We start from the raw sequence: 72,051 nt of genomic DNA, 5'->3' as shown, positions 1-72,051 counted from the left end.
TTTTTACATTAGCTCCTTAGGACTAGGGGCTTATTCATCTCTGTACCTAGTACAGTTGATCACCACAAAGAGGTGACTCAAGAAAAAATTTGAGGAATAAATTGAGAAATCTCTTCTTCATATTGAAATTAATGATCCTTCTAGCCATTTAAAAAAAAAAAACAAAACAACTTTTCACTCACAGGCCCATCCCATTCAACTACACTGTCATGTTAGGTTAATAAGCAGCATCAAGAGTGAAATATTAGGGTCACATCCCAGGAGATGGTCAGGATATACCAGAAGCCCTGCAGAGCTCTGGAAATAAGCACTGATCCAGGAAGAGGTAAATGTGCTTCAGGGAACAGCTTGTGATCTTGAGCCACACTGCTGAGAAGAAATGGGGCTCCTGCAGGGCAGTCCCCAACCGAAAATTCACCACCCTCCCCCTTTCCTCCATTAATCTGAGTTTCCGTCACTGCCTCTGGTAAATTTTTGCTGCCACAATGACCAGGAAATCAAAGAAAATGAGGTCTGCGCGTATGTGTCTATGTGTATCTGTCTCCAGGGCAACGCTTTCTCTTCTCCAGGGCAACAACCTCTCAACCTGGACCGAAATTGCTGCATATCTTGGTGTGTTCACATACACAACTAGTTTTTACTCCAAAGTGAAATGTTTAGAGGTAAACAGACTAAGTGGTGATGTAAGTTCACAAGTTTCAAGAAAGTAGGACGCAATGGCTGAGAGGTAAGATCTGCAGTCAGGCAGGACAAGAGCTGGTCTTGTGATGACTTACCCTCCCTAAGCTTATGTTTCTTCACCAGTAAAGCAGGGATAGCAGCATCACCTACCTCATGAGATACAGCCTGTCAAACACCTACCACCGTGCCTGGAATAGAATATGTCTGGTAAATATCAGCTAATCTTGTCACCATCACCCCCTGGGCCCCTGGGGTTGACACCCGTTCTGATCCTTCCACAGGCACTTTCTCTAGTTCTGACCCTCAAGATCATACTTGTCTCTCACTCTTTCTTCCTCCTCAGATCCCTCCAACCCATGCTTAGCTGACTCAGTGTTCCAGGCCTTTGGAAAAGGAAGGCCCCCTTTTTTTTCTTTTGACTGGGGCCCTTGTCTGCACTTGGCTCATAAACTTACTAGTATCCCCAGGTTCCCTTCTCAGAAATTATCTCACTGTTTCCCTGACTCTGGATGAGCACTGTCTGGGTACCTCCAAATTGGCTTTTTGCTTCCTTTGTTTTACTCTTCTCTAACTTTTTCATGTGGTGAAAACAAGGATCCAATTCTTCTTAATAAAAAAGATTTTAAAAAAAAACATTTTATAGCATGTTACCACTTACTAAATCCTTCCACCTAATAAATCTCATTTTATCTTTGCAATAGTGCTGCAAAGGACTATTATCCCCATTTTAAAATGTTTATTTATTTATTTTTGAGAGAGAGAGAGAGAGAGAGAGAGAGAGGCAGAGAGAGAGGGAGACAAAGAATCTAAAGCAGGCTCGCGCTGTCATCACAGAGCCCGACACAGGGCTCAAACTCACAAATCGTGAGATCATGACCTGAGCCAAAGTCAGATCCTTAACCAACTGAGCCATGCAGGCACCCTATCCCCATTTTAAAGATTAAAGAAACAGATTCAGACTTGCTCAAGGACCCAAAGGCAGTCAGAATAGTTGTGAGATTGAAACTCTGATGCTTTGAAACTCATGGTTTGGTCTCTGTGCCATCTTGACTCAGTGCATAGGCCACTATGGGTTGGGTAACCTGGAGAAGAGATACATTACCAAAGTCTCCTATCTTGCCACAAACAGGTGTGCTGAGACCTATAAAGTCTGCCTTCTATCTTTTCACTGTCTCTATAACAATATGAGCTAGACATGTTAGTATAAGCTGATGGCAATGGAATAGCCCAGCTTCTTTTCTACTACAAGAATTACCCCCCAAAGTATGCATAAAGTATGTATTGCATACCCAGAATATATTCAATGCCATAGAGAATATACAGAGAGCTCAGATCTAGTCCACGGCTCCCCAAAGCTTCCAATCTAGTCAGGGACTAAGAACATAGAACAATACATAGTTAATTGTTACCTAGGACACTGAGGTTGTAAATGCTATAACTCAGAGGAAAGATAGATTTACAAAGTCTAAAATAATAAGGGAAGGATTGATGGAGGTGAAGCTTCAACTGGAATGAGAGGCTGCATTATGAAAACAATGAGACCTGTGTGGATGGTCAAAGATAATTCAGTATTTATCGTGCCAGGCATTTAGATACATAATCTCTCAGAATATTCAAAACAACAACACTGGAAGGCAGGTGCTTTTATCCTTCCTTTATAGGTAAAGGAACTGAGAGTCAGAGAATTTAAGTAGTTTGCCCAATGTCACAAAGCTTTTTTTAAATTTTTTTTAATGTTTGTTTATTTTTGAGAGAGAAAGAGACACACACACACACTCGGAGTGTGAGCGGGGGAGGAGCAGAGAGAGGGAGACACAGAATCTGAAGCAGACTCCAGGCTCTGAGCTTTCAGCACAGAGCCCAGTGAGGGACTGCAACCCACAAGCCATGAGATGACCAGAGCTGAAGTCACACACTCAACCAACTGAGCCACCCAGGTGCCCCTTAATGTCACAAAGCTTTAAGTGATGGATCCAGGACTTAAAATAAGGTTAATCTAATGTCACAAAGTTAGTGCTTTCTCTTCTACCTATGCTGTTTACCACTGACAGGTAAATCCAAAAGCTAAACAAACAAACAAAAAACCCCAATGTTATTGGCTCAAAAAGAGGTCTCGTTGAGAGAAAGCAATGGTGAAAAGAGCAGTGGAACTAGAATCAGCACGCCAAATGTTACTAAAAATTCAGTTTCTTTTTTTAATTTTTTTTAACGTTTATTTATTTTTGAGACAGAGAGAGACAGAGCATGAACGGGGGAGGGGCAGAGAGAGAGGGAGACACAGAATCGGAAGCCGGCTCCAGGCTCTGAGCCGTCAGCCCAGAGCCCGACGCGGGGCTCGAACTCACGGACCGCGAGATCGTGACCTGAGCTGAAGTCGGACGCTTAACCGACTGAGCCACGCAGGCGCCCCTAAAATTTCAGTTTCTAATTTGTCTGGCAAACGCCTAAATCCTTTCCAGTTTCCACATCTGGGGAAAATGGAGAAAACGCTAGCATCGATCTCCAAACTATTATAAATATGAAATGAATAAACATGTGGATGTGACTAACACATATTAAACACCCACTCTAAGAGTGAACTTTAAAAAGCAATTAAAATGCACATGACTCAGCACCTATATCATATTTCATCGGATTTACCTGAACTCATTTCAAACATTGTAGCATCTCCAAGTATTGCAGGGGGTGGGGAAAGATTTAGAAAGGGCAAAGAACCTTCTGGCACGCCTATCAGAGGTCCATAAGCCTTCAGAGCTATCAGTCTCTCCATAAAGCTGATGCACCCAGGCTCCAAAGTGTCACCTCTCAGTGTTCTCTCCTCAGACCTAGGAGTTCAGGGGTGAGACCTCCCCCAAACAGAAAGCCAGAGACCACCTCCGTAAGAGCACCAAGCTGGGAACACAGCATATGCTCCATAAACAACAGTTAAATTTAACTGGATTCCCAAGGGCCCTAAAAGCAGCCTCGAAGATTAACCATTCTGTAGAATCAAGTAATAAATGGGGATGTCACCATGCCTGAAGGACAAAGGCTCATAATGTGCGGGACTAGGGCAGAAATTCCTATCCTGGCTCCTCCTCTGCGTTCCACGGCCAAAGGACTGCAAAGGATTTCCTAGGAGGAAAGTGCTCGGGCTTCCTGGTCATGGCTGAGTGTGCCAGAAGGGGCCTCTCATCACCTGGTCAGCGACAGCTGTTTAAGCTGGAGGTATCTTAGGAAGAAAAGTGTCCTTTTATGAGATACATGGCTTTCTTACTAACAGGTGACATTTACTAGTCCAAAGCTAGTACAGAATTTTGGTTTATGACTTGAAGGAACAAAAAAATTACCACTTTCTATTTATGTAATTATAGCTCATGCTTTTTTTTCCCCAACAGCTCAAAGTATTTGTTAGTTATTCTCTCATGAATTCTTAAAAATTTAGAAATGCTGTTACAGAGTGGGGCAAAGAGTTTCAAGAGGCCTAGAGGTCCCGCTTGAGCCAGCAGAGCCAGACCCCGGATCGCTGATGCTAATGTGATTTCATTGGTGTCCAGAGGCCTGCCACGCTTGTGCTGTGGTTGTTGGGGAAAAGGCAAGGAAGGGAACTGCGCCCTTCTCTTCAGCCAACCATACCTGCACTCATTTATTTATTCATTCAATGATCATTTACCAAGGAACTTTGTGTGGGCCAGGTACTGAACTGAGCACTTGGAGGAGAACAGAGTTTTAAAGACAAATAACTTTATAGGACAAGGTTGTTGCTTTAAAGGAATTGCAGCCAGGAAATCAGGCTGGAAAGTGTGACCTTTAGGAAGAAAAGTCAGTCACGGCCTAACGAGTAATAGTTGAAAGTTTCCCTTGAGTTCCCTGGCAGAGTCACCTTGCATAACTGGACTAAGCTTAAACATCATGGAACCCAGGATGCCTTTCAGACAACTCCATGAGCCCAACATGGTGAAAAGAACACAGGCTTTGTAAGAAAACATACTTAGATTTAAACCCCGGGTTTACCTTTAATTAGCTTAGAACTAAACCTCTCTAAACCAAAATTTTCTCATGTGAAAAACAGATGTAAAAAGTACTCACTGGGGGCACCTGGATTGCTTATTCAGTTGAGCATCCAACTCTTGGTTTCTGCTCAGATCATGATCCCAGGGTCGTGGGATTGAGCCGCACACTGGCCTCTGTGCTGAGCATGGAACCTGTGTGGGGTGTTCTCTCTCTCTCTCTCTCTCTCTCTCTCTCCCTCCCTCCCTCTGCCCCTCTCCCCCACTCATGAGTATTCTCTCTCTCAACTAAAAAATTAAAATTAAAAAAAAAAAATCACTGAAAAACAAGGTTATTAGGATCAAATTACATGCTATGATTTCCACTTCCAACAGAACGGAGTAATAGGGATCAGATTTTCTCTCCCACTTGAAACAAATAAAATGCAAGACAAAATACATGAAGCAATAATTTTCAAGACACTGGACATCAGGCAATAAAGGAAAATGAGCCCTGGGAGATGGGAACCAAATGAGGTGGGCTCTATGACTGAGCCAGTTTACTGTCTTGAGAGAGTTTCTGGGCCATGACACTGATAGGTAGATATTGTGAGTTAAACATACACATAGGAGAGCCCAGACAAATCAAGGGACTAGAATGTGCAAGGCAGAGGGTCTCCTCATGTATTCAGTAGAGGACTATAAAGATCAGAAAATAATCCCAAGAGCTCACATGGATAGGATCAGGAGTAATTCATCCAAGTGGAAAACCATAATTCATGGGACATTAGACTACTCAGAAGGATTTTGCCTCAATAGTGGGGCATAAAATCAACCTTACGCTAAACACTCCTGTGTGTTTCTGACTAACAAAACTCCAAAGCAAGACTCAAAAGGAAGACACTGTTTCCAAGTAACTTAATTACATCCTGAAATAAAGTTCAAGAATACTTACAGGCATGCAAATGTATCCAGCACCCTAAAATTTTAAATTTACAATGCTCAGCATCCAATCAAATACTAACAAGCAGGCAGAGAAGCAGAAAAAAGCAACCCACAACAAGGAGAAAAAATCAATCAAAACCAACTACAAAAAGTAAAGATGGTACAAGTAGTAGATAAGGACGTTAAAAAGTCATTATAACTGTACTTCACACATTAAGCTAGAGATTAAATATATGAGATTTGTATGATATAAAAAGACCCAAAACAAACCCCTAGAAATGAAAACTAAAGATGAGGGGAACCTGGCTATCTCAGTCAGTAGAGCATGTGACTCTTGATGTCAGGGCTGTGAGTTCAAGCCCTACGTTGGGCTTAGAGCTTACTTTAAAAAATTAATTAATTAAAAATAAATTAAAACAATAAATAAATAAAACTCCTGAGATGAAAGAAAAATACAGTGGATGGGATTAATGGCAGATTAAACGTGGAAGAAAACATTAGTAAACTTTTTTTTAATCTTTTTAACATTTATTCATTTTTGAGAGACACAGAGAGACAGAGTGTAAGTGGGAAGAGGGGAGACACAGAATTCAAGGCAGGCTCCAGGCTCAAAGCTGTCAGCACAGAGCCCAACACAGGGCTCGAACCCACAAACCACGAGATCATGACCTGAGCTGAAATCTGACGCTTAACGGACTGAGCCACCCAGGGTCCCCTATTAGTAAATTTGAATATACAACAAAAGAAATTATTAAAAATAGAACACAGAGAAAAAGAGGTTGAGGAAAAAAATGAATCGAGCATCAGTGAACTGAGAAACAACCTCAAGAATTCCAAGTTATATATCACTGAAGTCACCAAAGGAGAAGACAGAAATTCCTTTAAAGACAGAAATTATCAAAGCTCACTCAGGTGGAAAATTGTTCTGAAGCCTGAATATCCCTACATCTATTAGAGAAATGAAATTAAAATTAAATTACAGTTAAAACTGTAACACGTGGAAACTCAAGACTCAGATGAATTCACCAGTAAGTTTTATCAAAGATTTAAGAAGGAACATTTCCAATTCTTTTATTTATTTTTTTTTAATGTTTATTTATTTTTGACAGAGAGAGAGAGAGACAGAGCATGAGCGGGGAAGGAGCAGAGAGAAAAGGAGACACAGAATCCGAAGCAGGCTCCAGGCTCCGAGCTCTCAGCACAGAACCCGACGCGGGGCTCGAACTCACAGACTGCGAGATCATGACCTGAGCCGAAGTCGGACGCTCAACTGACTGAGCCACCCAGGCACCCCGGAACATTTCCAATTCTACACAAATGCTTCCAGATAATTAAAGGCGCAAGAATATTCCCAACTCATTCTACAAAGCAACCATTACACTGATACCAAAACCAGCAAAGACATTTCAAGGAAAGAAAATTACTGGGATGCCTGAATGGCTCAGTTGGTTTAAGCGCCAACTCTTGATTTGGGCTCAGGTCATGATCTCCATATTGGTGGGATAGATCAGCTCTGCACTAAGCATGGAGTCTGCTTGAGATTCTCTCTCTCTCACTCTCTCTCTGCCCCTCCCTCACTTGCACAGGTACTCTTGCTCTCTCAAAGTAAATAAACAAACATTTTTCAAAAACGAAAATTACTGATTCAAATTCCTCATGAACATCAATGCAAAAATTCTTAAGAAAATTTTAGCAAATCTAATCAAACAATATTTTTAAAGAATAATGCATGATTATGTGAGCTTTTCTCAGAAATGCATGATTGGCTTTTTAAAAAACAACTAATGTAATTCACCATATTAACAGAAAAGGGAAAAAGGGGGGGAAATCTCAATAAATATAGAAAGCATATTTGACAAAATCCAACAACTATTTCTGATTTTATATATATATATATATATATATATATATATATATACTTATATATATATATAATCAGAAAAAAATATATACATATATATATATATATATATATATATATATATATATATATATATAAAACTTCAGTAAACTGGGAATAGAAGGTAGATTCCTCAATCTGATAAAGGGTGTCTATGAAAAATTTACAGCTAATATCATTAATAATAGTGAAAGGCTGAATGTTTTCTCCCCCTAGACAGGAACAAGTAAGGATGTCTGATCTCACCATTTCTGTTTGACATTGTACTAGAGGTTCTGGTCAGTCTAATAAAGCAAGAAAAACACACAAAAGGTATAAAAGTAAAAAGGAAAAAGTAAAATTCTTTATTCACAGGTGACATGATTGTTTATGAAGAAAATCCTATGGAATCTGAAAAACCAAATGCATCTGGAATAAATGAGTTTAGCAAACTTTCAGTGTATAAGATGAATGAATAGAAGTATTTCCCTATCCTAGCAAGAACCGCAAATTGAAAATTTTAAATACTATTTACAATTGCATTAAAATATGAAGTACTTAGAAACAAATCTTACAAAAGATGCATCCTACTTGTACATTAAAAATTATAAAAGGTCACTGAGAGAAGTTAAAGAATACCTAAATAAATGAAAAGATATACGGTGCTCATGGATCAGAAGATTCAATATTTTAATTATGTAAATTCTCCTCAAATTAATCTATAGACTCAATGCAATACCAATCAAAATTCCAGTAGACTTTTGTTTATGTGAATATTCACAATCAAATTCAAAATTAATATGGAAGCAAAAGACAGAAGAGCAAAAAAAGAAAATGAAGTTTGGAAGACAACACTATTTTAATGCAAGACTTATTACAAAGTTAGAATCATTTAGACTGAGTGGCATTGGCATAAAGATAGACAAGTAAATCAATGGAACAGAATAAAGAGTCCAGAAATAGACCACACATATTTGAAGAACTGATTTTGACAAAAGTGTAAAGGCAATTTAGCAGAAAAAAGATAGTCTTGGGGCACCTGGGTGGCTCCAATGGTTAAGCGTCGACTCTTGATTTCAGCTCAGGTCATGATCTCATGTTTAGTGAGTTGGGGCCCCGCATAGGGTTCTGTGCTGACATCACGGAGCCTGCTTGAGATTCTCTCTCTCCCTCTGTGTCCCCCTTCCCTGCTCGTGCTCTGTCTCTGTCTCAAAATAAATAAACATTTAAAAATAATAAAAAGAGGGGTGCCTGGGTGGCTCAGTCAGTTGAGCATTCCACTTCAGCTCAGGTCATGATCTCGCGGTCTTTGAGTTCGAGCCCCGCGTCCGGGCTCACTGCAGTATTTCTAGTGCAATAGAAGAGTGCGTGGCTCATGGCACTGAGTGTTTATCCATAAAATGTTTATCAGAGAAAGAAATCACTTAATAAGATACTTGGGAATTGAATCTATATGCAATGCTTTGGAGAATCACCAGATGTATGTAACCTTCCTTGATCAAAATAATGGTAACTTCATTTTGCTATAACAACTTTCTGTGAATACCTTCACATTTCCTAATTTATTCCTTCAAACGGTCTGCTAGCATCCTCCGGAGACTGGTAGAGACCCAAGCCTTATTTTAAAGAAGAAAGCTGGAAACCCGTTATTTCAGAGCTGTGGATTAAATAGCAACCTAACCAGTACTCTGCCCACAAGACGGTGCCCGGCAGGCTCCGCCTGCAGGTCAATAAGGCCCATCAACCATCTCTGCAGCTTGTCCCCGCCCACCATTAAAACAGAGAGAAAAAAGTTTTTATGAGCAGATTGCCTAGATAAGTAAGATATATCACTATAATACTAATTGTGTGTTCATTTCTATGATTTTATTAAAGGAACTACCTGGTTTTGATGCTCTTGGTTAATGGATATCTAAATAGGAAGAACCTAATGAATTCAAACCTTGCCTTCATAAAATAAGGTAAATCATTCCAATTTTCTTGAGAAAAGACTTCACTAGGAAATGTTGTATATTCAATTGTAATTTTAACTTTACATTCTAAGAAGCTGTCCTACAAAGTTGAGCTTTGTTTTTCATGCGTAATATATAAATTTACCTTTTTGAATATAATAAATGCTTTCATAAAAAAAAATAAAAATATGCTTCAAAGAGTTCCAGTGGGATAACAAACTCACATTGGCTCTTTTTCTTAGTCCTTGAAGATAATGCCCTCTGGCAGCTGTTCTAAGGCCTGTTTATGACCAGAATTGCTCCAGAGCTCTTAAAAATGCGGATTCTAGAGCTCTACCATTCCGTCACCCCTCAAATATACCCAAGATTCTGATATAGGAGGTCTGGGATATGGTTTAGAATCCATATACGGATAATGGTCCGCAGGTGGTTTTCTTGAGCAACCAGAAACCACCTTGTACACTGTGCTGCCATATATACAAATCTCCCCAAACTGCTGACTATAAAATCAGGGGCTCCTTTCCCCTTATTCTAAAACAAATCCTGGTGCCTATACAGGAGCTACAAACTCTAATGCCTGCAGGGCCAGGCAGGAAGGAGACAGAAAGGGAGCACGGGGGACCGTAACAAACATGGCTATATGAGACAGATACTTACCAGTTCTAACCAAGTGTGAACATGAGCTCAGCACCGCCAGAGTTCCAAGGTTTCAAAAGAAACTAGAAACCCAGATTTTATATGAAATGTCCTACGAAGGCTAAAGACCTCTGCAGGTAGCATGTGGCCCAGACGCCATATAATCTCTGGTTCTGGGCAACAGCACAGATAAAACCCTTTTAGGCAGTGCATTCATTTCCTAAGGCTACGGAAACAAATTACCACACATTAAGTGGCTTAAAACAACAGAAATGTACTCTCTTACCATTATGGAGGTCAGAAATCTTCAGTCGAGGTGCTGTTAGGATTGGTTCCTTCTAGAGGCTCTGAGGGAGAATCATTCCATGTCTCTTTCCTTGCTGCTGGTGGCTGTTAGCTATTCTCAGCTCATGGATGCATGTCTCCCATCTGTCTCTGTCTTCAATAGTCTTTTCTCCTATGTGTCCTACCTCTCTGTTTCCCCTACTAAGGTCTTGTCTTTGGATTTAAAATTGCCCTAATCCTCAGGGCTTTTGGGTGGCTCAGTTGGTTAAGTGTTGGACTCTTGATTTCAGCTCAGGTCATGATTCAGGGTTGTGAGATTGGAGTCTGCTTAAGATTCTCTCTCTGCCCCTCCCACGTGCGCTCTCAAATAAAAGAAATAAAAGAAAATTGCCCTAACCCAGGATGATTTCATTTTAAGATCCTTAGTTACACTTGCAAAGACTCTTTTTCCAAATAAAGTCACATTTACAGGACCCAGGGGTTAAAATTTGGGCATTACTTTTTTGAGGCTACTAGTCAAACCACTACAGGTAGGTTGGCACTTAAAAAAATCCAAATCAATTATTTCAATCAAATTATATTTTTTCCAACCTTTCCCACATGTACTATTTTACTACTAAAATGGCTTACCTCTTGGCAGAAAACTTGATATGCAAGCTCAGGTATTTTTATTTCTTATATGCTTCCTAGATTTAAGCTCTTTTACATTCTATTAGCAGCATCCCGTTGCTCCATTTCCACCAATGCTTCTAAAATCAGGGATGGGAGGCAAAATGACTCCTGCCTCCATGCAGTGCCCTCCTTGATTGGAAGGAATCATCTGTCCATATGGATGGGAAGACAGAAAGGGTGATAGTGGAAAAGCAGAGTGGATAAGGTATTGAGTGAAGAGAGAGAAAAATAGGCAAGGTAGGAATGTGGCTTCAGGCACAAGAGAAAAAAAACAGGAGATACAAGGATTCTGGAAAGAGTTCTGCTCTCCGGGGGCCAATTCAGAGACACCCCAAACTTCTGTGTGATCTTTAGTGCCATCTACTGGAAAGCATAGGAACCAGCTCAGTGGGAAAACAAAACAGTGGGTCCAAAACATGTGGTTCCAACACTCATCATGTGTTGCAACTTACCTCCCAAGCTAGTCAGTGTACTCTGTAACATCAGGAGATGTATCTCTTTCCTAAGCAAGGTGTCTGGCACAAAACAGCCTCGGGGAGGGGAGGGGAGGGGAGGGGAGGGGAGGGGAGGGGAGGGGGGAGGGGAGGGGGGAGGGGAGGGGAGGGGGGAGGGGAGGGGAGGGGAGGGAAAAGAGAAAAGAGAAAAGAGAACAGAAAGAAAAAGGAAGGAAGGAAGAAAAAAAGAAGAAAGAAAAAAATCCTATTGAATATAAAGACTCAAAAATTCTACTTCTCGACCATTACTTATCTATAGATTTGTAGAAACCAAATGGCAAGACAAGCCACAAGAGAAAAGAGAAAAGCTGGGTTACCTATGGTTTACTGAAGCCTTTGGGTTTTCTTAGCGGTCCTCAGGATGTTCACTCAGGGCCCAGTTATAGTGGGGACTGGGCTGCTGTGCTCTGTGGAGAAAACCACCCTATGCAGCAAGCTGACCTCCTCACCCTACTGTCATCCACTCAAAGGGCAAAGAGCTGAGGTGTGCAGAAGTGTCCAGGTGTGTGAAATAATACGAAATACAAATTGGTTTCGGACTCCGGTTCCTGACACATGGCTCCTAAATCTCCTGAAATTTCCTGGGTGACAGAAGCATCTTTTGTTCTGATGAGGTGGGCTCCTGGATGCGAACTGTTCACCAGAAAGACAAAGCCATGATTAGAAACTTGGCACTTTCAGCCCACCTCTCATCTCTGGGGAAGGGAGAGGGGCTAGAAATTGAGTTAACCATCAATCATATCTATTACCTGTATGATGAAGTCTCCACAGAAATCCCGAGTGCAGGTTCTGAGAGCTTTTGGGTGGGTGAACCCCTGGAGGTGCAAGGGTTGGGGGCACATGCAGAAAGGGCATGGCGGCCCCATACCCCTCCCTCACACCTTGCCTTGTGTGTCTCTTCCGTCTGCTCGTTCCTGAATTATACCCTTTTAAAATAAATGAGTAATCTAAGTTAACTGTCTTCCTGAGTTTTGGGAGCTGCTTTAGCAAATTATCAAATCTGAAGGGGGCATGGGAACCTCTGACTTATGGCCAGTTAGTCAGAAGCACAGTTGACAACTTAGACTTACAATCTTGAGACTGGCACACAAGGAGTGGCAGTCTCTAGGTCTGCACTAACCCCAGGCAGATAGTGTCCAATCCGAATTGAACTGTATGACACCTCATTGGTGTTGGCGATTTGGAGCATTGCTTGGTGTGTGTGTCGGGGGGAGCCCCAACACATCTGGTAGGAGAGTGTTATGAGTAAAAGCAAACACAATGTGTTTTTCTTTAGACAAGGTGGGAGAAGAGCATTTCGCATCAAGTGACTGTTACTGGTTGCATGTCAGAGCTAAGCCAGAAATGGGAATAGCATAGCCGACTAACATAGCCACTCACATAACCATCACCTCAGTGCTCCTCAACTTTGGCTGCATGTTATCACTGGAAAACTTTTGCTAAGTCTGATGCATAGGCTGTACCCCAGACCATTTAAATCAGAATCTCTGGGGGTGGGGTCTAGACCTAAGTATTTTTTTAAAGTTTTCCAGATAGTACACTGTTGGTGGGAATGTAAATTGGTGCAGCCACTATGGAAAACCGTGTGGCGGTTCCTCAAAAAATTAAAAATAGAAGCACCTTGCAATCCAGCAATTCCACTTCTTGGTATTTATCTGAAGAAAATTAAAATACCAACTCAAAAAGATATATGCACCCCCCCCCCCATTTATTGTGGCTTTATAATACCAAAGGTATAGAAACAACTTAAATGTCTACCATTGGATGAATGAATAAAATGAAGACACACACACACACACACACACACACACACACACACACACACACACACAGAGGAATATTATTCTGCCATAAAAAGGAATGAAATCTTGCCATTTCAGACAACATGGCTGGACCCTGACAGCATTATGCTAAGTGAAATAAGTCAGAGAAAGACAAATACCATATGCTCTCACTTACACCTGGAATCTTAAAAACAAACAAGAAAACAAAACACTAAAACCAAGCTCACAGATACAGAGAACAGATTGGGGGTTGCCAGAGGAAAGGGCTGGGAAGGTAGGTGCAATGAGTGAAGGGGGTCAAAAGGTACAGAATTCCAGTTATAAAATAAGTCATGGGGATGTAATATACAACATGGTGACTATAGTTAATAATACTGTACTGCATATTTGAAAGTTACTAAGAGTTGACACACAAAAAAGCTTCCCAGGTATATTAGTTTTCTATTACTGCTGTAATGATTTACCACAAACTTACTGGCTTGAAACAAAATAAATTTATTATCTTATACATCTATAATGCATTAGTCCAAAAGAGTTCTCAGTGAGCTAAAATCAAGGTGTTGGCAGATTTGAATCCCTCCTGGAGGCTCTACGGGACACTCAGTTCTCTCACCTTTTCCAGCTTCTAGAGGCTGACTTTCCATCTTCAAAGCCAACAACCATCAGTTAAGTCTTTCTCATATTGCATCAGTCTGACATTGACTTCTCTGCCTCCCTCTCCTACATTTCAAGACCCCTGTGATTGTGTTGGGCCCACCCAGATAATCAAGAATACTTTCCTATTAGTTGATTTACAGTATCAAAATCAAATGCATCTGCTACGTTAATTCCCCTTTGCCATGTAATGTAATATATTCATAGGTTATGAAGATTAGAACATGGGCATATGTAGGAACCATTATTACCAGATCAGATGACTCCGATGTGAAGCTGAGAACTACTGGTTTACACACAAGATTGGCTCAAGAAGTGGCCCAGTTAGCAAGCTGAGCCATGATGGAAGACTGGAGGCACACTGAAGAATTGTTGTGTTGGGGAGGGTGGAGAAGGGGCAATAGCCAGCGTCACCAATTTTACATTGTTGCAGAACTGGTCCTGCAGGAAGGGGAGAGGGTTGTAAGGTGATTTATTATCATTCAGCCTCCAATAGATCTGGGAAGTTAAATTGTACACTATCCAGGGGTACCTTGGTAGTTCAGTTGGTTAGATGTCCAACTGTTGATTGACCCTTGATTTCAGCTCAGGTCATGATCTTCGACAGTCGTGAGGCCCCACATAGGGCTTTGCACTGGGAGTGGAACCTGCCTGAGATTCTCTCCCTCTCCTTCTGCCCCTCCCCTGCAAGCAAGAACACACACATGATCTCCCCCCCTCTCTCTCGCTCAAAAAATAAAAATAAAATTATGCACTACTTCAAGGATGGCAGTTGATCTATACTCAGGAGTAGCCATTACAGAAAATGTAGGTCATAACCCAAAATGGGAATTTAACAGACTTTTGAGACTGGTAGCTATCATCTTCCTCCTTTTTTCATGTTTTTTTTTTTTTTCATGTTTTATATTTGAGAGAGAGGGACAGAGAGACAGAGCATAAGCAGAGGAGGAGCAGAGGGAGAGGGACAGAGACAGAATCTGAAGCAAACTCCTGGCTGTCAGCACAGGGCCCAACGTGGGGCTCAAACTCACAAGCTCTGAGATCATGACCTGCACCAAGTGGGACGCTTAACCGACTGAGCCACCCAGGCGCCCAGCTTGTTCCCTGTTTTATGCTCAGAGCTGGGTGTATGCCAGATTCTCAAGCGCTCTGTAGACGCTCGCCTAGAGTGGAAGATGCAAATTACCTGCCCATGGGTTGAATACGTCTTGAAGATACTTCCTGATTGGCCAACATTTTAAAATTCACACACACAGATACATTCAGGATTTCTGCTTGTCTTAAAAGATCTAGCAGTGCTGGCACAGCGCTCCAGGACAGTGCTCACTCAGAACAGCTGCTGCCTTTTGATGGGGCGCTTCCTCTCTGGTTTGCCGCGGGCTTCTTCCCAGCCTTTGTTTTACGTCTCACTTCATGTTACTTGCCTAGTCTGGAAGGTGTCTGAGTTCACGGGCTTCCCCCACTCCAGAATTCATGTGCCTAGTTAGGCAAAATTCTCATAAAGACTCATCTGCCTGTCATCCATGTAAAAGTGAATAGCTCTTAGATGTTAACTAAACTTATTTTGGTGATCATTTTGCAATATATACAAATAATCATGTTGTACTCCTGAAACTAATTAATGTGGTATGCCAATTACATCTCGATAAAAAAGAAAAAGAAAATGGAAACTCATCCCCACCCCCCTAAAAGAGGGGATAGCTCTCCATTGAGAAAGATGGGATACAGGCCGAGGGCAGTGCCTGTACACAGAAGCCCCTTTCCTCACAACTTAGGGAGCACAGTGAGGGGAGTCAGGACTAGTGTTTGAGTAAACGGCCTGAGCCACCACGTGCTCCAGTGAGCAAAGTGGTCTCCATTGGCACAAGGCTTTTTGTAGGAAATTAGGCTGAGAGCTGCACAACTGTGATTTCTGCCCACTGGTCTTTCTTCAGCCTTTGGAGGCACGCATCAGCCGCTTCACTCTTCTTTCACAGCCAGACTTCCCCGATTTTTAACACAACTATCGGCACACCTGCAGGCCTTTTCCCACCTCCAAGGAGGCTTCTCTCCAACAAGCCTGCCTAACTCCCAGGACGACTCCCCTCAGACATAGCTGAGATCTAATCTTCACTCTGGTAATTCCCTAGTTTGGCTGTGCCACCCAAATGAGCTATTCAAAAGTCAGCACAGCTAGAAAGAGAGGACTGAAGGGCAGTCAGACTAGACCCTTTGACTCAGACCCTGTTCCCCTATCACCTATCCTAACCTTGCATGAACTTACAGAGTAGAAAACAATGGAGGATTCCCAAACTAGGGCCCTTTGAGGTGCAGGGGCGTGACACGGGATGGCTCCAGGGTAGATCATCCCCTAAGGAACACCAAATTTTTATAATGGGTAAAATCCAAAAATTCTACTCTGTCCTCACATCCTTCTTCAATGGGCTGACACCATTCTGTATGGATGACACCCTGTCTTTGAAATATGCTTCACCTCAAGAGCTCAGAGTCCATTTTAAAGGGCCTGTGAGGGGCGCCTGGGTGGCGCAGTCGGTTAAGCGTCCGACTTCAGCCAGGTCACGATCTCGCGGTCCATGAGTTCGAGCCCCGCGTCAGGCTCTGGGCTGATGGCTCGGAGCCTGGAGCCTGTTTCCGATTCTGTGTCTCCCTCTCTCTCTGCACCTCCCCCGTTCATGCTCTGTCTCTCTCTGTCCCAAAAATAAATAAAAAACGTTGAAAAAAAAAATTTAAAAAAAAAAAAAAAAAAAAAAGGGCCTGTGAAGCAAGCTGGGGTGGTGGAGGGCGACAAGGTGTACTTTCCATGGCACTGCTCATTAAGTCAGCCCTGGCATCATTAGGAGAGATGAACTTCAAGCCAATCTCGGAACTGCTGGTTTCACAGTTGTACAAGCTTGATGCTTCTGGCTCCAGTGAGATCTGGGATTAGATGTAGTTTTGGCTTAACTTTCCTTTATCTCATTAAATAAGACAGCTTACGTAAATCACTTAAGGAGTTATTGGAACATGTTAATTTTTATTGCTAATCCATGTTTGCTGCCCATTCTTAACCACCTTTCCTTCCACCACAGCTCTCTACGCTGGGTCCCACATGCAGCTGTCACTCAGAGAAGGTGAGTAAACCGACTTTAGTCGGTTTAGACAGACTTTAGTCTCTGTCTCTGACATGCACAGTTATGGGGGCCACTTATATCCACCCCTTCTGCTGAGAACAGAACAAACAGCTTAGGCTACAAGGTTTGGATAGCTGGGGAAAGCTGCTTAGTAAAGCGGGTTAACTGGATTCTTAAAACTCGGGATGTCAGCGGCAGCTCTATCTGGAGGGAGACAGAGTGGATGTTCTGTCAAATCTGTCTCACATCTATGGGAATCCTGCTCTTTTTACAGTCTTTTGGCACAGAATGCTGTGCTATCTCCCTGGAGATCATTCCTACAGAAGCAAGAGGAAGATAAAGCAAAAGCAAACCAGCACTCAAAGTTGATTGTCTTCCATCCTAAGGAGCTTGCTGTAGAGTCGTTAAGGCATCAGCTGGGAATCCTGCTCCAGGACACAGTACAGGGAAGCAGAGGGGGTCAACCAAGTGGAACTAAAGAGGACAAGACGGGAAGGACATTTTTTATTTTCCCAGATCTTCAGGCAACCTCGCTAAGCTGGAGGTCGCATGCAGCTGAGTATGAAACCAAGAAAAATATGAGGCTTAAAAAATATGGTGCATTATATCTCTTCAATCTCTCACAGGCCAGGAGCCCAAGGCCAGTCCGGCACGAAGCTGAGCAGACTTCCCGGCCTCAGCAATCACACGATCTTCACGGTCTTGAGCATCTCTGACAGTATGTAGGTGTCATCCCACCCCCTCCCAGGCTTCCGCAGGGTCTGCTCCAAGGCCTGGGCCATTTCCAAGAGCTCTGGCGTGGAAAGTTTCTGCTCCGGGTGCAGCTGACAGAACAGGATCTCGTTTACTTCACCTTCAATTCGCCGGACATACAGGAGAGGGAACACGGCCTTGAGCCCGGTCAGCACTGAGTCCTTCAGCCCCAAGTCTCGGCACACAAGGTTGAGGATAAAGACACCTAGGGTGTGGCAAGGAAAGAGTCACATCCTGCAGATCAGGGGACATGTCGGAGACAACGTTCCGCGCTTAGAAATATACCAATTCCTGACCCAGGGACACTGGTGGGCTAAGAAAACACAAGTGCTTTGAGTTTGCACAGAATACACCACATAAAAAGAGAGAAGAGCGTGGGGAATATGTGAACTATGAGAAAACTTCAAGTTAATTTTTTCCTCTTCCATGCTGCTAACAAATTATTTTATCATTCTCTACACCTCAGTTTCCCAAAGAATTGCTTTGAGAAAGAATTAATATCCCCAAGGGGAAAAAAACAAACAAACACAGGGATGTTACGTTCTTGGCATGTACCTTATGGAGTACATAATGAGAGGGCCAATCAGAGGGACAATGTTACCTGACTTGTGACAATTAAGGTTCTGAATATCTCTGTTCACCCAAGTACCTGACACCAAAAAAAAAAAAAAAAAAAAAAAAAAAAAAAAAAATCTTGGAGGCTGTCAACATATGGATGGAGAGCTCCAGTGTCCAAGTCGCAAGGACTTGGGCTGAAGCTCCAGCTGTTACTTTGTGTCACCTTGGCAAAGTCTCTTTACTTCAGTTTCCTCATTTGAAAATGGGCTGCTATGAAGAGGAAATACCATTCTGCCTAGTCCAGGGCATGTGGAAAGAAATCAAATGGTAGCTAACGTGACCAAGCTGGTGGAAATGTGAATTGCTACATTCACTTTGTAAAACTGTGTGGCAGCACCTAGAAAACTCGAGCATACACGTGATCTATGGTCTAGCAATCACAAGCCTTCATATATGCCCAACAGACCTGCAAATCTATTTCACCAAAAGGCATCTACTGGAACGTTATGGTCAGTACTACTTATAAAAGTCCCAAATAATCCAATACAACCAGGAGAATGGAGACACGAATGTGTCACACGATGACACTACACAGCAATATAAAGGAACAATATGAACACAACACCATAGATGAATCTCACAAACATCATATTGAGTGAAAGAAAACAAACACTTAAAGACCACATTCCATAAGATTCCATTTATATAAACAACAAAAATAGGCAAAACTAAGCTGTGCTAACTTAAGTTAGGATAGTCACTATCCTTGAGAGGAGAATGAGTTACTGGAAGGAAGTAAGAGGTAGACTTTCTGGGGTGCTGGAAATGTTCTGTGTTTGATGAGAATAAATAAGAGTGTTCAATTTGGGGCAACTCACTGAGCCACACACTTCTGACATGAGCATTTTTCATTTGAAAAGAAAAACAAATTTAAAGGACCCATCTCTCCTCCCTCCCCAACCTTTGTCTTCCTACCTTCAGGAGTCAAGATGCTTTTGACCTTCTGCAGGAAAGGCTGGTCCACAAAAGCCGGCGGCGGACAACTCATCCCCAGTGTTGGGTCCTTACTGTCTACGTCAAACATGATGACGCTGTAGTGGGGCCGCACTGGGAAAGAGAAGCAAACAAGTCTCTGCCTCACACCACTTACACGCATCTCCCCTGTGACCTGTGGGGGCCGCAAGCGGCTCAGTTAGGATGATGTGGAGGCTGTGGTTCGCCTGTAAGGGCACTGATGTCACTGTCAGGGGAGTCATTGTCAGTCAGGGTTTTACTGTGAGCACCCCACCTGAGAGACAGGGCATTCATCTCACCTTCTTCCACATTTGAAAGCACTTTCCAGGGGCGCCTGGATGGCTCAGTTAAGCATCTGACTTCAGCTCAGGTCATGATCTCATGGTTTGTGGGTTCAAGCCCTGCGTCTTGGAGCCTGCTTCAGATTCTGTGTCTCCCTCTCTCTGTCTCTCCCCTGCTCGCACCCTGTCTCTCTGTCTCTCTCTCTCTCTCTCTCTCAAAAATAAACAAACATTAAAAAAGAGGCACTTTCAAAAGGCTTCCAAACACATTAATGGTGTCCTCTAGCTTGATTACTACTTGATGAAGGGTCCATTTGTACCAGTATTTTGACGTAGCAGAACATTAGAGACTGGGAATGTTCTAAACACTTAGAAACCTGGGCTCCGTTCCTAATAAACTGAGTCAAAAACACTGGACAGGGAAGGAACAGATGGGGAGGGGAGATGGGAAGCTTCTGGTATTTTTCTTAAACTGCCAGGTAATTCTAAATACAGGCAGAGTTGAGAACCATTGATCTAGGCAAAGCAGCTGCCTAAGCCTTTAGGGACTGACCCAGCAAATGTTTGCAGGACAAAAACATTCTCAAATTAAAGTTGGTATATCTTTTCTAGTTAATTGAACAACAGGTGACTCAGGAAAGATAGATTTGCTAAATGGGTGAGAAAGACCTGATTATGAACCAGATGCACTCCTTTGTATGATGGGAATGTCTTTTACAAGGGGTAAGTCTGCAATGCTACTGACTTTTAGCAAACTTTGAGACTATGATAATGATTATTCATTAATTAATAAATCTTGACTTAGGACTCCTACAAGCCTGTTAGTATCCACAACACAGATCTCATTTTGGTTTCTTAGCAGAACATGTTGGCTCATCAAAGTCCAAGGACGACCATTGCCCACATTTGTAGCACTGAGCCCTCCAACAATCTGGAAGGTGGCTGTTAGACATGATCGCCAGGCTGTTCAACACTGACCGACAGGCAGTCACAATGGCAACACATCACGCACGAAGTGCCTGCCAGGAGCCTAGCACGGTTTTAAGTGTTTCCCATGTATTGGCTAGGTTGGGCCTGGGCCCCCACACTGGCCCCAGACTCAGACAGGTAACCTGTGAAACTCTGATATAGTTCAGTTCAGTTTGCAATGACCGTGAAGCACCATCTGTCCACCCAGCACCAAAGGACTCACCCCCGGCATCCTGATTTGCCACACCCTCCTGGGAGCTACTCTAATCCAGCGAGAGCCAGAGTATCAGGTATGGAACAGGCAGGCCAGGAGGGGTGGGTGGCCTAAGCTCCCCAGGTTCCCTTAAGCCTGGACCAGCCTGACTGACTTCTCCCTGAGGGACACACACTCCGGAAAGCACCAGTCACGGGAGCCTACATGTAAAGTGGCAGAAGGACCAGAGGAGCGACTGCAGAACATTAACATGCCTTTTGTCCTCCGTCTGGGATACGAATCATTAGAGCAAAACGGAGCCTTCACTCCATCAGAATCCCCGCCGAGTGGCATCTATATCAGGGTTTCACATCCTCAGCACGACTGCCATCTGGGGCCAGACAATTCTTTGTCGTGGGTGGCCGTCCTGGGCACTGTAGGATGTTTAGCAGCATCTTCAGGCTCTACTCACGCGCTGCCCAGAGCAGCCCTACCCGGTGGTTACAACCACCAAACACCCGTCTGCAGCCACTGCCCAGCGCCCCGCAGGTTTAGTCACCGGGCTACACGCACGCTATCTCTGGCTTCACCTCCAGCTGAAAGATTTACAAAACACCTCCTGACACACACCCCAAATCTTTTCCCCCTTCTACTCACCTGACTACAGACGTTAGGTTCCATGGGAAGGTGAGGAAGTGGCAAGGACACAGGGTCAGAAGAGAATCAGGAGAGAAGCCCACTGATCTGTTAGCGCCACAAGGGCAGAAACGGTGTGGGGTTTTTCATTGTTGTTGTTTTTATTATTTATTTATTTATTTGGGCGAGAGAGAGAGAGAGAGAGAGAGAGAGAGACAGACAGAGAAGGGGAGGGAGAGAGGGAGATAGAGAATCTTAAGTAAGCTCCACGCCTGGCGTAGAGCTCAATGTCGGGCTCGATCTCACAACCATGACATCATGACCTGAGCCAAAATCAAGAGTCAGACGCTTAACCAACTGAGCCACCCAGGCGCCCCAGAAGTGAGTTCTTCTAGCACAGTGCTGAGCATATGGCTAGCACTCTATATTTACTGAATCAATATGTCCACCAATGAATGAAGAAATGAACAGGTGAAAGACTGGGACGATCCTAACGCTGCTCTCTTACAGAGGAATTCTAGAAGCCCTTGCAGGTCTGCCAAGCTTGGATTACTCTTCCCTCAACATCCCTCCGAGTTCTCCAATTGCAGTACCTTCTCTTCCTGCCAGGCTGGTAATATAGTCCAGGCCATCTGCAATGTGGACCTTCATCCGGTCGCTCTGGGAGAAGCCAAACCATTGGGTGGCCACTTCCAACATGGAGGGGTCGATCTCCACAGCATCAATGCAGGACTTTGGGAAATGATCGTGGACAAACAGAGGGAGGCTGCCCCCGCCCAGGCCTACCACCAACAATGCCAGTGGGGTCTCTGCAATAAAGGAAGAAAGCATCATTTTACTATCTTCTCATGAACAGTTTTGTACTAGCCTCGGGGAGAGTAAAGAGGGCAGGGGAGTCGGATCACTGGCTCTGCCCAGAGGATACAAGATTTAAAGGCCTAGCTTCTCCGTCTCATCCCAAAAACTCAGGAGCCAATCTGACATCTACATCTGAAAACTCAACCCTGGCCTCACAATCCTTCCTTTACTAGATCCAGAAGAGGAACCAGTACATGGTTCTTTGGGGACCCTTAAAGTCCCAAGGCACTCAGCTGACATCATACCAAGAGTCCCCACCATGAGCATTATTAGATTCCCCCCTAGGAATTGAGAGGGACAACAGCCAACATCTTGCTCATGATCACAAGGCAGTGTAGATGCAATGCCCTCTGCCCAGCTTTCAACTCAAAGGCCACAACTGCCCTCTCAGACACATCAACCAAGTGAGGGCAATAAATCCAAGTTCCAGAAATCACAGGAAAACAAAGGCCCACATCCTAGTCCTAAGTACAGAGAAACCACAGAAAACACAGGGGGATAGAAGTAGACAAGAAACAAGAAAGAATCACTAAAAGGAGACGTTAAACATAGATCAACGTCTGAGGATTAAACATAAGAACTGACACTCTAGGGACATAGAATACCGAGACAGGGTGTTTCAACAAGACATAGTCAGGACTCTTGGTAAAGACAGTGACAATCTAGACAGGAACATGAACATTTTTGCTACTGTGGTCAGATCCAAACCTGTTATTAGTAATACGGCTATTACTGTACTACCAACAACATGGCTTTTTGTTTAAGTAAAAATTTAAGAAAGAACTGCATCCGCTGCTCAAATGATTCATTACTGATAACCCAGAAATTCTCCTAAAGTACAAAGGCCATTTCTGGAGTCATGATTTTTAAATGCTCCACTGGTTGCAGGAGTAGATACATATGCAAGCACTCAGCAAAACTGAAATACTTATAATGTGTACTTTACGTATCTCCCCAAATATATGTTATACCTTAATATTTTAAATAAATGAACAAAATAGAATTCTAATAGAATTCTAATAGAATTTAGACATCAACACATGTAGCCATTTCAAGATTACAATTTGAGTTTGAGGGAAAAGTGACTGATAAACTTAGAAGATGGTCAGGAAGAAGAAAGATATAAATACATGTGCATTTGTTGGTCTGCAATGGCTGCTGTCAGACTGGTCTGTAACCTTACTTGCCCTGACTGGGAGGCAGTGCACCCCACTTACCTAGGAGCAGCTCCGGGCTTCTCAGCAGGGCAAGGCCAGCAATCATTGCTTTGTGGTGTTCACAGCACAAGTAACTCTTGTCAATGGACTGCCCCGGGGCTGCAGGGAGGTCCTCCGGAGTGTCAGCGGGCCGCTGCTTCTTCCTGTCCTTTTTCCGTTTCTTCTGGGCTAAATGAGAGATAGAGATAATGAGGTACTATGCTTAGCACCCCAGTCCGGGGAAAGCAAGACTTACCAGCAGCATTGTGCTGTAGCTAGCTTGATCCAACTCAAGAACCCAACTGATAAATATACACAAATTTTGTGACACGGTTGACATGTTGGTAGTTTGAAATCTGCCTGTGGTGGCCTTTATTATGCCACAGAAACTGGCAAACAGTATACATCAGGGCTTTTTGCCCCCAAAATACAATTGTTAAACATTTAACACATACCATTGGATACCAGAGACTCAAAAAAGGAAAAGTGGCAAAAACACACCCAAAAACCTGGGAAAACTAAACTGAGGAGTCCTAGCCTCTTTGCCCTGAGAAATATAAGGTCACTAACAGGGTAAGTCTATTCACAAATCCTTTTAGAGAAGGACTTAAAATTACTAATTACCTCCTCTATGACTCTGCTACAACTTCTAATTATTTAACTCTTATAACGACCTTATAATTCCCATATTAGGCAGATGGAAAAACTGAGGATCTGAAGAGTTAATAATTAGTCCCAGTATCAGTAGGAGGTGCAGACAGAATGTGAACCTGGGACTGCCTGTCTCCAACACCTATCATCCCTCCACTGTACCATACAGACAGTAATACACACTGCCCTGCTAGACGAGGAAATCACAAGTGCTCACCAAAGGGAAAAATCCTATAAAGGCCCAACTCCTTCCCTCTGGTATATAGTAAATAGATGCTCATTTTTCACTGTATACATTGATTTTCGAACGGATTACAGTGAGCAGTATTGCTTTTATAATACAAACATACACAACTGGCGAACATAGCAGGTGAAACAAACTCTTGTTTTCCCCACCAGTGGGAGTTTCTGAGTGGCATCTGGGAGACTGCTTAAAAGGGATCCTAAAGGACCTGGCCTGGATCTTCACAGTCCAATATTGTAGCCACTAGCCACCTGTGGCCATTGAATTGTAAATGTAACTTAATTACAATTAAATAAATTAAAGATTCGTTCCTTAGTTACCCCAGCCACATTCCACATGCTCAGCAGCCACATATGGTTAACGGTTACCATTTGGGCAGCTAAGTGGATATTAAACCCTCCCTCCATTTCAGAAAGTTCTACTGAATAGCACTGGACTAGATGACCTCTAAGTACCCACCAACTCTAATGCCCTCTCTAAAACATGCTAGGGGGTGTGCTGTGAAGGAGGGCAGGGTTCACCTGTACCCTCCATGCTTGTGGCTCCCCTCACAGAGCCTTACTGAATGAATATACAGATGCATAAGGAGCAATGTGCGAAACAGATGGCCTCTACGCTGAAGGCATTAAAGTGACAATCACATTTATTTGGTAAGCTACCACCCCAGCTCCTTATCATTTCAGAGTCTTTGCTCAAGAACAAGACACACCTCTGTTCTGTTTATTGTCACTTAGACTGAGTCTAGATGGTAACAGGACAACTCGAAGAGCCTTGTGCCTCTGATCACACGTACCCAGGTCTGTCCTACAACTCGGCCAAGCTCCCAACACTTTCTGACCACCCCAAGTGGAGAGTCCATGCCATGACCGCTTGCGTCATGTGTGATGACACCTCACCTCTGTGGGACACATCCTTCAGCAACCTAGCTTCTGACTGCACCACATTCCTGTTGCTGAGGAAGATCAGCCGCCGGAAGTAGCGCTTGTCATCCCCCTGCACGTCCTCGACGACATAGTTGCCACTCAAGGGACTGCAGGCTTGGTGCTGAACGGTCCGGACCCCAATGTCCCCACCCACAGACAGAAAGGGCACCTGAAGATGTAACAGAGATACGGTCAAACACCAGCTCAATCAAGAAACAGGAGAAATTTTAATCCTGTCATGGAATCCTCCTATCAAGCTTCTGGGCAGCAAGAACCTAAAGATTTGCCTTTCTATTAAAGAACTTTTCTACAGCTTTTCGATAGATCACAAAAGGCTTAATTCACTTTTTTGAAAACCAGTTGAACACATAAAGATCCCTGAAACCATTAGTGAAATCCAATTGGTTCTCCCTAAGAAGACAATGAGTTTCTCAGGGCACCTGGGTGGCTCAGACGGTTAGGCATCCAGTTCTTGATCTCGGCTTAAGTCATGATCTCACGGTTCGTGGGATCAAGCCCCGTGTCAAGCTCCACGCTAACAGCACAGAGTCTGCTTGGAATTCTCTCTCTCTCTCTCTCTCTCTCTGCCCACCCCCTGCCCATGCTCGCTCACTCTCTCTCTCTCTCTCTCTCAAAAATAAATAAATATACTTTAAAAAATTTAAAAAAGAAAAAGAAAAACATGAGTTTTTCAATAGGAATCCTTAAAAGGGCTTTCAATAAATGCTAGAGGGAATGCACAGCAGGGGGCTAACTATGAAAGAAGGAATCAGAACAGGGATAAAGATAACAAATCCACAGGGAAAGCAACCATTCCAAGTTTGAATTAATTTCTCCCTTCCCTCAATTATTCACATCTTTTCCCCCATTTTTCTAAACAGGAGAAAAAAATTAAGAGAAAACTATATTTTCCCCCTAGACTTTTCCATAACCTTTCTCAATCTTTACATCTATTTCTTTTTAATTTTTTAAAAGTTTTTATTTATTTTGAGAGAAAGACACAGCACAAGTTGGGGAGAGGCGGAGAGGCGGAGAGGCAGAGAGAGAGAGAATATCCCAAGCAGGCTCCGCACCATCAGCACAGAACCCATGCGGGCTCAAACTCACAAACCATGAGATCATGACCTGAGTCAATATCCAGAGTCATGCTTAACCAACTGACCCACCCAAGTGCCCCTACAACTATTTCTTTTTAAAGATTTCCAAGAGAATCCCAGGGACTGCTGACTCTGCAGAGATGCAGGCCCTGGAGAGAAGGTCACAAATGAACCTCCCTACAGGATCTATATCTCTGATGGACCAATAGCAAAGTCTGCCAGGAAGAATCAAACACACATTCATCTGTAAACACAAGTCAGCCTAGTGAGCAGAAGCACAGGTGAGAACCAGGGATCTAGGTTCATCTTTTCAGATCTGTCACTACTGCAAAGAGCCTCCAGGCAACTTGGCTTTCCTGTCAAAGATAAATTCCTCACTATAAAGTACCTGCAATAAAGTCACCTTTTCGCTACCCTGAGCAGGATGGAACAAGACAGTGTCAATGGACAATACCACATCACTCTTTTGGCAAAAACCTTCAGTTTCCTTACCAGCAATGTTAATATCCTGAAAACTAACCTAAGCTGTATGGCTCTTTTCCATTCTCCAATCAGATAATGAGGATTCTAAGAAGGAAAATGGTCAAGGAAGGCCTACACAAAGAGGGAAAAGAGAAACACAGTCTGTACAATCCACAGTAGAAAGAGCTGGAGCCTGCAAGGTGGACAGCATTTCCTCCGTGCCATCTATGAGGAGTCTCGAGGCCCCACACACACAGATGCTACCCTGGGTCTCAATGGTCTCAAGAAAAGCCACCACTCACCTTCCTCTCACTGCCCGGGGCAAGAGAACATAAGCTCTGCCCACTTAGCTCGCAGCTGTTGACATGCCCTCCAGGAATAGACAGGGGCACAGACACTGGTCCTAGCTCCTTCCAAGACACCCTCTGCCTTCCTGGCTGCTAATACGACTTGTCTAGAGATCCATGTATGCTGCTGCCGAAGCTCTGTTACCTGCTGCTGGGTGGGCATCCCGGCAGGGGCCAGCTCCAGGACTCTGGCTGACAGCTCGGCCTGGATGCTGTCCATGCCTTCGTACTGCTGACCTCGGTGAAGGGCCACTGTGATCAGCCTCCTGAAGCCTGCGCTGGCTGCCAGCTGCTTCCGACCCTCCTCCATGCCAAAGAGCCACTCGGTCTCGCGACCCTGGGGGACTGGAAAGAGGCACCTGGTGACACGAAGTCCCGGGAAGAGTTGTTCAAGCCCCAGCCAATAGGAACTACAGGGCAGAGAGTCAGGCCCTGCACAGGACAAGCAACCCTTCCAACTGTGACCCAGTGAGGGCTATCAATTCCCTAGTGCACAATGCCCAGAGCAAAGAAGCCATCAGACACATGGTAGGTCCCACATTACATGTATATAAGGGGAGAGAGGCAGGTACCTAGTGCAAAAAAAAAAAAAAAAAAAAGCAATGATACTAACGCTTGTTACATGCCAGGCATTATTTCAAGAAATTTATAAACAGAAACTAATTCATTACTCACAACAGTCTTAAGATACAGGTAGTATTATTACTCCTAGTAATATTACGACTCCAAGGAAATTGAGACACAGAAGTTAAGCTATTTGCACAAGTTCACACAGCTACTAAATGGGGAAGCTGGGATTCAAACCCAGGCAGTCCAGCCCCACCCTCCATGGCTGTATCCGCTGTACTATTATTTGTTTTCATTGGTGGACAGGTAGAATTATGGAATACTTGGGAAAATGGCTCAGTTGTCAGCAAATTACCAGCATGATGACTTCAAAATCTTGCATTTTGTCCACAATTTCCTACTTCTGAAGACATTTCCTCATTCTCTCTTCTGATCATTACTGAGCCAATCTGGTATCACTTAACACCCTTCAATAATGACACTGATGTTTATAAAGCACTTACCATGTGTGAGGCACCATTCTGAGAGAGTTTACACTTCTCAAAACTACACAACACAGTTGACCTTACTTTAGAGATGAGGAAACTGAGGCATAGAAAGGAAAGGAATGTCCAAAGTCACACCACCAGGAAGTGACCGAGCCAGAACTGAAACCCAAACAGTCACTTCTTTAGCTACTACTCTCCCTATATTCAACAGAGAAGCACAGAAACGTCCCCAGGTCACACAGCTCACAGGCTCCAGAGCTGGGACTCTGTCACTCCCATGACTCCATGTGACAAAGTAACTCCTATCTCTACAATATGAGACATACCTATACTTAACTGTGTCACTCTCTGTCCTCCCTACCAAATCCATTCTCACATGTCATCAGGCCTTTCCAAAGGGAGATGTGAAGAAATAAGCCCCAAATCTAAGCAGGTAGCCAGATAGCTGCTGTGCCCCCTCCCTCATGCCCTGGCTGGTCTCACTTCTTAAAGTGCCACCCCCGGCAAGATAAAACCAGCCAAGCCACACCCACCACCAAAGCCCCAGCCCCTCAGAGCCAGCCCCTCCAGGGAAGAGAGGGCGCAATCCCAACTCACTGATGAAAATGGCAAAATGATTGTCCCGCGATGGTTTCACAGCGGGGCTGTCCACCACGTGGAGGGTGTAGCGTGGCTCCCCTGTGTCCCCATCACACAAGTCCAGAGAGACACTCCCCAGCCCGGCCTTGCGGTACAGCTGGCCGCACAGCCAGGCATACTGCTGCCGCTCCCGCACCGCCTCGGCCAGCCGCTCGGCACTCTCCAGCCGCACAGGCTTGCCCTGCTCCTGAGCACAGAGCTCAAAGATCTGAAGGGCAGAGCCAGGGCCCGGCCTGAACTTGGTCATGATGAAGGCAAACACAGGCAGGGAGAACCGAGGCTCTGCTTCCAACACCTGGTCCTGGCTGCTGGCCACCTGGTGCACCCTCACCATCCACCCCTCCCGAGAGAAGTGACCCACTGCTTTCTTCAGGACGTGAGCCTGAGCCAGGGAGATGCAGAGGTAGCGACCGCCCACCTGCAGGACACGGCCAACCTCAGCCAGCATCCTGTCCACTTGTTGCAGGGTCTTCTCCTCTTCATCTGTCAGCACAGCGTCCAGGGTGCCCTTGTCCAACACCACCTGGAACGAAGCGTCGGCAAACTCCATCTGGGTCATGTCCATTTTCAAGAAGCTCATCTGGGGCCGGCGGCTGGCATTGCGTTCCTTCATCTGCTTGATGACCACCTCACTGATGTCAATGTTCACTATATCCTGATAGCCCACATCATACAGCTGTTCGCTAAGCTCTGAGTTACCGCACCCAATCACCAGCACCTGAGGGAAAAAGCCAACAAGACGAAAGTGATCAAGGCAACGGAATGACCTGCACGTACTTCCCGGGATCAAGTCTCGCCTTGGCTGGTGCAAGTTTTCAGAAGGTGCAGATGCTATGCACAGGACGGAGCACCGTTACAGAGGTGATTCTAGGCTCTATGTTGAAACACTAATGGTTAGAGAAACTCACAAGTGAAAACCACATTCAGCCACAACAATGCAAGTTATGTATAAATAGACTTTCCATACTGCAAAAACAAACAAATTCTGTTTGTTCTTTTCTCTGAAGAAAGCATTTATTACTCAAAAACTGATAGGAAGTCACACAATCAAAATACAGTAGAGTTCAAATCTCCTGTTTTACTACTGAAAACCTAGTTGTGGCAAAATCCTATTCCACGCATGCCTTCAGGTCCACCTAAGATATTCCGCTATTTTCCAAAGCCAAGCTTAAAAGACGGGTCGTTCCCTCCCTCTCTATGGAGCAATCGCCCACTCATCCTTCAAAGCTCCATCCCAATGTCACCATCTCTGGAAAAGTTTGGTGAGAAGTGCATACGCTGGGACTAGATGGGCCTGAGTTTAAACTCTCATGTGACCATACACTACATGTATGATCTTGGGCAAGAAACTGGATCTCAGAGCCTCAGTTTCCATGTCCTACATGAATGAACCTGACAGAGTTTATTATGAGAATTCAACTCCTGGACACACACACACACACACACACACGCAGCATCCAGCATGTCTGGCACATCCTCCACGAAGGTTAGTTTGCTCCCTTCCTTTTTTCCTACCTCCAGTACATTTCCATCTCTATCCACCCCGTCGTTGCATTGACCACTTGTCACTTCCGGAAGGTTTACGCCAAGGTTTACGCCTTGCTGCTCTTGTTGCTTATGGGCTGAGCAGTGCCTGCAATTCAGTGTGCCCACAACAACGATTTGGCTAACAGATTCCTGTATCAGTAAAGCCACAGGTACTGTCTGCTCTACACGGATGGACGGTGACAGAAAAGCACAGGGTCTCTCTAGGAGGCCATACCTAGCTTGCCCAACTAACGAAGTCACTGTCCCAATGAGCCTATTAGTTCAGCGGTGAGCTGGGCGCCGCATGTCTGTTATCCGAAAGCCTTTACAAGAACATTTTTAAATTGCCTACTTTGGGCCGGAATGACGCGGAGAAGCCTGAAAACATGGGCCCAATTGGCGCCCTCACGCCTGTCTCTATCCACCAGGAGTAAAGTTATCATCTGCCACGTTCCCGAGCACACACTCAGGACCGCCAGGCCGCGCGTACCTTTTCTCTGGGTTTGATGTATTTGTGCAGCACGCCGCACAGTTCCAGGTAGGTTCCGTACCACTCGAAAGCTTTCTTTCCTCGCTGCTGGAAGAACTTCTCCCAATAGTCCACGGAGCCAAACTCCTTGGAGCTCTTAGGTAAGAGGTTCATATTCTCACTGTCCGACCACGCTCGTCTCTCCTAGTCCCTGTGAGGTACCATCGGATGGGCTTCCACGCACGCTGGTCCCGGCACCCTCGGTGGAATTCTTTCCACGACTAATGACCACATTGATTTCTCCCCCGCTCAAACCCCAAGGAGACGACGCTTACACACCATCCCCACGCACGACACACTGAACCAAACACACACTCAGCCCTCCTGCCGGCTGCCAGCCCCAGCCCCAGCCCCAGCCCCAGCCCCACGTGCGGAGCCCCTCACACTTGCCCACAGATGGGCTTCAGAACTGGCAAGCACATCCGGGTGCGCAGCGTCGCGATTGGTCGGCCACCCGGGCCCTCCCAGCGTCTCATTGGTCACTGCTTTTGGTTCCTGGCATCTCATTGGCTGCGAGTTGCACGCCGCACGCCACCGGCAGCGCCGCAGTCGCCCAGCGTTTATCTACGCGCGGCAGCAGGGGGCGGGGCCGCGGGCGTGAGGCCGGGTGGAGGTGGTGTCGGGGTCTCGGTAGCTGGTTTGAGTCCGAGCGCCGCGCGGGGGCAGCCTTCCTGGGTCCCGGCTTCTCCGCTGACTCTGAGAGAGCGCGCGTCCCGGGCTGTGTGTTCGCCTTCTTTCCGAGCCCGCGCGGTGGCCACTTCTGATGTTGAAGGGCCGAGCCGCCTGACCGAGGGGACGCGAGGAAGAGGAGGCCCCAGGAGCTTAGAGGGAGTGAGGGAAGGAAAGAGTAGAGCCCGACCTTGGCAAAAGAAAGTAGTCCCAGCCAGGTTATCTGCTGCATCTGCCGCCCCGCCCTCCCTTAGTTTAACGACTTGTGTCATTGAGGTTTAATTTGGAGAAAATTGGCACTTGGCGGTACTTTTTCTGCACCAAAATGCAGGATCCCACTACTAATGTAATGACCTGAAAATTCAGAAGAGTAACAAGTATGTATTGAGAGGTGCCGGCTCACCCTGTACTCCCCCGAAAGCACGGTATGCAAAATGTAACCCTCCTTTTGAGAAACAGCCTTCTTAGGCTGTCGTTCTGATGTCATCTATCAGTAGGTGCTACTGCCTACTTGGTGTGTTTAATGAATAAACTTTACTTTCAGATGCTCATCTTATTGTAATGCCCCAAGGATGTTCCCATAAGGGCACAGGTGCCAAATATGTGCCTTGCTGGGGTTTCCACAACACTGTAAATTGCGGGGGGGATATACAGGCCAGGCAGGGCATAGGGCCATGGAATGAGCATCTAACAGTCTGGGCTTTACTGTCACAGGTAGCCAAGTAGACTCTTGATCCTTAAAGTGGACTTAAACTTTGGTTTGAGAGAGTAGTTCTAAAACTTCGGCATGCATCAGAATCACCTGGAAGACATTAATTCACAGGTTGCTGAGCCCCAACCCCACGGTTTCTGATTCATCAGGTGTACTGAGGTCTAAGGATTTGCATTTCAATGATGTTGGTCCAAGACCACACTTTGAGAACTACTGTTTTAAATATAAATAAGAGAAAAGTCAAAACGAATTTAGTTCCCTCTCCACAACTTTAAATGGTTAGTCTAAAAGCCCTCTACAAGGTGACATCAAAGAAAATCTATTTTCACGTAGCACTTGTTGAGTTCACATTTAAGCCTAGCAAGAAAAGAAACGGAAGGCGCCTCTCAGGTGGCTTCAGCTACTCCATCATGCAGGGTTCCTAATGAGTGAGGTATGGGCTCTTTCAGAAAGGACTTAATTGAGTGTTGAGGCTGCTGATTTGCTTCAAGTGCTACACAACACCAAAGGAAAAAACAGACAACAAACAAAAAACACAACTCTGCCCTCTCCCCTGAGAATTTACACAATTCATCAAACATTTAAATTGCCTAATATGAACCAATCTTTGTGGTAAAGCTAAGGATGCAGTGGTAAGCAAAACAGTCACGTGGAAGACACGCATCAAACAATGACAAAAACAAACTGTCGTGAGGGTGTGATGGGTGCTGTGAAGGAGAAGTATAAGATTCTGTAACAGCAGACACCTTCCAGACCTCTGTTGCCTGACCAGAGAAGGCTTTCCTGAAGAAGGGACAGAAAGTTCCTATCATCTGTCAGTTTGGGTACCACCGCACACCCCAACTAGTTCCAGTAGTATCTGCACGACGGAGGTCAGAACCAAGCATCTTCACCCTCTGATGGTCTCTTCCCTCTGGTTCTGTTGTCCTTCCTGTTCATGGCTTGCTATTGGAAAAGTTGGTAAGCAGTGATTTCTGTCGTAGCCCAGGCACCAGCCATTTATTGAATGCCCTAAAAATACAATTATTGTTCGCAGTATGTTGCAGACCAAGAGGATAAGTGACTTACCTGTCCACCCCTGTGCCAGCTCCCTTCTTAGAGCCTAAGAAAGCAGTGGCCACCCAAAGAATTTAAGCTAACACTTGCTAGAGGTTTCCTGAGAGTGTATGAATGATTAATGCAGAAATACTTCAAATACAGCAGGAGAGTCTGTCCTTTAAAATACTTACATTTGAAACTTATTTCTCTCAAGGTTTGACTATAAGTATAATTAATAGCTATGTTATCATTAGCATAGTTAATTTAAGCCAGGTAGATATTATGGTTTGTGTTTTATTAGGATCTCCAGAGTGGTTACCAGTATGTTTTAAAATGCAAATTGATTGTAGGGGTGCCTCGCTGGCTAAGTTGAAAGAGCATGAATTCTTGATTTTAGCGTCATGAGTTCAAGCCCTACATGGGGTGTTGAGTGTTTATTTGTTTTAAATAAACAAAAAAAATTTTTTAATGCAAACAGTGTAGAAAAGTCACTCAATATTGTGGGTTTTTCCTAAAAGTATAAATCTAGACCTCTGAATATATAATTTGCAGCTTGTAGTCTTACTTTTCATTTAACATGAGGTTTTTGGTACCATTAAGCTAATTGATTGTTGCTAACAAATTTGGAAAATGAGGCATAGATATTTAAAAGCAGTTCTCATAATATGGGGCCCAGAGGATGGGACTGAGCATGTGGTAGGCAGAATAACATTCCCCGAAGATGTCTATGTCCCAATTTCCTGAACTTGTGAATAAGTTAGTCTACATGGAAAGGGGAATTAAGGTTAGTTGCCATCTGAAATTAAAATAGGATTATCCAGGCATGCCCAGTGTGATCAGAAGGGCCCTAAAAGTGGAAGAGGGAGACCATAGATTGGAGGCATGAGAAGGATTGGTGCAGCATTGCTGGCTTTGAGATGGAGGAGGGGTTGTGAGCCAAAGAGAGGGCCGTCCAGCCAATGGGAGCTGGAAAAGTCAAGGCAATTCTCCCTTAGAGCCTCCGGAAGGAACTCAGCCCTGGAGACACCTTGATTTTAGTCCGGTAAGACCCCATCAGGCTTCTGACCTCTAGAACTGGGAGATAATCAATTTGTACCGTTTAGGTTCCTAGGTTTTGGTAACTTGTACAGTCATAACAGGAAAGTAGTACAGAGCACACCCATGGGAGGACATGTGTGGTTGGGCAGAAGGTTACAGTGTGTGGATGCAGCAGAAGACAAAACTGGGAACTGAGGTGAGCAGCAGGTTTTGAGAAGTCTTCCACTTTGAGCATTTAGATTAAAGCTGTCAGGCCAGAAGATGCCAGTGGAGAACTAGGGTCATGACAGTTAGAAAGAACTAATACAAAAGATGTTCTCGGGAATGACTGAAGCATTTGATGTCTGATCCTATAGAGGGAGTATAAGACCTGAGGACTGAAAATGGCTTCCACATTGGCCTCTGGATGACTGGGGAAATTGCCTATACAAAGGAATAGGGAAGGAGCAGGGGGTCATGTGGAGAACTGTTGCTTGAGAGGAATTCAGAGGTCATCGTGCTAGCCATGACTGGGTAGAAGCCAGTATCCCCACCCTGCACGCCTATCCCAGGGCTCATACCCTTCTCAAATTCTGGCAGAGGTATCCAGTTGGACTTAGTGGCCCAAGTAATGAAAATACTTCATGAGTAGGGCATAAAACTATTTAAAGGGAATCTCTCCTTGGTGTCTAGGGAGTGACACATATAATCCTGGAAACAATTTCACACTGGAAGTCTTTGTAAATGAATTTGTTTTTCACATTTGAGAAAATAAAAATTGAATGGTCTCCTATGTCTTAGAATAATGGAAGGCAAGCATGACTTTCTTAAAGGTATTATTGACCTGAGAAGTAATTCTCAAGCTGACATTGGATTTGTAAGATTGGGATAATCATAATAGAATTTGTTAGTTTGCATAGCACTTGGGACTTGCCAAGAATTTCCTCATACAGTACTTGAATTCATGAGATGGACACACACACACACACACACACACACACACCCATAATTGAGACAAAATTCTAATTGATTAAAAAGAAATTTAAAAGTTAAGTATGATGGAGTGAATTCAGCCATGCCTGGCTCTGAGTATTATATTCGATTCCCAGGTTTCTCCTTGTTCAATAGTTTCTTCTGTCACTGTGGACACCTGTAGGGACACTAGTTTCCTGGCATGGGTGGACTGCATATCGACTTTGGTGGGGGAAAGGAAGGGGCATAGCATATAATGCAAGTTGTTTGCCTTTGGGGCCAGTGGGCAATAACATTTTGAAAACTAGAAAAGGTGAGGACATGGTGTTAAGGATGATGGCCTGTGCCTGGTGCATGGGACCTCTACGTGAGGAGGCTGACCAGGCCTCTTTCTGGTCCTCGTCTTTGTTTTTTTGCAGCCTGGATACTGAGAAAGATTACAAGGGCACACTATTACAATGTTTTCTCCATTATTCTATTCTATTCTAAACTTGAGTTCCCTTGCAGGGAAAAAAAAAAAACCAACCTTGGAAACCAAGTTGTTTTTTCCACACTCTAGCACTCAGCACATCTACCATGAGATTCTCACGTATCCCATTTTTATTGGATATTCTCTGTCCTCCGCCCGTAACAAAATATGTTTCTCCCATCAAAGAAAAGGACATTAAAGTAGCACTTTATGAATAAAAATCCCTTAAGTGTCCCACCCTAGATAATTTTTTTTTAACATTTAGGTTGAGATCCTTGAACAAATCCAGGAGAACAAAATTCCCAATATTCCAAGAAAGAAGTCCTCTGTAATCCTTCTGTAAAACTGAAACACTTTTCTTGCCATGAGGGTGCAAGAAAGTTCTTCTCCTAAGAAGAATCCCAACGTATGGTGCCAGAACTCTTTACTGCCCCTGATCTATCTCATCTCTGATCAGTAGATCTTCATGCTGATTGTTCTGATTTGAAGAAGGAAAGGAGATTTCCTCAGTCTGTCGCAATTGCATCCAAACAGCAGCTCTAGTGCTTGAAGGCTCAACAGAGAAATGGCCTCAGGAAACATGGTGTGAGTACTTCTGGAGATAGATGGCATGAAAGGGCACCTAAGTGGCTTAATTCAAGGCCTTTTCCTTATGTCAACCTATACAGCATAGAGGTAAGAACATGGGATTTGGAATCAAACATCTAACAGGTTCTCAGTGTGTGAATTTGGTCAGACTTCCTGCCTTCAGGTCCTTTGCCTAACGGCCTCCACTATTCCTGCCCAACACAATCCATTTGCTACTCAACGCCCACCGTGAATTTTCAACTATACATCTAATGGCATCTTTTCCCATTGAAATATACCTCACATAACAAAATCCACCATTTAAAAATGTGCAGTTCAGGGGCGCCTGGGTGGCGCAGTCGGTTAAGCGTCCGACTTCAGCCAGGTCACGATCTCGCGGTCCGTGAGTTCGAGCCCCGCGTCAGGCTCTGGGCCGATGGCTCGGAGCCTGGAGCCTGTTTCCGATTCTGTGTCTCCCTCTCTCTCTGCCCCTCCCCCGTTCATGCTCTGTCTCTCTCTGTCCCAAAAATAAATAAAAAACGTTGAAAAAAAAAAAAAATTAAAAAAAAAAAAATGTGCAGTTCAGTGGTTTCCAGCATATTCACAATGCTGTACAATCATCACCACTACCTAATTCCAGAACGTCTCCATCATCCTGAAAAAAAATCCCCTCCCTATTAGCAGTTAGTTGTATTTTCCTCTCCCTGCACCCTCTCTCAGCCACTGATCTACTTTCTGTCTCCATAGATTTGCCTACTCTGGAGATTTCATAAAAAGGAGTCATATAGTATGTGGTCTTTTGTGGCTGGCTTCTTTCAATTAACATCTGTTTTCAAGGTTCATACGTGTTGGAATGTATAACAGTAGCTCATTCCACTTCTTCACTGAATAATAAATTTTCAGTGTACATATAAACAATATGTAGTGTATCTATTCATCGAAAGATGCACATTTGGGTTTTGGCCCATTTTGGCGATTATAGTGCTGCTATGAACGTTCATGTACATGCAAAAGAATAAAGCTGGACCCTTGTCTTCACCATTTGCAAAAATTAACTCTAAATGCATTAAAATCGTAAGAGTAATTAAAATCCTAAGAGTAAGACCTTAAATAATCAAACTGGAAGAAAACACAGGGGTCAATCTTAGATTTGTCAGTGACTTCTTGGATATGACACCAAAACCACAGCCACAAAAGCAAATATTTACACAAGTGGGTTTATTCAGACTTTGGCACATCAAAGGAAACAGCAGAGTGAAAAAGCAACCAATGGGATGGGACAAAGATTTGCAAACTATGTGTCTGAAACTGGGTCACTATCCAGAATATGTGAAGAACTACAATGTAACAAAAACCACAAGCCCCAAAAATACATGGGCAAAGGACATTTCTCCAAGGAAGATGCACAGATGGCCAACAAGCATATGAGAAGATGCTCATCATCACTGATCCCTGAGCAATGCAACTCAAAACCACCTTTTACCCATTAGGATGGCTGCTAACAAAAACAAAGTAACAACAAGCAACAAAACACTCAGCCAGGAGCAGAGACTTGAGAGGGAAATGAGCCCACCTCCTCCCTGAAAATCACCCTGATGCTGTGCTTCAAATTGGCAGCAGTCAGTCCCCATTTGGACTTGCCCCTTCCAGGTCTAGGGTTTCTACTGCAGTCTGGGGCTCCCAAGGAGTCTTTTTTGTTTTTGTTTTTGTTTTTAAATTTTTTAATGCTTATTTACCTTAGAGAGAGACAGAGCATGAGTGGGGGAGGAGCGCGCACACACACACACACACAGACAGACAGACAGACAGACAGAATCAGAAGCAGCCTCCAGGCTCTGAGCTGTCAGCACAGAGCCCAACACGGGGCTCGAACCCACAAACAGTGAGTTCATGACCTGAGCCGAAGTCGGATGCTCAACTGACTGAGCCACCCAGCGCCCCCAAAGGGGTCTTTTATTGAAAATTTCAGCTGCCCTGCCCCACTAAAGCAGTCTAGTATTCTCCAGTTTTGTGTTCGGGGGAATACGCTCATCATATTATGCATAACAGGTCTTGTTCACCAAAGCTCACTTCCATTCTGGGCCTCTCTAGACCCTTGCTCTGCTCCAGATCCCTGGGAACCCTGTCTACACTGCATGCATATGCACAATAAACACCCCTTCAGCAAGCCTGGGCAGTCCAGGCACCAGGGTGGGGAGCTAGGGCCTGGGCCACCTGCATACCTTCCAGGGCGGAGGGAGCCCAGCCCTGCTAGAAGTCATTCCTTGAACAGCACCTACAAATTGGCAACACTCATTCACCAGTTAGACTTGCTGCTGATTGAGTCCCTCCCAGGTGTCTCTTATTGGAGGGTTCCACAGCCAGCCAGTGGCTAGAAGTGAGGCATCCTCCAGCCCTGCCTTCAAGGGGAATATGCACATTTGTGTTCCCTACAGCTTGCAGTTAGGCATAGGCCTTGTCCCCCAAGAGCTTGCTTCTGTGACCTGACCTCTCCAGACCCTTGCTGTCTTCTAGATCCAAGGCAACCCTGAGCTGCTCCGCAGAGTGTGTGCACAGTAACATTCTTTTAGGAAGACTTGGGAAGCTGGGACCCTCCAGCTGTGGAGCTAACGCCCATTCAGCACCACCTGCATAGACTTAAGTGTGGAGGGAACCCATTCCTGAAATCTCTCTTAGGCAGCCACTGTAATGGGTGGAAGTGAGTCCCCCTGTACATTGACTGCCTGTTCAAATCCCTGGCTTCTACAATGTGGAACAAGAAATGAGGTAGAGCTAAAATAAAACAAAAACACTTATTTGGTGTCTCTGGATTATAATTCAGGGAACACAAATTAGGGCAGCACCCCAAATTATGTCCTCCACCAGGGAATGAACATTAAGGTTTTTTAAGACAAAGAGAATGGTTTATGTGTTATTTATAAAAATTTGGATTGATGTTGACAGCAGAAAACTAATCTTGGCTGAATAATTGTTTGCTAAGGCTATCACTAAACAAAAGCTCTTACTGTAGCAAGTTGCAGGTGTTGGGCCAGAGTCCTGGGGACGTTTGCAGTCTGGCCCAGTTCAAAATTTATGGTTTCATTCCATGAGGACATGGGTAAGGCCCATTTCCTTAATGATCTCCCATCTCCATATTAAAACCTGTCAGCATAGTGACTACATTTAACTTCACCTTTCACATTTCCCCTTTCAATCAAGACCTTTCTCTGTATCACTGACCAACTATAGATTTTCTTGTCCCATGTCATTGAAATGGACCAGACCCAGCAAATCAGGTCCCACATCAGAGGATGTTTTAAGTCTCTGATACTGTTTCAAAGAGTCACTGTAGTTAGGGTTAGGCCACATTCAAGTAACAAGGCAGCAGTCGGGAAATGGTTCTTAGACAGTTTCCTCGTCTGGGAACTTTATTAAGCCACCTGGAGGTCAGATGAATCAACCCATTGAGTGGTCATAATCTTGGTGGTTGTAGAGGTTCTGGATTCCAAAACCACCAGCCCATTAAGTGGACCTTTCTTACCAAGGTGATGAGCCTAAGAGAGCAATGACCAATTATAATGTGTAAAAACCTCATGGGCATTACACATAGTAATCTAAATAACTAGTAAATTGTTAAGAATGTTGAATTAAGTCTCTAAGCAGCCTAATAAATGTGTCAGTGCAATAGAGCAGATCTAAGGAACTAAAAAGAAACTTACATCAGTTTATCAAGAATTGAAATTGGAGGGTACATTTATCTGTTACTGTTCATTGGTTCATCAAGGTCATTTCATTCATTACTAGGAAAAGCATGGTTTGTACAGTACTCAGAAAGTCCTTCTTCAGGAAATAACTTTTTTTGGTAAGTCAGCAAGGAAAGTACAGTTCCATATTTTTAATACGATGGAATCCAAAGTACAAAATGCAAGTCATTGCTGACTGCTCTTTTTATAAGGTGTATGTAGAGGCTGCTTTTAGGCAACCAACTTGAACAATGGAAACCTAAGTAAAGTAGAAGGGCCCACAGTGACCCCCTGGCTGGATACAAATAGGCCCATTAGGTGACTCACCTCACATCCTTATATCCATTAGCCCTAACTGACCAATGGGTTACTTACACCTGGACATAGGTACCAGGTACCAAAGAAGGACAATTCCATACCTTCCCATAGCTCCTCACTTTCTCCCTTACCTGCAGCCACCCACAACTGCCTCATCGCAGGCAGCCTCTCCTTTGCTCTCCTGCCCATTGCTCCCTTGCAGAATATGCAATAAACTTCTATCTTCTTTCTTCTGCCTTGGGTGAATTCTTTCATCGCCCACACTGCTGGACTCCACCTGATTGGGTTGCCCCACGATGTACAGTTAAGCTAGCATGGTTATGACTAGGAAAAATTGAGACAAGGTATAGGAATAGCTTACTGTAACAACTAAAACTGATAGGTAACATCTATAGGCTTGTGGATCTAATCAGCAGTAACGTTTGGGACTAAAGTTATAGGTAAGACCTATAACTTACCTAGTTATAGGTAAGACCAAGGAGTTTCAAACAGCATGAACAGATTGGAGTTTCTGGTGGCAGATGTAACACAGAGGTCTCCCCTTTTTTAATCTACTGAGAAATGCAGATAAGAGTGTTGTCTCTACAAAACAGAGAAACAAACAAACAAACAAAAAGTAACAAGCAGCAGCAAGGAAAATGTTCTGCAGGTCTGGTCCAGTCATCTTGGGAACATTGTCTCTTTCAGCTGTTGTCTGCTTCAATTCCCAAAAATCTGCTTTCAGGTCAGTTGGTGTGCAGGTCCAGTCAGGGGTCAATACTTTCCTTAAATGTGACACCTGAATCCCAGAGTCTGTTCCTTGGAGTTTGGTAGCATGAGGATTGTTTAACAGCTTGAATAGGGTCTTTCCATTGGGGTTGAAGAGAGTCTTTCTGAAGATGCCTTTTCCAGTAGATGAAGTCCCCAAGTTATAAGGTGTGGTGTTTAAGGTCTTTTTCTCCTGGAGGCAAACTGGAAAGACTGCTCTACCAAAGCATGGTTATTTTGAATAGAAGCAATTAGAAGCAATAGAAGCTTTCATAAGGTCAAAATATGTCTCCTTTTATCAACTGTGGATCAAAGAAGCAGGGGTTAGGTATATTGGACATGCTGTTACAAGAGGAATAGATTCTTACTGAATTATGCAAATACATACATTGTCATGAAAAATAAGGATATTTAGTAAGAGTTTCAGAATTCTGGAGGGATCAAGTAGGAAAAAAAAGATAAATGTTTCAAACTTGGTTGTGAAGATGCACTTTACCAAAATAATGTAGGTTATAAATAACTAAGGGAGAAGAGAAACAGGGATCCTCTCAATCTGGAAAACAAAACACTAAAACAATTATTTTTCCATTCATGTCTTAGAAGTTTTTAGTTATGTGTTTATAACTTAAGTTCAGTGTTATGATCCTAAATTTATCAAAACCTGTGTTTTAGTGTATTTTTCAAAATCTTTCTCATGAATCTCTTTGAAGATGAAGCACTTACAACAACTACCTATAAAAAACTGAAAATAGCAATGGTTAGGGGCACCTTGGTGGCTCAGTCTGTTAAGTGTCTGACTTTGGCTCAGGTCATGATTTCATGGTTCATGGGTTTGAGCCCTGCATCGAGCTCTGTGCTGACAGCTCAGAGCCTGGAGCCTGCTTTGGATTCTGCGTCTCCCTCTTTCTGTCTCTCTCTGCCCCTCCCCTGCTTGTGCACTCTCTCTCTCTCCCTTCTCTCTCTCTCTCTCTCTCTCTCTCTCTCTTTCTCTTTCTCTCAAAAATATATAAAAAAACATTTTTAAAAATAGCAATGGTTAGAGATCTAATGAGAATTCACTAGGATGTAATTGACAAGGAAATTTGGTTATTTCTGTGACACATAACATTTTAAGATAATAACTAAAATTGTGACTGAAAACATTATACCAGGACATATCCAAATTTTAGGACTTTTATATACATTTCTAGAACACTTATATACTTATACAAATACATCATTAAGGCTTAATATCACCTTTTTTTGGGCTTAGTATCACTGCTTGACAATGTTTCCCATGTAATTTCACATATCAAATAACCCCGATTCATGTAAGATCTCCATTTTTATGAGAGAACAAATCTTTTGAGAAGTTCCAGGAACTCTCTGAGAATTCTTGTTTACTTTTAGGTCAAAAAGAATTTATTTAGAATTTGATTGTGGACAGTTTGTCAAAAATCAAAAGGTTTTGGACACTTGATCAAATAGGATTATAGATCATTATGAAACAATATTTAATTATCTATTTGGCCAAGAGACAAGAAAAGATTCTGGAGGCAAATACAAAGGGTCACATGGTTGTAAACAAAACTTAGCTCTCTAAGTACCCAGAAGACGCAGTATGTGAATAATCAAAGACCTGATGAAGACAAAACATAGAATCTTTGTTTTACAGGTAGATCCCCTAAAGGTAAATAAAAATCATTTACAATTTCTTATTTAGAGCAGACCAATAACCCAAGAAAACTTGTCCTTTTAGCAGAAAGAAAACCAAATTTTGTTGAAGCACCAGTGTACTTCTGGTATTAAAACTCGCTCTTTAGCTTAAATAAATCCATTCCAATCTTAGCTTGCCTATATATAAAATTCCCTTCTCAATATTCTGTTAACCTCCCTCCTTGGAAGCTACAGTATGAGATTTCGTTTGTCTCTAGATTCATCCTGCTCTGTTAGTCTGAGAATAGAACAGACAGGCAACGTTCCTCACGGTATTGGTGAAGGGGGTTGGTTGGTCTAAGTGGGGTAGGCAGAATAAAGATTTGAAAAATGGGACAACTTCTGAATTGATGGCAATATGGGAAGCTATCTTAGAATTCCCAGCTTTGCAGGTAGTTACAAGAAGTTGAAGTTCTTTTAAATAAAGATTGCTGCTTGGATGGGGCACCTGGGTGGCTCAGTCAGTTGAGTGTCCAACTCTTGATTTCGGCTCGGGCAATGATCCCAGGATTGTGGGATTGGAATGGAACCCCACATTGGGCTCTGCACTGAGCATGGAGCCTGCATTCATTCTCCCTCTCTCTCTCTCTCTCTCCCTCCGATCTCTCTCCCTCTCCCTCTCTGTCCCTCTGCCCCTCTCCCCTGCTCTGCACTCTCTCTCAAAAAAAAAAAAAAAAAATTGCTGCTTGGCTGCAAACCTGAAAAGACAAGGCAACAAAGTATGTATGAGCCTATCATAGGGTGATTACAATTTAGCCTTCAGAAGCTATCAGTGTGCATACAGAACAGAAAAAGTGGGTTTTTTTATATTGGCCTTTTCAGTTGGCTGTACAGACTCTTTCGTCCATCAATGTATGATGATATAAGAGCAGCGGCTTTTAAGCATGTTGGATCATTCCACAGTAAGAAATACTGTATATTCCTAGCACACACATATACACACACATATGACCATGTAAGTAACTGGAATAAAAGTGTGAATTGTGTTTCTGGCAGATGGACTAAGTTAAACTTACTTGCTAGATGGGCAAGTCATTTACTAAGGACTTTATTGTATGCTGTAAAGATCCTTTAAAACTGTTCTTAAAGTCATTTTGTTGATTACAAGCTTCTGCATATCAATCAAAGAATGTATTCCACTGTATCCAAAAGATCTGAAATCCTCTTGTTTAGAGGCACCCCTTCAGGGCGAATGCACTCCAATGTTTACAGCAGCACTATCTTGACAATAGGCAGAGTATGGAAAGAGCCCAAATGTCCATCGACGGATGAATGGATAAAGAAGATGTGGTATATATGTACCATGGAGTATTAACTCGGCAATCAAAAGGAATGAAATCTTGCCATTTGCAACTACGTGGATGGAACTAGAGGGATTATGCTAAGCGAAATTAGTCAGTTGGAGAAAGGCAAATATCATATGACTTCACTCATGTGAGGACTTTAAGATACAAAACAAATGAACATAATGGAACAAAAATAATATAAATACAGGGAGGGGGACAAAACATAAGAGACTCTTAAATATAGAAAACAAACAGAGGGTTGCTGGAGGGGTTGAAGGAGGGGGTTGGGCTAAGTGGGTAAGAGGCATTAAGGAATCTACTCCTGAAATCACTGTTCCACCATATGCTAACTAACTTGGATGTAAATTAAAAAATAAATGAATTATTAATTTAAAAAGATAATAAAATAAAATAAAAATAAAGGTGCCCCTTCATGTGGGCTCATCAAAGTTAAAGCTTTCCCAGCGTGGCCTTCACCTACAAGCATATGAATAAGTTGGTAGAGGTCAGAATAACCAGGTTGACAAGTTTGAGTGATCAACTTCTTTAGCAAAGCCTACAGAGTCCTCCAGGGCATTAGGAAATTCCTTAATAATACTTTGCACGTCAGCCTTAGTACAAGGGTTGCAAGAGACAGGGAGTTCCTAAATCTCCTTCCTCAGGTTTTACCTTAAAGGGTGCTTGAATGACTGGGGAGCTTGGCGGAACTTCAAGGTCCTTGTTACAGTTTCAGATGCAGCTAAGCTGGGGTATAGACATGGAAAACAGGGAGAGGTGGAGAAGGAGTAGTGAGCTCTCAGTGGCTGGTATCTGAGAAAGGTCAGAGTTGGCTTTAGAGAGCCTGTAGTTCACTTCCTGTAAGGAAGCTGTAACAGAACCAATGTGCGTTGCCTCCTTGGTGAGTCACAGAAACTGCACCAAGTTTGAGATGTCACACAAAGAACACTTCATTGGCAGCAAATAAAGAGATCAAGGGGAATGGCTTCCACAGCTGTGACTCCCAGAGCAAGGGTGGATGAGTTCCTTTTATTTAGCCTCAGGATGAATATTCAGATAGGGAAGGCCTGTCATCTGATGCAGAGCTGGGCATAGGGCCCCACAGGCCCCTTAAGGAAACAGGCCTGTACACATTGTACGTTATGTGAATGAGGCTCGTGCTCTTCCCTGGGCCAAGATTTTAGTATTATAATGAGGTACAGGTAGTCGTCTGTCATTCTAGAGGTCACTCCATGGTCCATCTGCACAGGGTGAGTCGGGGGTTATGCTCACACTGGTCTGGGTGGTCTGGGCCTGCTGGAGGTCCTGTCAGGGCAGTCACTATGCCTTAAGGGGTGGTTTCACTTTCCATTTGCCTGAGTTAAGAGCTAAGCTGGAAGGAAGAACTTAAGGAAAAACATAGGACAAAGGGCAGTGAGTACAAGCAGGTGGGCAGTGAAGTTCAGGTCTTAGAATCTAACTGGTGACAGAGAGTTTCCAGAGAGTTTCACATCATGAGAGTGTTTAGAGGCCTGAAAATACCAATGAAAATATGCTTCCCATTCATTTTGCTTGGTTTTGTATCCCTGTTTTTATTACACATGCAAATAAGTAAATTTTAGAATTGCAAAGGATCCCCAAAGTGGCCACTGTCATTCAAAATATTTTTAAAGTTTATTTATTCATTTTGAGAGAGAGAGAGTGAGCACACTGGACCGCAAGAGGGAAGGGGGCCAGAGAAAGAGGGAGAGTGAATTCCAAGCAGGCTCCCTGTGCTGTCAGTGCAAAGCCTGATGTGGGGCTTGAACCCATGAACCTTGAGATCAGGACCTGATATCAAGAGGGGGATGGTTAACAGACTGAGCCACCCAGGCACCCCAGCCATTGTCATTTTAAATCACTCTTAGTAATATAGGTCCATCGTGACAAAAGCTCACCGGAGGAACTATAATATTTACACATAAAACCACCTGGAGTCCCAGATGGGGGCTGCCCTTTAGGTGGCGATTTTTGGGATTAAAAGTTCCAGAGAATCCTCACTAGATAATGCCAGACACGAGAGTGTTAATCCCCTATAGAAACTGTAAAGACAGAGAAGTGTCAGTCTTTTATGAGAAGCCCTTACAGGTTAGAGTCTGGACAGAGAAGTGTTAATCCCCTGTGAGAAACTGTGTGGAACAGAATCCAGGCACAGAAGTGTTACTCCTCTATCAATTCGGGCGCCAGAAAGACACCCAAAGAAAAGTGAGAACCTCAACCAAGGAGGAAGACTCAGCCTAATGGAGTCTCCACAGGATCCGGAGCCACGGCCACGGAGCACGGAGCATAAAGCGCTCGAGCAGGTACCATGCTTGCATCGGGCGGTGGCACCAAATTGACACAGTGTGTAGCTTTGGATGCCAATCCTGCTGACATGAGAAAAGTCCACCGAGAACCGAGGCAGAGCTAAAGTAAAACAAAAGCGTTTACTTGGGGTCTAGAGTTGCAACTGAGAGAACAGATCTGGACAGTAACCCAAATTGTAGCCTCCCCTGGGGAGCAAAAGTCAAGGAGTTTCAAAGACAAACAACAGTTTGTATGTGTTCTTTAAAAGAATTCTGATGTGTGGTGATAGCAGGAAACTAATCTTGGCTGAGTACAACTGCTTCCTAAGGTTGTCACTAGACAAAGACCTTACTGTCCCAAGTCCCAAGTGTTTGGGCTGAGTCCTTGGAATGTTTGTGGATGGGCACAGTTCTAAGCTCATTTCGTCTGATGAGGACAAGCATGGGGCCCATTGCATCATGGCCTCAGGTTTACATTTTAAAACCACTTGACATACAAAGTACACCATTTTGCTTTACCTTTCACAGCAGCAACAAGGCTCACAGGGGTCTCTTACTGGAGGATACCCAAGCCAGCCTGCCTAATCCAGCTCTGGAAAGGCGGTGCAGATTGCTTTCAGGGGGAGTATAAACACTGTGTGGCTCAGAGCTTGGAATCAGGATGGCCCTTTCCTGAGACCAAGCCGCTTGGGATGCAGGTCCTGATCTGTACTAATCTACACAAATACATACAGTTCTGGGATGCCTAGCTGGCTCAGTAGGTAGAGTATGAGGCTCTTGATTTCAGGGTCGTGAATTTGAGTCCCATGGTGTGTATATATTACTTAAAAAATAAAAATCTTTAACAAATGCACTTAAAAAAATAAAATCTTTAAAAAATGCACATAATCACTGAAGGACTGAGGACTCTGGAAGCGTTGCGTGGGTGGACAGGAATTGGGGAGTGGTGCACAGGATGGTCAAGGTATCTTCCATTAAGAGATACCCAGGAGACTTGGTGGCTGGAGAAGCCCAGAAACCCATCAGGCAGCCAGTCCAAATGGAGACTAACAGCTGCCAATTTGAACCTGTCACCTCAAAAAAATTTTACCAGTGTGGACTCTCTCCACCCTGAGGCCATTCAGGTGTTCTTCTCAGAACCACAGGGGCCCTGCAGTGTGTCCAGGCTGTCTGACCAGGTATGGTGACACAGGGCATGGAAGGGGTACTATGAGGAGAGGCTGGGTCATTGGAGCTAGTTATTTGGGTCCTGGCATCTGCCTTATTCCATATCAAGTGTGACCCCACCAGGCAGCCAGTCCAAAAAGAGACCGGCTGTCGCCATGTTAAATCCTTAGCCTCAGAAAGATTGCAGAGCAAGGATTCCCTCCAACCTGATGCCACTCAGGTGGACAGGGTCCTCCTGGAACCTCACAAGCCTGCCCTGCCTCCTGCAGGCCAAGGCTGGCTAAGTGTGGCATACATCTGCATGTTGAGCCGTGGACCAGGAAAAAGGCAGCTCAAGTTCGAGGCTCTGTCAGCGGAACAGGATATTTAATTAAGGTCCCTTGCATCTGCCACATTCCAAGCCATATACCACATTCCCCGGAAGGAGGAGCTGGAGGAAACTGGTTGCCTTGCCAGCCTCAGGTGGGGTCCTGGCGACCCCTGCACGGCCCTGCTGGCTGAGGCATCCTCCACCAGGGGACACCTGGGAGCATGGATGCTGGAGAGGCCAGGAATGGGCCAGGCGGCCAGGCCAGCAGTGGAATGACTGCCCCCACTTTAAAGATGCCACCTCAGAAGATTTTCTGGTGTGAGACTCCTCCACCCGGCAGGCTGTGCAGGTGCTTTGGCACCAGGAGAATCTCTACAGGCCTAAAGGGCCCTGTTTGATGTACGAGGGGTGCGTGCTGCGCATGTGCAAGCCCAGGCAGGGACACGGGGAACATGGGACAAGGCTCAGTAGGTGCTTGCACACCGCCAGGAGCTCACCAGGCCTGGAGGGCCCGGGCTGATGTCCCTGGGCCCGGGGGGTACATGGTGCGCATGTGTGAGCCGCTCACGTCAGAGGAGCCAGGGACCCAGACTGGGGCAAGGGTCCGGAGAGGCCGGGTTACTGGTTCCCATGGTCAGTGGCCGGGAGGCATGTGCGTCATTGCAGATACCTACATTCCCAAATGCACAGGTTCCTCCTGAGCCCTGACATGGAGGAATCTGGGGGATTCCTGGGGGACTGGGGGGAGGTGAGTGAGATGTCCGCCACTCTCTGATAAGGGACACCTGGGGACACTGACCGATTTCTGGAGGAGTATGGAAACCATCCAGCAAGCTGGTCCCGTTGAGCACTGTAGGTCCCTTGTATCCAAAGGAGTCTCTGACAAGGTTTTGGTGGGTGGATTTTCCACACCATGAAGCCATTGTGTTGGCCCTGGAGGTGCAGAGTTTTCTGTACCCTGGGTGCTCCATGCAGGGTGAGGGCAGCTCAGAAGCTACAGACTGTGTCTGCAGGGGCAGACTCGGCTCTGGGGATGCAAACAACAGTCCTGGGACAGGGCTGTGTGGGCTTGGGTCATTTCATGGATTGGGGGCCATGGAGGATGTCTGGCATGTGCCTCCCTCCAGGCTCCTGCCTACACGGGGTGCATATTCCTGCTGTTGGGAAGCCTGGACAGGGTCTGGACTGCTTTGTCAGGGCAGCGCTGCTACGGATGATCTGGGTGTTCTTGAAGAAACACCCGAGGGCTTGTGTGGTGGCCATGCTTGTGACCCAATCAGGCAGCCAGCCCGATAAGGGACTCTGCGCTGCAAATTTAAACCTGTCGCCTCAGAAGGAAAGTTTTGCTGTGGACTTTCCCTTCTCTGAGCCCATTCAGGTGGTTGGGGTTTCCCCTGAACCCCACAAGCCCTGAGCACCTCTTGCAGGCAAAGCCAGCTGAGGTGCTGAGGCCTGCTAAAGCTCAGGCCCCTCGGTCTGGGGAGCCCCTGTACCTGGAAAAGGGCAGACGTAGGGAGAGGCTGGTCACCTGAGCCGGCTATTCGGTGTCCCTGGCATCTGCCTCATTCTAAGCCCTGTCCTACATTCCCTTTGAAGGCAGAGCTGCAGGAAATTGGGCGGCCTGGCCAAGCCGTGTTGTGCTGGTGATGTGCCAGGCTAATGCAACTGGCCTGGGCATCATTTCATGAGAGGCACATGGGGGCGCTGATTCTGGAGTAGTCCAGGGCCGGCTCAGGTAGCTTGACCAAAGGTGGACTGACTGCCTAAAGTTCACTGCTGCCATCTCACAGGTTTTCAGGGATGGGATCCCGCCCACCAAGGAGACTATGACGATGTTTCAGCATCTGCAGGGGCTCCATTAGCCTGGGGCGCCCTGGCTCACCTCCACGGCTGAGGGAAACACACTGAGCATACGCGAGAGCCACAAGGCAGGGGAGTCAGGGCCACAAAAGGCAAGTGTCTGGAATAGGGGCTAGGGGGTACACACATGCACCTGATTCCAAGAACTAAGTGACACCCATGTACACATTCCCCCTGTAGGTAAGGCTGAGGAGTCTGGACTCCCTGGCCAGCATGGGGCCTACGATGCCACCTGTGTGTCCTTTACCAAGAGACACCTGGGAGACTTGATGCCCGGGAAGTCTGGGGCACCATGGGCAGCAGGTCCAAGTGAGGACTGACTGCTGTTCATTCAAAGCAGCAGCTTCAAAAAGGGTTCTTGGAGGTGGGTTCCCTCTGGCCTGGAGCTCTGTGGGAGTCATGGGACTGACCCAAATTCCATAGGCTTTGAAGCACCCTCAGTGGGTGAAAGGCTGCTCGCTTCATCCCCCAGAGCGGGGCAGTTCAGGGGAACCAGGGATCTGGAACACGCCAGTGTATGCTCTTCACCTGGGTGTCCTTTCGGGGTTTGATGCCTCTGCTCGGTTTTAAATGCTTACCTGCAGAAACGGGTACCTGCCTTTGCAGGCTGTTTTGTCTGGGGAAGCAAATTAATGCTTAGAGTGGTAGTTTCTCTTGGCTGGCAATTATTTTCACCCTCTTTCACAAGCCATATTTGCAGGCAGGGTATTATCTTTCGATGAGGCGATAAACAAATAACGCACTCCAAACCCGTGTTTGATTAACCACTATAGAGGTTAAGACAGTGGAGATGGAAGGAGTAAAATCCCTGTTAGGTTCCTGTATCATTCCGTGAGTTAATACTGGGGAGACGTAGCTTAGCCAAGTAGCACTCACGTCCATCCGCCGGTACAAGAGGAAAAGTGGCGTGCTGGTGAGGCTCGCTGCTATGGGACGCGGGAGCTGGTGCTGGGGGACAAGTTGATCTTTTCAGGAGGCGGCTGCTGGACAGTCACCACTGCCAGTAAGAGGGTCCCCTTCACCAGGGTAAGAGCGAATAGCCCCAGGGTTTTCAGACAGCTATTTTAGAAACGCAAAATGTACCCTTGCCCAGACTGAACCTTCTTGGAGAGTCCTCAGATGCTCCCGGTATTTATGGTCTACGTACATTTGCTTCTACACGTTTCCATTGGTAAGCTCCCAGCGAGGCCTCTCGGCAGCTGCAATACTGAGTTCTCATGGGGTAGACCAGAGGGGATGATGGCGTCCTGACACACCTTGCTTCGTATATCCGAGCAAAGTTACTTTTAAAGACCACCCTTTTCGGTCTTTGTCTGAAAGAAGTGGATTTGGAATCACCAGTGTGATACACATCCGCCTACCCTGGGACTTTACTTACACCCTAATGAATAGTAAGTTAACTCCCTACACAAATCTAAGTTCACGGAAGTACCACTCCTGTGATTCTACATCACGTGCGATCTTAATCACAATCGTATTTTGCGAGAACTATTCCTTTGGTGCCGATTCTTTTATACCATGATTTAGATGCCAGCTTGTTTAAGCAACCCTATTCCTAATAATATCAGTATGATCATCACAAAGACTCTTAACGAGGTACCATATCCAGTCACCAAATGACCAAAATTTAACCTCCTTAAGTCACTCAGTTTAACTTCCTTGTCAATGACGTTTCCAAGGAAAGATCATTTTCACGAGGAACTAGGGGTAGGAGCTTGCGGAGCCCTATCAAGCACCTGCTAAACTGCCTTAACTGCAGAATTCAAGGCTGTCGCTATTTTAGGGAATGCATGTGGGGTTTTTTTTTAAGGGTTTTTTTTTTTTTTTTTTTTTTTTTTCACTTTGAGAGGGAGAGCATGCGCACATGGGTGTGCGATTCGGGGAGAGGCAGACAGAGAGAATCCCAAGCTGACTGTGCACTGCCAGCACAGAGCCCAAAGCAGGGCTTAACTCAGGAACCATAAGATCATGACCTGAGCCGATACCCAGAGTCAGACCCTTAACCGACAGAGCCACGCAGGCACCCGGCCTGTTTTTATTCTCTTTCCAATTCCTGCAAAGTGATTTTGACTTTGTTTCATTTTCCAACTGTTTCTTGACTTAGCATTTCTAAGGTATGATTTCCATTTATTAGTTCTAAGAGGTTCACTGTGAAATGTTTCTCCCATTAGTTTAATACATCCTTTGTCTTCTCTTGACCTTGAATAGCATCTTTTCCTTCTAGTGACCCTTGCATTACCTGGTCTGCATTTACCCGTTCCCTCACGTTGTGTGCCTTATTTTTCCCTTCACTCCAATGGGTTAGGCTGAGGTTTGGCTTAGAGCACACTGTCTTGGTCCAGTTTCCCATATTATAGGTCACTGGCTGAGGAGGCAAAAGGCCACAGTCACAGGTACTTGTATCCTAGGTTTAGACAAGTTTCTACTAATAGAGACATTTTGGTTCCATTCCATGAAATATATCCTCAAGAACATGTTTTCCTGCTAGCATAGGGGGCTTTCTGTGACCTGTCGTCTCCATTCTCTCTGTCTCTTTTAAATGTGTATTTGTTTTTGAGAGAGAGAAAGAGAAAGAGAGTGCCTGATCTGAGGAAGAGCAGGGAGAGAGAGAGAGACAGAGAGAGAGAGAGAGAGAGAGAGAGAGAACACCAACAAGGTGCCAAGCTCAGAGTGGAGCCTGACGTGGGACTCAGTCTCTCAAACTGTGAGATCATGACCCGAGCTGAAATCAAGAGTCAACGTTTAACCAACTGAGCCACCCAGGCGCCCCTCTACTCTCTCTTTAGATACTGGGGAACCTCAAGTGTGGGAACCCAATGGCATGTTCCTTCCTTTAAGTGCCAATGTCCATTTCATAGTTTCCCAAGGAATCGCAGTCATCAGGATGTGTGGCATCTACTTCTGGTAAGGTTGTTATCACTGGTGATCAGTATTGCCCTGACGTTACAGCTATTTCAACAGTATTCCACGTATCAATCAATCTGAAGTGTACCGTTGCACAATCTACAGACAGAGAAATGCTGGTTTTTTGGTGTTTCATTATCTTTAGCATTTTCTCCAATGGCTTTATGTCAAATTCCCTGTTTTATTTATTTCCATGTGAAATTCATTGTGCATTTTATTGCTGATCTATGCATCTGTGTACCCCTTGATGACAAAGGTGCCATTTCATATCTGTTAAATAGAGATTGCTTGGTCTCAAAAATTTTATTTTAATGTGATTTGATCCATTTGTTATTGAGAAAACATGGCTGCCATTGTTTCTCCAGTTAAATCATCTGCCAGTCTAGCAAGGAACTGTAAATGCTTCCTTCCTTTTGGCAAATCTCTTTTTGGCATAGGTTGTAAATTGAGCATTAGTAAGGATGGATACAATGAAGCATAGTTTGGGCATGATATCTGGCTTGAAACAATTAAATTTCAAGGTATATGCTACTATTTTAGGCTCCAGTATGACCGGGAGAGGTTTATTAACATAGGTTCCCATATTCGTGTGATAGAGATCTCTGGTGTGAGAGAGAAGCCTGACATACACTGTGTACTATGAAAGATAATAATGTGTCCTAGACTAAGTTTCCTGTATGTCCTCTATATACCTTATATGTGTCCTTGCTCTTTCAAAGTCTGGACACGGGGTCCATGGATCTATGTTCATTTTCTAGTAGGGAGTATGGGTTAAACAGTGTCATTTAGGAGTGTTGAAAGCAACATAAATTTTTGCTTAAACAAGCCATTACACCTTTCAATTGATTCAGAGGCAGCTGAGTTGTAGGGTGAATGGAAATTCCACATTGTACCTTGTTCTTCAGCCCATTCTTGTATTAGCTTTCCTGTGGAGTGGGTGCCATGTTGTGCTTTTATGATAGTTCAGATACCATTGTAAGCCATCCACAGTTCTAATGCTCTGATTATAGATTTTGATCATTTTTTTCTCCAAGAATAGGATAATCCTATTCCTGACCATGTGTCTACAATGGTGCATACATAGTTTATTCTTAGATACAGGTTCTATATAATCATTTGCATAATTTGGAAGGATCTGTCAGCTTTGATATAATCTGGATTATTCATTAATGACTCCCAAGACTTAAACTTTCAGCAATTCTCATTTTTAAATTTGAAATTGGATGTATTTGGTGCCTACACAAGTGGATTTATTAGCCCTAACCTACTCCCTGGCTTATGTTCCACCTGAATGCAGAGCTCAAATATATGGACTGCATTGGCAGGGTGGGGCCCCCAGGCTGGCCATGGTATCATCAATGAGGGATTCCTAAGAGCAAAGGTTGCTGGAGCAGCCCCACAATCCTCAGAAATTGAGTCCAAATGGGGACTCCCTCACTGTACCCAATATGCAGCTGGTGCTTCAGGGTGATTTTATTTTATTTTTTTTTTTATTTTTTAATTTTTTTTTTCAACGTTTTTTATTTATTTTTGGGACAGAGAGAGACAGAGCATGAACGGGGGAGGGGCAGAGAGAGAGGGAGACACAGAATCGGAAACAGGCTCCAGGCTCCGAGCCGTCGGCCCAGAGCCCGACGCGGGGCTCGAACTCACGGACCGCGAGATCGTGACCTGGCTGAAGTCGGACGCTTAACCGACTGCGCCACCCAGGCGCCCCTTCAGGGTGATTTTAATGATGGACCCACTCCACACTGGAGCCTATGCAAGTGTTTGGGACCAGGTGGCGGCTTCACTAGCTGTCTCAGGCAATCTGAAGGAGGCTGAACTGTGCACACTCAAGCAACACAGTTCAGAATAAAGAGGAACCTGGAACGGGCAGGGATCTGGGGAAGCCATGTCGAAGGGGCAATATTTGTGCATGTAAAGCATCTGCTTTCTTCTAATCCTTACCATCTACAAATGTGCATATGCCCCCAAAGGCACGGCTGGAGGACTCTGGAAAGGCTTCCAGGTCAGGGCCAGGCTGGGTGGTCAGATTTCCACCCGCCCCCCGCCCCCCATTCAGTGACTCCTGTAAGCCATCATGTATCCTGCTTCCAGTTTAAAACTGCCTCATCAGAAAGATTTTGGCAGGTGGGCTCCTTATGCCCAGGAGGCCAAGTAGGTGGTTGGGGACCAGCCTGAGCTGAATAGGCCTAGAAGGCCCCAGTTGCCCAAGGATGCCGCTGGGTGTACGCTGTACATGTGCGAACCAAGCAGGTCAGGATCGCCAGGGGTCCATTAAGAGAAAGTGTCAGGAGAAGCCTCATCATGAGAGTGGGCTGCTGTGGGTACAAGGCATCTGCTTAATTCCTAGACTAATTTAAACAAATGTCTAATCCCCTGGAAGGCAGAGCAGATTGGGACCAGGCTGACTGGCCGAGCATTTTACAATAAGTAAACCTGGGAGCCTTGAGTGCTGAGGAAGCCCCAGACCCTTCAGCAGTCAGTCCAAATAGGGACTGATTGTTCCATTTTAAAGCTGCCACCTTGGAGGGGGGAGGGGCGGGGTTGGGGGGAGGTGGACTCGCTTTGCCCTGGAGCCTATGGAAGTAGTTGGGGATGGTCCCTAGCTCCACAGTCTTGGAATGCTGGTGTTGTCCAATGGTGTCTGATGGGGTTCATGCTGCACGTGTGTGAGCCACACAAGTCCAGGCAGCCTGGGACCTGGCAAAGTGTAGGAGAGGTCAAGTCAGCAGAGCAGGCCATTGGATGTTCCTGGCAGCTGCCTAATTCCAACCTTTATCTACATAAATGCACATATTCCCCCTTGAGACAGAGCTGAAAAAATCTGGACTGCCCTTCCAGGGCCGGGGCTAGCCGAATAGCCAGAGTTCCCTTTTGTAAGAGACACTTGGGAATCTTTATTGCTGTAGAAGCCTGAGACCCCAACAGGAAGCCAGTCCGAATGGGGGCTGACATTTACCAGCACAACTGAAGCCTCAGAAAAATTTTTGGTGGTAGGCTTTCTCCCCCCAGGAGGCTAACAGGTTTTGGGGGACTGACCTGAGAACCATAGGCTGCTGGGGATCCAGTAGCCATGGGCCAGGTGACAGGGTCCAGACTGTGCTTATGGTAGCCATGCAGGGCAGGGTAGCTAGGGTATTTGAGGGGGCAATGTTGGGCAGGCCTGGGCATAGGAGGGGTCTATTGGTAGTACCTTACACAAATGTGCATGTTTCCCTTATAGGCAGAGCTAGAGGAATCTGGACTGCCTTGCCAGAGTGGGGCCAAGTGGATTTACCAGGTTACCCTCCAATATGAGATTCCTGGGATTCCTCCAGAAGCCCGGGACCCTATCAGGCAGCTAGTCCGAGTGGTAAATCACAACAGTTGCCAGTTTAGCCTGGAAGCTCAGAAATTTCTGTGGGTCAAGTCTCTTTACCCTAGAGGCTAGTGAGGGTTGGGGTCCTACCTGAACTCCACAGGCCTGGAGGGCCCAGGCAGCCAAGTGTTACTGACAGAGTGTGGTTGTGTGTGCATGGGCCACACAAGACGGGGTAGCCAGGAACCTGGAACAGGGTGATGTTAGGTCACATGACAGGGCGGGGGACCTGACATCTGCTGAATTCTAATGTTTATTCTACATAAATGGGCATATGCTCTTTGAAGGCAGAGCTGGAGGAGTCTAGACTTTTCCACGGTGGGCCCTGGTGGGATGGCCAGGTTACACTCCAATAATAGACACTTGTGACCCCTGAGAGCTGGAGAAGCCCAGGGCCCCCCAGGCAGCCAGTCTAAATGGGGATAAACTGTCACCAGTTATACACTGCCACCAGAAAGATTGATGGGGTGTAGTCTCCCTCTACCCTGAGGCAATTCAGGTGGTTGGGTCTGGAGTGTCCCCTGCAGCCCAAGAGTGGCTGAAGGCACTCAGGACATGATAGCCAGTGGTCTGGAACAGGGCAGTTTCCTGCCGGGGAGGGGTGGGGGGTGGGGATGGGCACAGGAAGGGGCTGTTAGGGCTGTCAACCTTAAAAAGAAAGCCACTTATTCTACTAGTAAAATCAGTTTATTCAGGAACAGGAGAAGAATTACAATTTAGGACAGCAAAATATGGCAAACCACAGGTATGTCTGAAAAGACAATTTATTAGGTTTTAGGAGGAAATAGGAGAGGGTTGTTTTGCACATAATTCATTGGAGAACAAGAGTTTGAGGTTGTGGTGGTTTCTCATGGCTCTAACTGGTGGTTAGTGCATTGTTGCTGGGAGAGACTTTCCTTTTCTCATAAAAAGAGGAGACAGGTTCCTATGCGAAATGTGTCCTCCCTTGTCAAGATAAGAATTATCTCCCTTCTTCCTGCCGGTTGTGCAGGCTGCAAGGAGTGGTAAGAGCATGGGAGCACCCCCGTCAGGCCTTCCCAACTCCATTTTATGAGGTTTCCTTTCATTTTCCCATTTCTCCCCTTAAAAAATTTTTTTTAACGTTTATTCATTTTTTGAGGGGGGGGGGAGGGGCAGAGAGAGGGAGACACACACACACAGAATCCGAAGCAGGCTCCAGGCTCCAAGCTGTCAGCACAGAGCCCGACATGGGGCTCGAACCCATGAACTGCAAGATCGTGACCTGAGCCGAAGTCAGACGCTTAACCCACTGAGCCACCCAGGTGTCCCCCCATGTCCCTCTTTTGACCAAGGGCGGGGAAGGTGTATAGACTGGACACTATGGAGCCACATTTGAATAACAAAGAAGGGAAGGAGGGAGGACTCTTCAAACAAACTACCTGATTTCTTTTTTCTTTTTTTATAAGACATTTTTCCTTTTTTTATTATTTTTAAAAGAAATGTTTATTTTTGAGAGCGTGCATGTGAGCGGGGGGAAGGGCAAAGGGGGACAGGTTCCAGGCTCCGAGCTGTCAGCATACAGTCCAATGTGGGGCTCGAACCCACGGACTGTGAGATCATGACCTGAGCCAAAGTTGGATACTTAGCCGACTGGGCCACTCAGGTGCCCCTGATGTCTATTTCTCATCAAGGTGGTGAGCAGTGGAGATCATCTCAAAGCACCGAGCCAGCATTGCCCTATTTGGTGCATCACTTCTGCAGAGATTTGGCATGTAGCAACGTTTAAAATGGGTTATACAAAATGAGACAAGGAGCAGAATAATGCTCTGAAAGTAGGAGCCCAAACCTGAAGGTAACCAGCTAAATCGAGAAAAAGACCATGGATTGGGATGGAATTTGTTGTAGCCAATATGCTTGTTTTTTGATTTTATGCATTGGGTTTCTTCTTCCTCACAGGAATTTATCCATGTGTGACAGTGGTATTTGCTGTCACACCAGCACCTTCCTGTTCAGTAAGTGGGTAATCAAGGGCCATGTGATTGTCTGAAACTGCTTTAACCAACAAGTGATCACTGTTAGGCTGTTACTATTGGGTTGAGGCTAGCTCCCCTAACATTAGGGAGAGATGATTTATCGTGCACTCCTTGGCCCTTACTCCAATCTGTGGGAGAAAGGCTCTCCCTATGGAGGCAAACCCAGAGTCGTGTGCCTCATGGAAGTTCCCATTTAAGGCAGCTGTAGAGGCTCGGTGAGATGGACCAGTAGGAGATTTTTGATTTGTTATGGATTTTAACAGGGATGATTAAATATCCCAATATGCGTTGACCTCTGATTTGACAGCTGTCTAAACATTTGTACACCCCTGGGAAATGCTGTCCACCACAAACCAAAATGAACTTGATGGAGCATAGGAGCCTCCAACTTTGGTCTAGTTATTATTGGACTCACAAGCTAGAATTTTTTTGAACCGCTTCTAGCCATGGGTGAGAGCAAATGGGATGACATTCCATAAAAGGCTATTACTTCTTAAAGGAGTCTTTTCTAAAATCCTCACAAAAAGGTGTCACCCTGGTCGTATTTACCTTCGGTTGAGTGGAACAGATTGTATTTAGGAAAAGAATGTCCGGGAGGCACGGGTTATCCGATTGACAGGGGCGGAAGTGTTCGGTTGAGGCAGTACGGGTTGTGACTGAGGAAAGGTTGAAACGAGGTATGGGACAGCTTGGTTGTTAACAACTTAACCTGACAGGTAATATCCATAGGCTTGTGGGAATAATAAACAGTGGCATTTGGGACTGAAAAATTAGTTATAGGGAAGACCCAGGGGTCTCTGACACCGTGAACGGATTGGAATTTCTGGCGACAGATCCAATAGTCAGAGAGGTTTCCCTGTTTTGCAGTAGGCTGACAAAGGCAGATAGCAGGGTTTTCTCTTAAAGAGGGGGACAAGTGTGAGGCTGTAGTCACCAGTGGGGGTGCAGATGTCAGTTCACAAGCTCCTCAGGAGCGTCCCACGTGTAATCTGAAGCTGGCCCCCACACTGAGGGCAGCAAGGGACCAAAGAAAAAGGCAGGGCGCTGCAGGTTGGTAGGAGGCAGTTTAATAAGCAAAGGGAACTGGGGGCACCTGGGTGGCTCAGTCAGTTAAGTATCTGACTTCAACTCAGGTCATGTATGATCTCATGGTTTGTGGGTTTGAGCCCTGTGTTAGGCTCTGTGCTGACAGCTCAGAGCCTGGAGCCTGCTTCGGATTCTGTGTCTCCCTCTCTCTCTGCTCCTCCCTGCTCTCTCTCTCTCTCTCTCTCTCTCTCTCTCTCTCTCAAAAATAAATAAACATTAAAAAAAATAAGCAAAGGGAATTTACACACAAGGCTATCCTGGGCAGCAGCAGGACCAGTAGATCTCTCTACCCACCCCGCCCCCCTCAAATCATAAAAGTTCATATTGAAGACTTACCTGGCTTCAGTCACATATACCATCCACGTGGTCCCAGCACCACATCCCTATCTCAAGGCCATGTCCTTGGAGCTTCTGAAAGTGGGGAAAGCAAGTGAAAACCACATTCCAAAAATGAGGCAGGCGGGCGGGGGGTAGGGGGAGGAACCTCAGATCGCCCGGGTCCAGCTCACGGGTTGCCTGACAGTCACATCTTCTTGGTGAACTATCCCAACACTCCACCCCTCATGACTGACTTTTCCAATTTCACGTGAACTTCTGCAAAGTGCTGTGTGCGTTACCAGGAGGTGGCTTCTCTGGCTGCATCGGAGGCATATGGCACAGTAACAATGTAGGCACATGCAAGAGAAATCACAGTTTAAGACAATGACTCACAAAACCAACCACAAATTTTTCATCAAGAGCACCATGATCCAAACCACGAATTAAGTCCACTAGGCCGGGGGTTGGATCACTTGTGTCCTCATATAATTTAATAAAGACAACACATGAACAGACCCATCAAGTATGAACAGACACATGATTCTGTTTGGATAATGGCACAGGTATCTCCTTGTGAGGCAATAACAATGTCCAAGGCCATCCTATTTTGGAGGACACTTTTTCTCGTTAGAGACATTTTAATGATCCATAAGGACTGGGTTTGTTGCTATTATTCAAGGCTTGCTGAGTGAATTTATGTGTTCTTCTATATGTGCTATAACATCCTCCAGGCAAATGAAAGAAACAAAGACAGTGGCCAAATGATCATCTCAATGGGAAATAGAATGTGCCCACCTGGCCTTGAGGCATGAGAGGTTGGCAGTTTTAGAAACTTGACCCAGTTGTATATACCATACATGTTGGCCAGTAGAGGCAGCACTGTCATGGGTGAGGAGATGGACTGGGGATGCGATAATGCCAGACAAGGACCCCTACCTTCTCCCCTCTTTGAATGCCGCTTATTTCATTCCAAAGATAGTATGCTTTCACAGGTCCAGCTTGCAGCAGGACAACAGATCCCAATGGTGATTGTGTACTTCCCCAGGGAAGTGCACCCTGGGGTGCAAAGTAACTCACAGATCCCAGTGGAACATCCCATTGCAAATTCCAGTGGATAACTCCTCTCCCAGGTGGGATGGGGGCTTGGCGCTCTCAGCAGTATAGTGCATTGATCCACGGTGAGAGTCAGGGTTATGGCTGTTTCTCACAAGGTCCATACATTTCTGGTATTGTGTGCCTCAGTGGAGGTTCCGGGTCTGGCATATTGGCAACAGGCCCTACTGGATGATCATTAAAGTGTATCAAAGCCCAGGACAGCACGGTAGTCCACCCGGTCAAGGTGATTTTACTTGTTAGTAATTTTTTTTTCAAGTTTTATTTAGTTTTGAGAGAAAGAGCATGAGTTGGGGAGAGGCAGAGAGAGAGGGAGACACAGAATCTGAAGCAGGCTCCAGGCTCTGAGCTGTCAGCACAGAGCCCAATGCGGGGCTCGAACTCACAGACCGTGAGATCATGACCTGAGCTGAAGTCAGACACTTAACCGACTGAGCCATGCAGGCGCCCCTTACTTGTTAGTAATTTAATCTGTTGTTTCATATTCCTTATTTATTTACTTATTTTTTAACATTTATTTATTTTGAAAAAGAGAACACGAGCGTGGGAGCAGGGGGAGGGGCAGAGAGTGAGAAGAGAGAGAATCCCAAGCAGGCTCTGTGCTATCAGTGCAAAGTCCGACCCGGGGCTCAGTCTCATGAACTATGAGATCACGATCTGAGCTAAAATCAAGAGTCGGGCACTTAACCGACTGAGCCACCCAGACACCCCTCAAAAATTTGTTTAAAGTTTATTTATTTTTATTTTAGTAATCTCTATACCCAGTGAAGGCAGTGAACTCACTACCCCCAAGATCAAGAGTTGCATGCTCTTTTGACTAAGCCAGCCAGGTGCCCCTATGTCAAAATTTTTAGAAACATGTTTTTTAGGGGCGCCTGGGTGGCACAGTCGGTTAAGCGTCTGACTTCAGCCAGGTCACGATCTCGTAGTCCGTGAGTTCGAGCCCCGCATCAGGCTCTGGGCTGATGGCTCGGAGCCTGGAGCCTGTTTCCGATTCTGTGTCTCCCTCTCTCTCTGCCTCTCCCCCGTTCATGCTCTGTCTCTCTCTGTCCCAAAAATAAATAAAAACGTTGAAAAAAAAATTAAAAAAAAATTTTTAGAAACATATTTTTAAAATAAATTTTTCTCAATGTGGCATAAGACATATTTATTATGTGTCTGTGTAAAAAAATTACAAAGCCAAAAGTAGATAAAACATATTAAGCATTTAATGTTTGCCTTATTTGGTAATGATTTAAGATATTCAACAAATATCCATTATTTAGTTTAACTTAGTATATTAACTTGGATCTCATTTATATTTATGTAAATTATTGCAATGAACAGTTATACTTGGATTAGACATTAAATAGCTGTCATCTTAGTTCCTTTGTTGCCAATTTTTAAATATAAAGATAGTATGAGTTTCTTTGATTAGTAAACCCAGGTAGAAAAACTTGCTTACCTGCATTATATTCAATGCTGATAACTCTAAAGACATGCCTGTTTTTATTAAGCCAGTAAATTTAAACTAGCATTTAAAAAAATTAATGTTTATTTATTTTTGAGAGAGAGACAGAGCATGAGCAGGGGAGGGGCAGGGAGAGAGGAAGACACAGAATCTGAAGCAGGCTCCAGGCTCTGAGCTGTCAGCACAGAGCCCAATGCAGGGGCTCGAACTCATGAATCGTGAGATCATGACCTGAGCAGAAGGCAGAGCTTAACTGACTGAGCCACCCAGGCACCCCTAAACTAGCATTTTTTTTTTTTAATGAAATCAGACTATATCTCAGATCACACGAACTTGAAAACATTTGTGTCAGTTGATGTGGGGTCGGGAGCAAATGGTCAAGAGAGAATTCTTGAGATTTTTTTTTTGGTGCAAAAAGTGCTTTTATTATAGCATGGGGACAGGATCTGTGGGTAGAAAGAGCTGGGGCTCTCTTTAGTAAAACTCCTGCAGGCTCACCTATGGAAACCTCCTTACAACTTTTATTACTTCAAGGGCCACTGTCTTCTCACACTTCTCCAGGGCTAAGGTGGGGCTGATCTCAGGGCCTCACTAAACCATCCCATCAGTATTAACAATGTACAGTGTAGGGGCGCCTGGGTGGCTCAGTCAGTTAAGTGTCTGACTTCGGCTCAGGTCATGATCTCACCGCTCCTGAGTTGGAACCCCACTTCAGGTGAGCCCCACTTCTCTCGCTCTCTCTTTGCCCCTTGTGGGATTCTCCCTCTCCCTCTTTCTCTCTCTGCCCCTTGCTCAAAAAAAAAAAAAAAAAATCAATATACAGTGTATGTACAAATGGCAGGGACTTAATGCCAGCTTATGACCCACGTTTATTGGGAATTCCTCACACATGGGGAAAAATTGCAATCCCCAATCCCCATCCCCAACAGGGTTTGACAGGTTACCACATCTGCCAGCCGAGGGGAGGCGCATGCGGGACCGGTCACTGTAGCACATGTGCAGTCCCAGACATCTAAGGGCATCACCAACCTGCTGTTGCTAAATCTCGGATAGCTGAACACCACTTGTCCCTCTCAGGAGTTTGAAAATGCAGAGTTGGGGCTCATGTAACTAGTTAGCATGCCAGAGTCTCATTCGATACTGGAATTTACCAGACAAATCCCTCCACCACGTAAGAATGGCCACACACCAACACCCGTGGAATCAAGAAAGACTGTCAGTTTATCAGTCCTGTCTGGGCCCAGCCAGGTGATGTTTTCCGTGTTTAGTCAGATTGAGCCCCAGGCTCTACTTCCTGGTGGTGCCCTTCCATCAAGTCCTATAAGTTTCAGCTCTGCGACCAAACTCCCCCCAGAGCCCAAATACTTTGGTTTCTCAGCAGCTGCCTGGTGCGTCAGGGGAATAATTCTGCTGTTTTGCCAGTCGGCATCCGTAGTGGTCAGAACTACGACAGTATCTGACCAGCTCTGAACCTCTGGACTGTCACTCTTGATTAATGAAAACATTCTGGGCAAATGCTTTTGCTCTGGTCTGTTTTGTGCAGGTTCAAGAATTTCACCTCTAGCGGTGCAATACCAATCCCCGTGCTCTCCCTCTGAATCATAGCCTCAGTTCTGAAAACCAACAAAATAGGCCTGCGGTGACCATGGTAGGCATGGGAACTACCATCAAAAGTTGATAGGGCAGATGTTAGAATGGGTTGTCGCCACAGGGCTGGGGGTGGGGGGCAGTCCTATGCCATTATTCCTAGCTGCAGTACCCAGGCAGCTCAGGCCTGCTTTGAACACTCTAATTTTTTCCAAGTAAATGCTTTAGGCCCCAGGGACACTCAGCTAAGAGCACTGACGGGGCACTGAGAGGCAAGTGGCAGGGACAGGGGGTGGCTCACCTTGTGGCAGACCACCCACCCGCTCCCAAGACCCAACTATGAGCTTTTTAACTGTAGCAACTTTAACATACACTGTTAGAGCTGGAATCACCCCAGCTGCCAGCAGCAGATTTGGATCCTAATTAAAGGATTTAAAGTGGACTCTCTCCAATTACAAAGCCTGGAAAGAATCCTGTATTACCTTTCATCACTACCTCCCCAGGTCAGGTAATTTGTGCACTGCTGCCCTCCCTGGATGTGGTAGTCATTTCTCAGGCTCCCTCTCTGGACTCAAACCCTGATGGCCCATCACCAGTCAAGGCAGGGAGAGGCAGGGTCGGTGGTGATGGGGGGCCACACTCAAGGTGCAGGCCTTTAGCATGCTGGACGGTTCAGGGAAAGGCTCCAGTGGAGACACAGCTGGGCCACCAGGTAAATGTGCCCAAGATCCCCCTGCTACAGGCACAAGGGCAGTCCCTTCATACCTGGGACGCTCGCTGGCCAGCCTCAGGAGCCTTGGTGAGCCTCCCTCCAACTGACCCCATCGCTGCCCTCCACCCTGAGCGACCCTCACTGTGGGGGCTGTCTGAGCCTCTATCTGTTCAGTCCATTCTGCAGTTATGTCCAGGGGAAATGCTCACCATTGAGGCGGCCTGACCTGTGCCTGGGGCCACCGCCAGCTGTAGCTGAGACAGGAATGAGTGGAGAGAGCTGCTCAAGGTGTGAGTGGGACAGGGCACACCGGGACAGCCCCCCTTTGGCACATGATGTGGGCAACCCTCGCATGTGCTCTCGTGCAGGGGCCCTACACCTGACACCAGGCCCGGAGGGACCAGTGGCCACTACCCGGGGAGGAGGGACAGGAGCTGGGGGTTCCAATACCCCAAGGCACCCTCTGGGATTGCTAGACAAGGCTTTCTCACCAAGGGCTCATCATCCCCACCCATTCATACCCCCACTGGGCCTGTAAAAATGCCTTCAAAGGCACCAGGGCTTGGGGGATCTGCAGCAGGTGCAAGCATAGGGCATCCCAAACATTCACAGCTGGGGACATACAGCCTGTGGTGCCACAGCCCGGCCCATTTGCTTCACTGAGCACATCAAAATTTCATGAGAGCAAAATGCTTGTGTTGCCTGGGAGGGCTTGCGCTTCTAGTAAGCACAAGGGAACAAAGGCTCACACATGCGCCACATCACTGGCTTGGTCTCCCATGATAACTCACATACCCGTGCACGGCTTGGCTAAGGGAACACACAGCATGGGCCCCGCCAAGTCAGTCCCCCTGGTACACAGTGGGATGAGGCATCCGCCCCCAAAAGGGGGCAGGAGTGCATACCTTACCAACTCCACCATCTACTCTTTGGAGATGCCACCAACAGCGTGGCCCAGGTAGAAATAGGAAATGATGCCACCACTTAGCCTCAGGGACCTGAGTGGACAACCCAGGGAGGGGGACACCTGTCACATGGCAGGGAGCCTTGCAATGGATCATCAGGATCTCCTGGGGTCATGGCCCAGCTACTAGCCCCCAGCCCTGCCCCATCACCGCCAGCCTTGGAGCTCGCAGGGCCGTCTGATCAGCCCTAGGAGTGTGGTGGCAGATAGGACCCAGGACGCCTTTCCTGCTGGTCATCTCTGAATTGGGAACAATTCCGCGGAGGCACCTCCAAAGCCCCACAGGGGACTGCGGCTGGAACTGGGGACTCTTCTCCCTGGCCCTCGCAGGATGACCCATGCCAGTCCAGACTCAGGGTTGGGACTTGGGGAAAAAAAAATTCCACAGAGGCAGCTCCGGAGGACTGGACCTCATGGGAGATCCTGGGTGGGCGGTGTGGCACCCTACATGGGCCTCCCTTCAGGGCCCGGCGGGTCCCCACCTCTGCAGCAGGACTTGGAAAACTTGATGAGAAAACCAAGTCTCACGTCCGAGACCCCATGCGTGCGCGCTGCCTGCCTGGCCTATTGCGTCCTCCAGGGGCCTCCCCTAAAAGCTCAGGCAGGTCCCCACCACTGCAGTGGAACGCGGTGGGGGAGGGGGAGGAACAGGTGGCCTGGTAGGTCCGACAACCAGGGCCACAGGCAGGATGGCGCCTAGACGCCGGACACCCTCTTCCGTTCCTCCGAGGGGCCTCAAGTGGTCCCCGCGGGTGGCGGGGGCACCAGCAGGTGCTGGCCCACCCCTCCAGGTGGCCCCACAACACTCCTTGGGAGCGTGGCGTATCGCGACACCGCTCCCTCATAACCCTGGACATCCAGTCTCTGGCAAGCATATGACTACCCGACACCCTGGCACGAGCAGAATTATCACCCTAGCGTCTCCGGTCTCCTGTAATTTCAACTGGTGCACCACGGCCAAACCTCATCCCTTGCCGACTTCACAGGCGCTCCAGAGGGGAGAAACTATATAAAAGTGGCCACCAGGTGGCGCCCGACAAGTGGCAGGAACATCATGGGACAGATCTAGATCGCGGGCCAGGGAGGGCGCGCAGCCTGCGTCCGGACTCCGCCCTTGCCCTGGCCCATCTCAGAACTCATCTCTCGCCTGGGGCAGGTGAAGGGCATCGAGTGCAGCTGTGGGGCGGCTGCATTGGGAGCTCTCAGCTGGCACAGCGTGACAAGGGCAGCCCAAGGGAGACTTGGAAAATTTGGGCATCAGCCGGGCTGAGAGTGGACTCTACATGACTCCCAGGCTGGCCAGTGCGGACGTGTGCAGAAGATTCCCCGGGGACATCGGCCGGCCCTGAGCTTCCGGAGGTGGGGGGGGGGGGGTTAGAAAAAACTTTTTTTGCAGGCAGGGACTGTAAAATTTAAACCATGGAAGTACTCACAGAACAGCAACGGAACCGCGTTTGTCCTACCATCTCAAGGGAAGGTTTTTCTGAAGCACAGAAACAAATTTGAGGAGACAGAAAGGGGGGTGACTGATAAACCTGACCACAGAAAAGTTTAAACAAAATCCGTCTCTGCATATACCACAGTGAAGTCTAAAGACAACAAACAGGTATGAGGAACATTGGTGCAAATGCACCTGTAGTGATAGAAATATTGATTTTAGCATTACTTACCTTAATAAAACTATCCAAAAAAAAAAAAAAAAGGAAGGGAGGAGGAGGTTAATAGCCACTTACTAAATAGATCCAGTTCCAGGACATCTGTACAGTTCAGTGCTATGACTTTGTGTGTATTTTGAGAAGAGGTAAATGTCGATGATGAACTGTTTCATGAAATTAAGGACAAAGAACAAACCAAGATGTAGCACTTCCTTTGGTGTTAAAAAAAATTGTTATTTTAAAGTACATGTATTTCTCTTTAAAGAGGTATATGGACAGGCAAAGGAACTAGAATTGCTACAGCAGTTTAAAAAATGGTCGGGGCGCCTGGGTGGCTCAGTTGGTTAAGCGTCCGACCTCGGCTCAGGTCATGATCTCACAGTCCGTGGGTTCGAGCCCCGCGTCAGGCTCTGTGCTGACAGTTCAGAGCCTGGAGCCTGTTTCAGATTCTGTGTCTCCTTCTCTCTGTGACCCTCCCCCGTTCATGCTCTGTCTCTCTCTGTCTCAAAAATAAATAAACGTTAAAAAAAATTTTTTTTAAATGGTAATACAGTCACTTCTGGTTTAATGTTTATAGAGGTAATAGAGAGCGTGTGATGTTGGCAGACAGAAAGACATCAGTGGAACCTAACTGATAACCAGACTGTCCGAGCTCATCTAAATTTTGGCAAATGTGCAAAAGCCATTCCTGGGAGGAAAGATGGCCTGCCTCTTCTCTCCATCAAACTGGAGGACAGTAATCGGACATCCACAGTGAAAATACACAAGCAGACAGGCAGACACACCGATTGACGAAGCAACGAAAAAGCCTTTACCGAAACCCCCACACCCCATACAAGCGTGAACTCGAAATGGATCACACGCTTCTGTGGAAAACAAAACTAGAACACACTTTAGCAGGGTGGGGGGAGGATTCTAAGAGAAATAACTGGGGACCTAGAGCCAGGCAAAGAGATTTTAAGACTTGATGCCAGACGTATATGATCCATGAAAAGAAATGCAGACGCTGGAAGGCATCAAAATTAAAAACCTGGACTCTGTTGGGGCTACTGGGTGGCTACGTCGGTTGAGCGTCTATGTCTTGATTTCAGCTCAGGTCATGATCCCAGGGTTGTGGGGGGATGGAGCCCCGTGACAAACCCCGTGATGAACCTGGTGTTGATCCCTGCACTGAGCGTGGAGCCTCTTAAGATTCTCCCTCTGTCCCTCTTCCCTGATCGTGCCCTCTCTCTCAAATTAAAAAACAAACAAAAAACCCAACCAAACAACAACAACAAAAATGTAGGCTCTGCAAAGCCACCTCTGCAGAGGACCAACCAACAAACGACAGACAGAGGCTTGGGGGAACAAGCAGGGGGGTGAGACAGAAGGCTGAAAAGGGAAGAAAAAATGAAGAAGTGCTTTCAGAGGTTGGGACAGGGTCACTAGGTGAATAAGGTACAATCTGTTCAGAGAGGAAGTCTGGTGGATGGCCAAGGCAAGGAAGATGACGACCATGATTCTAGGGTTAGACTTTGTTTTTTTTTTTTAATGTTTATTTTTGAGACACACACATACACATACACACACACACACACACACACACACACACACACAGAATGAGTGGGAGGGGGGGAAGGGGGAAGGGCAGAGAGAGAGAGACACACAGAATCCAAAGCAGGCTCCAGGCTGTGTGCTGACAGCTTAGAACCTGACACAGGGCTTGAACCCACAATCCGTGAGATCATGACCTAAGCTGAAGTCAGACACTCAACCGACTGAGCCACCCAGGTGCCCTAAGGGTTAGACTTTTTTTTTTTAATATTTTTAAAGTTTATTTATTTTTGAGACAGAGAGAGACAGAGCATGAACGGGGGAGGGCCAGAGAGAGAGGGAGACACAGAATCTGAAGCAGGCTCCAGGCTCTGAGCTGTCAACACAGAGCCCGACGCGGGGGTCGAACTCACGGACCGCGAGATCATGACCTGAGCCGAAGTCAGATGCTTAACTGACTGAGCCACCCAGGCACCCCGGGTTAGACTATTTTTAATGTCATGTCTAGAAAATCAGCTGGGCAGTTTTATATCTAATTGCAGATGGACAGGAAATCTGGGGTTTATAAGCATAGAGCTCATAACTGATCACCCACAGGTTATCAAAAAAAATTATAACAACAGTAGACACTGTAGGACCCATTAAATTAAAGAAAATAATATGATGCTCCCATAAAAATTTCAGACATGAAGAACAGCATCTTTTATTTTTATCAACACTAGATGCCTAATACATAGCCTAGCATGTTGCAGGCAAATTATGCTTGGGGCAATTTTGACAATAATGCCCATCATAACTACAGATTTCCCCAAGTGGCAAGAACAACAAGAAAGAATTAGAATTTATAGGACATTGTCTTTAGTTTACAGGCATGAATCTGCTGCATCTTTCACCCTGTCCATATCCCTAAGTGGGTCAGTGCAGCACGCTGCCTGCTGGCCATACCGTTTTGCCTGTTGCTCACTATTGGATACCATACTCATTGCAGCCATGGACATTCTTCAAACAGCTGCCGCAGTAGAAATTGTGCCAGCGTTCTGAATGAAAATGCCGCCTTCTGGTTCAGGTACATCTCCACTGTCTGTGACATCCTCTTCTTCCTCTATGGATCATCACCCTGATCGTCTTCTTACGACTCAGGACTCACCAGCCATCACTAAGCCCAACCGCACGGCCCCACCCTTCCATGTCAGCACCATCGAATCTGGGAGACCTTCAGTCAATGGAGAAATCAGATACTTCGGGAACCTGATGAAGCAGTGGAAATCTTCACTTCAATCTCCACAAGAATCAATGAGGGTCTCGAACAACAACTGTCCCTATTAGACACTGACTTAGAGGATGAAGATTGGCCTCAATTACAATTGGCGCTTGGTATTATAACCCAGCATATATACCAAGACACCCAGGTACTAACCTTTGTATTTTTCTCTTACTGAATTGAGTGCAGCATTGGACATATGGCAGAGGCTTTGAAAATAACCCAACATAATTCTTGATTTACTTTGTGTTCTACCATTTTGAAAGACCAACTGTCTAATGTGCAGAATGGGCAATTATATCTTTGAATATAAATAGGCCCCAAATTGATCAGTTACCACACTCTCAGTACATGATTTAATCCATATACACCTATTAGAAAATGAACAGTAGACCCTATATCCACACTTTAAAATAACAGGGACACTTTGTAAGGTGTTCAGAAGCCATATAGGAAACTTAGCATAGAACACAAAACATTATCGTTCATGGTATATACATCAGCTTCTCTCTCAGATCACATATTTCTACCTCCAAAATAAAAAACTCTCGAGGTCATATTGGAACCTACAATAGTAGCCTATACCTTGAAATTTACTATGCAGGTGTTTCAAGACACATATAGGTCCCCAAATTGTGCTCAATTTTACCCATCATCGTCAATGCCCAATTTACAACCTATGCTAAAAAATTGTGTCAAAAGGAAAGACTGTTATAGTTCCTAGTTGGACTGGAAGTAGGATTATTGGAGGAACAATGGAAGCTGCTCTTTCTCATTGCAATTCAATCAAATCACACTAAACTTAAACTCTTTGAAGCCAAACAAGCTCAATGAATCACACACGCAATGGCAGCTTTGTCACCCTTTGGTACATAAATGGATAAAATCAGTAGTATATTATAAAACATAAATGAATTTCACATAGAAGTAAACAGAGCAAGGGAAGTTGGACATTAAAGCAGTTGAGAAAATGCTAAAAATAACATCAAAAAACATGAAAAATGCTTCTCTATAGACTGACAATTGTTGCAGTTAAAATTGGTTGACATATGGAATACTGTCGAAACAGGTCTAATGTCAGGGCAATACTGATCACCCGAGATAACAGACAACCTTACCGGAAGTAGACGCCAACATCTTGGTGGCTGTGATTCCTTGGACAGCTATGAAGTGGACATTGGCACTTGAAGGAGGCACATAACATTGGGTTCACACACTTCTGCGGTTCCCCAATATCAAAAGAGAGAGTGGAGCCTACAGGTCACAAAAAACCCCCTATGCTAGCAGGAAAACATGTTCCCAAGGATATATTTGGTGGAATGGAACCAAAATGTCTTTATTAGTAGAAGCTTGTCTAAACCTAGGATACAAGTACCTGTGACTGTGGCCTTTTGCCTCCTCAGCCAGTGACCTATAATATGGGAAACTGGACCAAGACAGTGTGCTCTAAGCCAAACCTCAGCCTAACCCATTGGAGTGAAGGGAAAAATAAGGCACACAACGTGAGGGAACGGGTAAATGCAGACCAGGTAATGCAAGGGTCACTAGAAGGAAAAGATGCTGTTCAAGGTCAAGAGAAGACAAAGGATGTATTAAACTAATGGGAGAAACATTTCACAGTGAACCTCTTAGAACTAATAAATGGAAATCATACCTTAGAAATGCTAAGTCAAGAAACAGTTGGAAAATGAAACAAAGTCAAAATCAGTTTGCAGGAATTGGAAAGAGAATTAAAACAGGCCGGGTGCCTGCGTGGCTCTGTCGGTTAAGGGTCTGACTCTGGGTATCGGCTCAGGTCATGATCTTATGGTTCCTGAGTTAAGCTTTGCTTTGGGCTCTGTGCTGGCAGTGCACAGTCAGCTTGGGATTCTCTCTCTCTCTGCCTCTCCCCGAATCGCACACCCATGCGCGCATGCTCTCCCTCTCAAAGTGAAAAAAAAAAAAACCTTAAAAAAAAAAAAACCCACATGCATTCCCTAAAATAGCGACAGCCTTGAATTCTGCAGTTAAGGCAGTTTAGCAGGTGCTTGATAGGGCTCCGCAAGCTCCTACCCCTAGTTCCTCGTGAAAATGATCTTTCCTTGGAAACGTCATTGACAAGGAAGTTAAACTGAGTGACTTAAGGAGGTTAAATTTTGGTCATTTGGTGACTGGATATGGTACCTCGTTAAGAGTCTTTGTGATGATCATACTGATATTATTAGGAATAGGGTTGCTTAAACAAGCTGGCATCTAAATTATGGTATAAAAGAATCGGCACCAAAGGAAT

At 45.4% G+C, this 72,051-nt stretch overlaps 1 protein-coding gene and 1 long non-coding RNA gene across 2 annotated transcripts; both read right to left on the bottom strand.

Moving 5' to 3' along the window:
* Window positions 1–13,775: 13,775 nt before the first annotated feature.
* Window positions 13,776–16,453, bottom strand: LOC131495477 (uncharacterized). The gene is made up of 2 exons (XR_009253974.1): window positions 15,137–16,453; window positions 13,776–14,391 (listed from the first exon to the last, which is right to left on the bottom strand). It is a non-coding gene; the product is annotated as an uncharacterized LOC131495477 (long non-coding RNA).
* A 482-nt stretch (window positions 16,454–16,935) lies between these two features.
* Window positions 16,936–31,364, bottom strand: METTL13 (methyltransferase 13, eEF1A N-terminus and K55). Its single transcript, XM_058700467.1, has 8 exons — window positions 30,954–31,364; window positions 28,895–29,654; window positions 27,388–27,587; window positions 25,310–25,505; window positions 23,540–23,707; window positions 22,058–22,273; window positions 19,347–19,478; window positions 16,936–18,018 (listed from the first exon to the last, which is right to left on the bottom strand). The coding sequence occupies exons 1-8, from the start codon at window positions 31,104–31,106 to the stop codon at window positions 17,744–17,746; spliced, it is 2,100 nt and encodes a 699-aa protein (XP_058556450.1). The 5' UTR covers window positions 31,107–31,364; the 3' UTR covers window positions 16,936–17,743.
* Between the last annotated feature and the right edge of the window lie 40,687 nt (window positions 31,365–72,051).

This window comes from Neofelis nebulosa, chromosome 15 (assembly GCF_028018385.1).
Source record: "Neofelis nebulosa isolate mNeoNeb1 chromosome 15, mNeoNeb1.pri, whole genome shotgun sequence".
Classification (NCBI taxonomy): Eukaryota; Metazoa; Chordata; class Mammalia; order Carnivora; family Felidae; genus Neofelis; species Neofelis nebulosa.
The sequence above is the reverse complement of the archived record's forward strand: the minus strand, read 5'-3'. Positions and strand labels throughout refer to the sequence as shown.

What these genes read in the sequence shown, in the direction of transcription:
- METTL13 (XM_058700467.1), bottom strand. Translation starts at nt 31,106, where the DNA reads ATGAACCTCTTACCTAAGAGCTCCAAGGAGTTTGGCTCCGTGGACTAT. An exon ending in GGATGCCCACCCAGCAGCAG is followed by an intron (nt 25,506 to 27,387) that starts GTAACAGAGCTT and finishes TTACATCTTCAG; the next exon opens with GTGCCCTTTCTGTCTGTGGG. An exon ending in CAGCCTGGCAGGAAGAGAAG is followed by an intron (nt 19,479 to 22,057) that starts GTACTGCAATTG and finishes TCTCTTTCCCAG; the next exon opens with TGCGGCCCCACTACAGCGTC.